Here is a 60,948-nt window from a genome sequence, read left to right on the forward strand (position 1 = left end):
CGTCGCCAGACCCACTGGCTCCAGGTCATCTACAAGTCCATGCTAGGTAAAGCTCCGCCTTATCTCAGCTCACTGGTCACGATGGCAACACCCATCCGTAGCACGCGCTCCAGCAGGTGTATCTCACTGATCATCCCTAAAGCCAACACCTCATTTGGCCGCCTTTCGTTCCAGTACTCTGCTGCTGTGACTGGAACGAATTGCAAAAATCGCTGAAGTTGGAGACTTTTATCTCCCTCACCAACTTCAAACATCAGCTATCTGAGCAGCTAACCGATCGCTGCAGCTGTACATAGTCTATTGGTAAATAGCCCACCCTTTTTCACCTACCTCATCCCCATACTGTTTTTATTTATTTACTTTTCTGCTCTTTTGCACACCAATATCTCTACCTGTACATGACCATCTGATCATTCATCACTCCAGTGTTAATCTGCAAAATTGTAATTATTTGCCTACCTCCTCATGCCTTTTGCACACATTGTATATAGACTCCCCCTTTGTTTTCTACTGTGTTATTGACTTGTTAATTGTTTACTCCATGTGTAACTCTTTGTTGTCTGCTCACACTGCTATGCTTTATCTTGGCCAGGTCGCAGTTGCAAATGAGAACTTGTTCTCAACTAGCCTACCTGGTTAAATAAAGGTGAAATAAAAAAATATAAAAAAAATATATAAAAAATCAGGCTTGGGTTATAAAAAAATATATAAGAAACTTTGAACATCCCACAGAGCACCATTTAAATCCATTATTTAAAAAATGGAAAGAATATGGCACCACAACAAACCTGCCAAGAGAGGGCCGCCCACCAAATCTCACAGACCAGGCAAGGAGGGCATTAATCAGAGAGGCAACAAACTGACCAAAGATAACCCCGAAGGAGCTGAAAAGCGCCACAGCGGAGATTGGAGTACCTGTCCATAGGACCACTTTAAGACGTACACTCCACAGAGCTAGGCTTTATAGAAGAGTGGCCAGAAAAAAGTCATTGCTGAAGGAATAAAATAAGCAAACACGTTTGCTGTTCACGAAAAGGGATGTGGGAGACTCCCCAAATATATGGAAGAAGGTACTCTGGTTAGATGAGACTAAAATTTTGATTTTGTGCCATCAAGGAAAACACTACGACTGGCACAAACCCAACACCTCTCATCACCCCGAGAACCCTATCCCCACAGAGAAGCACGGTGGTGGTAGCATCATGCTGTGGGTATGTTTTTCATCGGCAGGGACTGGGAAACTGGTCAGAATTGAAGAAATGATGGCTGGCGCTACATTTTTTATTTTATATTTCACCTTTATTCTCATTTACAACTGTGACCTGGCCAAGATAAAGCAAAGCGGCGTGACAAACAACAACACAGAGTTACACATGGGATAGACAAACATACAGTCAATAACACAGTAGAAAAATCTATGTACAGTGTGTGAAAATGTAGTAATATTAGGGAGGTAAGGCAATAAGTGGTGAAATAATTACAATTTAGCATTAACAATGGAGTGATAGATGTGCAGATGATGATATGCAAGTAGAGATACTGGGGTGCAAAACGGCAACAAAAAAATTACAATATGGGGATGAGGTAGTTGTGTGGGCTATGTACAGGTGCAGTGATTTGTAAGCTGGTCTGACAGATGATGCTTCAAGTTAGTGAGGGATATATAACTCTCCAGCTTCAGTGACTTTTGCAATTTGTTCCAGTCATTGGCAGCAGATAACTGGAAGGAAAGTGAGCTGAGATAAGCCAGGGCTTTACCTAGCAAAGACTTATAGATGACCTGGAGCCAGTGGGTTTGGCAACGGATATGTAGCGAGGGCCAGTCAATGAGAGCATACAGGTCGCAGTGGTGGGTAGTATATGTAGCTTTAGTGACAAAACAGTGGCTAGATGTGCCAAGCTTATAGAGACATACCTCAAGAGACTTGCAGCTGTAATTTCTGCAAAAGGTGACTCGACAAAGTATTGTCTTTGGGGGGGTGAATAGTTATGCAAGTTCTGTTTTTGTCTTATTTCTTGTTTGTTTCACAATATGTTGTATCTTCAAAGTGGTAGGCATGTTGTGTAAATCAAATGATACAAAGCCCCCGATAATCTATTATAATCCCAGATTGTAAGGCAACAAAATAGGAAAAATGTCACATGTTTTATATATATATATATATATATATATATATATATATATATATATATATAAAATATGTCTTACCGAGCCTTTCATTCACGCAAGTTTCTTAGAGTGATGTTGATGTGCCGTGAAGCCAGCAGATTACAGATGGCTTTTGCAGATCGCTCATCATCTTCATTCATCAGTGAATAATCTCACTGGAAATACGGGCGACAACTGATGCATTGGTCCAGAGCCAGGCGGTATTGGCATGTTTATTACAGTATGTACTGTAGGCTATGTTTACATGTCTGACTGCACAGTAGCCCAATAAACAAATGCGGACTGCTTCTATCTTTAAAATGCTTTAAATGCTTTATTATCCAAATGTTTAAAGTGTGTGTGGGTGACCTCATGCAACCGCAAAATGTCGGATAAAGCTGTACAGTACTGTATTTCTTCATCAGCATATTTATGCTTTCCTTAATAAAATAATGATAAAAATACTCTTTCAAAATGCAGATGTTTATTTAGTTATGGATCCATAACAAATTACTATGGGAATACATTTCACTGAATAACAGAAATATTGGAACAAAGTAGACTAATGAAGGTAAACAAATTGTTGCTTGCTGGAAAATACTCTAACACACACAGTCATGTTGTACAGTGCCATTATTGGCTATTAGCAGGTAGCTGGACACCTAGACTTGCCTAGAAGGAGGGTAGGGGGGAGAATTATATCATCAAATGTATTTCTTAGTTAGGTTGGCTGTATCACAACCAGGCATGATTGGTTGTAATTCCAGGCTAATCCACCAGAAAGACCGAACAAATAATACAACAAATATTGTGGGTAAACTCAAATATCCTAATTTGAACCTTAACCATGTGGAATGGGGAAAAAGTATTATTATTTTGTATCACATCCGACTGTACACAATTGGCCCAGCGTTTCTCTCCCTCGAGAAACAGAAATAAATGTTTTAGTCTTTACAAATATTACTTTGGCCTTTATTCAGATTACAATCGCTCACTTTCGTTTTTTAGTAAACTAAATCATCTCAAAAATATTGAGATATATAATCAAATTGATGGCACAATCATATAGACCGGCACATACATAAAGCTGAGTGACTCACTCATTCATGTCTTTGGATCAAAATAAATAAGTACCAACATTATTTCTGATAGTCTTTAATAAAGAAATGTTTTGGTTATCCTGAACAGTATTATATTTTTTACCAACACCTCTCTGTATTTTGATCATTTGTGGATGGGGCCTCCCGAGTGGCGCAGTGGTCTAAGACATTACATTGAAGAGAAAAATGCATTAAAACAGATGCAGGTTTGATACCTGTGCCAGGAGACCCACGAGGTGGCTTTTGGTTTTAATTTAGAATCATCCAATCCTCTGTAATAATTGGCAGAGAGTCACTTCATATTTTTCTATATACTGTAGGCCTTCCATAGGCGACAGGAGTCTCACTAGTGTTGAGTTATGTGTTGTTAAAAGTGGTGTAGGTCTTGTTTTTTAAAGAGCATATTGACGTTAGAAGCAATAGGATGTGAAGCAATAGCCTACTACTATTTTAGCACCGTTTCCCCGCTCTGGGGACTGGTCTTGAACTATTATTTTTGGATCTTCATTGTTGGACATAAAAGGAACTACGACAATGATGAGACAGCCTATAGGGAGGAGGTCAGAGACTTGACAATGTAGTGGAAGGACAACAACCTCTCCCTCACCGTGATCAAGACAAAGGAGATTGTTGACTACAGGAAAAAAAGGACCGAGCATGCCCCCATTCTCATCGACAGGGCTGTAGTGGAGCAGGTTGAGAGCTTCAAGTTCCTTGGCGTCAACGTCAACAACAAACTAACATAGTCCAAGCACACCAAGACAGTTTTGAAGAGGGCACGACAAAACCTATTCCCCCTTAGGAGACTGAAAAGATTTTACAGCTGCACCATCGAGAGCATCCTGACGGGTTGCATCACTGCCTGGTATGGCAACTGCTCAGCTTCCGACCGCAAGGCCCTACAGATGGTAGTGCGTACGACCCAGTACATCACGGTGTCAAGCTTCTTGCCATCCAGGACCTCTATACCAGGCGGTGTCAGAGAAAAGCCCTACAAATCATCAAAGACTCCAGCCACCCTAGTCATAGACTGTTCTTCCTGCTACCGCATGGCAAGCGGTTCCGGAGCGCCAAGTCTAGGTCCAAGAGACTTCTAAACAGCTCCTACCCCACAAGCCATAAGACTCCTGAACAGCTAATCAAATGGCTACCCAGACTATTTGCACCCCCCCCCCCCCCCCCCCCCCCACGCTGCTACTACTGTTATTATCTATGCATAGCCACTATATTAACAACCCTACCTGCATGTACATCATTATCTCAATTACCTCGACACCGGTGCCCCCGCACATTGACACATTGTCTCTTTACCGGTACCCCGTGTATATAGTTCCTCCATTGTAATTCACTGCTGATCTTTAATTATTTTGTTATTTTGTCATTGTTTTTCTTATCTCAATTTTATTATTATTATTTTTTACGTATTTTCTTAACTGCATCGTTGGTTAAGGCCTTGTAAGTAAGCATTTCACTGTAAGGTCTACACCTTTTGCTATTGGCACGTGACAATACAATTTGATTTAATTTGATAACTAAATAAACATCGGCATTTTGAAAGAGTATTTTTAGCATAATTTTTTAAATCATAATCTAAAGATGGCGTTATAAGTTACATTGTTTTAGTTTGAACTTGCAGACAGGCACTAAGAACAGCGAAAACGTTTCCCTAGTCAGCGCCATTATTAGTGCAATGCCCCTTAAAGTGTTACTCTGTGCTACCTACCTCCTCCCTTCCCCGTGGTCCAGGTCCGTCTTCTGTGCACGGCTCTGCGGCCCATCCCATAACCCCTACCCTCGTGCCTTGAACCTTGCGCACTTTCAGTGGATACAGCTGGAGAACTGCAAGGCAATCCCATTGTGCACCACTCGGCAGCCATGAACAGTATGACCAATATATATTTTTCTGCTAATAACAGGGGTTAATAATACATCTGAGAATTCCAAGGGACTTTTATATCATCCTAAATTCATTATAATAATAATAATCACTTTGTTTAAAAAATAACACCATTTTGGAGATGATTTTGGTTTCAAGTAACGTAAAATGAGAGGAAAAAGGTAATTCTTGAACATGGGGTGAGACATTGTTACTAATTTGTAGATAAAACCAGTTTGTTATTTATAATTATTTATTTATGTTTTTAGAGGGAGAGAAACCAAAAGCCTACAGTCATCTCATGGGTCTCCCAGTCGAGGCCGGCACAGGTATTGAACCAGCTATGCAGTGTCTTAGACCATTGCGACACTCAGGCACTGTACAACGTGACCGGTCTAAAGAGCAAACTAATCCAAACACAATAAAATAATAAAAACCTTAGCATAACAACAGTTTTAGTAAGTAAAACTGAAGTTGTGCACAATTTCAGTTTCTATTTAGGTTTATGTCGCCCATTCATTGTCAGTTAGAGACGCAGATAGGACCCAAAAGCATAATCAGTGCTCTAACTCTCCCTTGCGCTGGTCTGGAGCAATGAAGTGGTGATGCAGGGTACCATACAGAACCACAAATTACCTCTAAGTACCGCAGCATAATCGCAAAACCTTCAGTGGATGTGGGTGGTCTTTTTAATCTCATCTCTCACTGATCATTTCTGTCATGCCCTGATCTCTGGCCTCAGTTCCAGGTGTAACACACACACACACACACACACATCACGGGCATGTACTATAATATGTGATGATGTAGGCTTTCAGCCCCTTTATTATTGTCAGAGTTAGTCTCGTGTAATGAACAGTGTTACAAGCTACTGTAGCAGACTGTATGACAGTAGCGTATGGTCCAACAATGTGAACATTATTAGAGACGGGAGGGTAATATACTGGACCGCTCTGCCTTGTTGTTCAATGGAGTCTAATGAAACCTCTCTTTCAGTAGTGGGCACCAGAAAATAAAAGAATAAAATGGAAGAAAGAGGTAGAGGCACAGCAAGGCACAACAAGGTGAGCGTGTCTCCATCTTGTTTTTATGACCTCATGATACAGTTCAACTCTATGGATACAGTTCTCCCAAGGCGCTAATGTGTCTGTCTCCTCACTGAATGAGGTTAATGAATGGACGATATAAAACAAATAGAAACTAATAATTGTGCACATGACTTCACAATTGAATTTGAATGAACTGAATGATGAGGATGAAGAGTGTGATTGAATTTAGAACAATAGTGGGTAACACTACCTTAAGTGTACTTTAATATGTAAATAAATAGCAATACATGCATTTATAACATAGTATTTACATAGTAATTACATATAACTATGTAATTACACTGTAATAAGGGTTTAGAGGTTTAGGTTATTACACAAGTGGAAGGACGTGTAATTACAATCAGCTTGTCAGAGGTTATTTCACGTGTAATTATTCATCATTGCTAGTTAGTGCTAGTTTGACCACCAGAGGGCATCTTTGAGAAGCTTTTGACTGTTTTTAATATTGGCTGTACGAGAGAATTTAAAACCTTTTTTGTAAGAACATAGTATATGGGATTGATTTTAAGAAATGTATCTTAATTAATTTTATACATTTTATGGTGCTTCTATTCCAAGAAAAATGACAAATTATACATATGACAGACAGCACATTATTCAGTAACACTAAACGAGTATTACTGAAACAGGATCCAAGTGGTATATAAACTCAGCAAAAAAAGAAATGTCACTTCAGCAAACTTAACATGTGCAAATATTTGTATGAACATAAGATTCAATAACTGAAACAAACTGAACAAGTTCCAAAGACATGTGACTAAAATAAATGGAATAATGGGTCCCTGAACAAAGGAAGGTCAAAATCAAAAGTAACAGTCAGTATCTGGTGTGGCCACCAGCTGCATTAACTTCACAAGGGTAGGGGGCACTATTTTCACCTCCGGATGAAAAGCGTGTCCAAAGTAAACTGCTTGCTACTTTACATAATGTCTGTGAGTATAACAGAACTGATTTGGCAGGTGAAAACTGAGAAAAATCCATCCAGGAAGTGGGATTTTTATGTTTGCGGTTTTCTATTGAATGCCATTACAGTATCCATTGACTTATCCATTGACTTAGGACTCAAATTGTACTTCCTATGGCTTACACTAGAAGTCAACAGTCTTTAGACGAGAGTAACGGGCAGGTGGAGAGAGTAAACCAGGATGTGGGTAGGTTTCTGCGGTCATATTGCCAGGACCTCATCCCTTGGCACAGAGATGCCCCAAACTCACTCCACCACTCCTCCACTAACCTCTCTCCTTTCCAGTGCATACTGGGGTATCAGCAGGTTCTGGCACCTTGGCATCAGAGCCAGATCTAAGCTCCTGTGGTGGACGAATGGTTTAAGCACTCGGAGGAGAACTGGGACGCCGCCCATGTGAACCTGCAACGGGCCGTGAGGCGGCAGAAGGCGAGGAGACCGGGTCTGGCTCTCGATCCGAAACCTGCCCCTCCTCCTGCCCTGTCGGAAGCTGGGTCCGTGGTTTGTGGGGCCATTCAAAGTCCTGAGAAGACTGAATGAGGTATGCTACAGGTTTCAGCCTCCCCCAGATTACCGTATTAATCCCTCGTTCCATGTGTCTCTCCTCAGGCCGGTGGCTGGTCCACTCCAGGAGTCTGAGGTGTGGGAGGTTCCTCCGCCCCCTCTGGACATCGAGGGGGCCCCGGCGTATGCTGTTAGAGCAATCCTGGACTCGAGGCATCGGGCGAGGGACCTTCAGGTCCTCGTGGAGTGGGAGGGGTACGGTCCGGAGGAGAGACGCTGGGTGCCGGTGGAGGACGTCTTGGACCCTTCGTTGCTGCGTGAGTTCCATCGTCTCCATCCGGATCGCCCTGTGCTTCGTACTCCGGGTCGTCCCCGAGCTTCGACTTCCCCCGAAGTCGGTCCCTCTCCTTGTTCAACGGCGTTCGGCAGTCGACGTCACCGGCCTTCTAGCCATCGCCGGTCCACTTTCCATTTGTTTTGTCGTTGTCTTACACACCTTGTTTCAATTCCCCAATTACTTGTTCATTATTTAACCCTTTGTTCCCCCATGTTTGTTTGTGAGTGATTGTTTTCATGTAATACGGTCCGTTTATGAGGGTTCGCTTATTTTGTATTGAATTTGTCTATTTTGAGTAAAATACGTTTATTTACTAATATCTGCTGTCCTGCGCCTGACTCCTCTACACCAGCTGCACAGAGACTACATTACAATATCTGTATTCCCAGTCATGTGAAATGCATAGATTAGGGCCTAATGAATGTATTTCAATTGACTGATTGCCTTATATGAACTGTAACTCAGTAAAATCTTAAGTTGCTGCGTGTTGCATTTATATTTTTGTTCAGTGTATAAAGTAACAGTTAAGTCAATTTATAGTTCGACCAGGTTTCCGGCAACCTTTATGGCTGGAATTTCAAATGGTACTATACCTAAATCTACATGCCTGTAACCCTGGTTCTCCTTAAAAAAGTACAACACGTCTACAGTATCGGAGCATAAACAGAGGATAATTGCAAATTGCAGTCCTAGATTGAAAACGGTTTCCAATTTCCCTCACCTACACAGCAAAAACATAGCTGAGTCATCAGAATAACTTCCAAACCTGAATGAAATGTGACAAGGCATTTGAATAACGTTCACTTGCTAATTGCTATACGAATGTGATTTAAGTTGTGTTTGATGTGCCAGGTGGAGCAAACACAGGTGTCTGTAACGGTACTTACAGCCACAGGATGTGAATGAACTCTAATTACTGAATTCAGTAATATGGTACACTCTAAACCCCAATGTGCTGTCATTACTCAAAACTTTTGAGGAAACCCTTTGCACTTAATATATCTGAGTACAGTTACTTAGCGATTATGTAGTCATTACTCAAACCGATAGTCACGACCCCAAAGTTTCCATCCACTTGGAGAGAGATTTTCATGCGAATATTATAAAAACAATATGTGCATTTTCCCACCAGAGATGTGCTTCCATCAAACTTGACATGTAGCAGATAAAAGGCTGTGCGTGATGACGTAGTGTACATAAAAATATATTTTGCTGGTAAATTCCCATATACCAAATAAGAAATACGAGTTAAATGGATCTCCATCACATTTTCAACTCAACTTTATTTTGTGTTTATATAGCAAGTGTGCCCACTCAGATATTGGCATGTGCGTTCTATCCAAGTGCTCTGTGGCGAGAGTACATGTATAGCCTACATGATGAGATTATTATGGACAAACGGCAGCCAAACATCAACGATCATGTTTCCTGATCAGAGGATGTGAGCGGAATGGAGCAAGCTGCAGAGCATGCATCATTTGTCTGGAGCTTGGAGCAGATAAATCAAAAACATTTGGAGCCTCCAACTTCTCCCCTGCTCCAATTTCAATCCGGTACCGGTACAAACTCTGGTCATCACAGTTATTTTAATTAGGCCTATTCTGTTGTATTTATTTAGACTACCTCGCCACTAATGCTAAGAGATGGGTCACACAGCCTGTGTCATTGATGGCAAGACAAGGAATGAGCCCATGCAGCATCAGATGCATTTTGGGTTCTATTTAGGCTATTGATCAAAAAAGAGGAGACTAAGTTTGTAACCGTGCTAAAGTTGTCTATCAACTATAAAATGTGAGCGCAACAGAGCCTGTTATAACTGAAGTCACCACGTAGACTATCACCTAGGTAAGTTCTTGTTTAATAGCCTATGACATGTGGTTTAAATGATATGATAGCCTACATCAAAACCAAATGGTACATAGTCACCAAAGTAGAAGGGCTTTTTGTTAAACAAAACTATTTGGAGCGGCAGATTATTTTCCTGTGAGCGCTGAGCGAATTTTAGTGGAGCATGGGCAGTATTAGTTGGATTTCTAACTGCTCAATGTCGCTCACACACTGCCCCAGAATAAGACCAGAATAATTCATTGGAAAGGAGCATCAAGCTCATCACCTTGCACTTTCACCACCCTGTAAAGTTCATCATCAGGAAACTAGGCATGTCACGGGTCACTACTTCAGTTTTTTGGGGGCAGAAATGCCTTCTCGAACATGTGAACTTTCGTGTGCCTTAATAACAAACTTAATAAGAAAAAGTCATCAACCTTTCCGCTAGCCATGATTGGCTGAGGTTTGGATTGGTCTGCCATATAGTAGGCTTCTGTCTATTTGAGCTGGTCAGTAGGTGTAGGGTAATCCTGTCTAATGTGGCTTTAAAAAAACGTAACAAAAGACTCCATCCATTATGCAAGTATACCTTTCAATAGAAAGTCACTGCAACAACTGTTTCAAAGCATTCTCATCTGTGTGTGCCAGAGCGCAGAAGCGCTCAACACTGGTTGAATATGGCCGGTGTCTGTAAACGGCAAAAAAAATAATAATAATTGTTGTCTGGAGCACAGTTACACTCACCAACACTCTGGATAACATGAAAACAGCCTAACCAGCTCTGCTAGGGCGAGTAAAATGGTCAGAATTTGGGTGGGGGCTAAAGGTTTGGATGTTTCTTATGGCATTGCACTCGGTCAGTGTGAACCAGAGTGACTTGACACAACAACGTGCCAAGCAAGCTGTAAATACAAAACCGAAACAACACAGAACGTCTTATTTAATTAAGTGGGTTGCAGTCTGCCATGAAGCATTCATCCATGTATACATACGGGTAAGAGTCCAGCTACAGTTTCATATACTCTGCGTTTCTCATTTTTTCAAGTTATTTTCATTGCAAGTTAAAACTTTTAGCTGTTAGCTAACTAGCTAACATTACGTTTATGTGTAGTAATGTTAGCTCAGAATGACATTTCACATGGCTAGTTATATCCTAATGTTAGCTAGCTAACATTGAACCTATTTGGTTAATTTAGCTAGCTATGACAATCGGGTTTGTATTGCTAGTACTCTATGGATTGTGATTATAGTTAATTGTTTAGCTAGCTATGTACATGTCTAAACAAAAGACAGCAAGTTAAAGCTTACTGTTAACTAGCTAGCTGACGTTAGATTGCTGGCTCGCTAGCTAACATTACGTTTATGATCTGTGTTGTAATATTATCTCAGAATGCCATTTCGCATTGCTAGCTAACTAGCTAACCTTGAACCTATTTGGTTAACTTTAGCTAGCTGGGTCAATATCACAAAACAGTACCATTTGGACCATGCAACATTTTACATTTTTATTTCAGAATTTGTATTTCTTATGATTTACTGTAAAAGGGAACAATTTGACTTGTAGAAAAAATGTTGGCAAAGCTCCAGCACTTAGAGTTGGATGATTTTCAGTGAATCAGTCATAAGATATGTTCACCCTGTTACGGACATGCACTTACCTGTCTTTAATTACTTTCATTGGACTACTTTAATATGTACATTTCCATAAAGCTATTGTGTCCCTTTGTTCTGGTTAAATTATAAAGAAATAACTGATTTTGTTTACAATATGTGGTTTTATACAAAACTTCATCTAATTTGCACCTTATCTTTCTAAATTGAGAAAGTTATTAATTATATTTTATCCAAGTTTATAATTGTGTGGTGTTGGCTGTCTTACCCTTTAAAATACATTACACAAATTCTTGATATTTGACAATGTAACTGAATTAATTTGAAAAAGATGCCAAGAAAACAGGGTGGACCAAGGTATAACAGGGTGGACAGCTATAAAGGGACAGAACATAAATTAAACCCTGAACATTGAATACTCAACACTGAATAGACATCTACACAGTAATACATGTAGTAACAACATTGTAACTGCTATTTAGTTACATATTCATTGTGAAAAACAACAATACAAAAATACATTGCCGGTACAAAATCATTGGAATTAGCATTAAAACACATTCTTCTCCCCCCTTTCACACCAAATGCTCTTCCACATACTCTGTGCAGATTTTTCCATCTGCACAGAGCGTTTATTAACAACCTGTGGCTCTGGCATCAGAAAAATGATCTGTCCTTCAGGGTACCAACAAATATCTTCCTTTGGACTTGGCCAGAAGAATTTGTTGATGCCATTCCGGTGCATGCACTTAACTTTAATGTTATTTTCCTCCAGAAAGTTTAGCTTAGTTTAACTTAGTTTAATAATCTTAAATGCCTTATCTTAATAAGCATATTCTAACCTTGAAGGCCCAGGCTGATTTTCAGGAGTTGAGGGGGTTGTGTGGGTCTGCAGCAACACACTAGCCTTCTTCCCTGTCAATTTGTCTTTCCTCTATTTCTCCCTCTCTTTCTCTAGATTCTCTCCTTCTTTCTGGGTCAGCATTACGATGTTCTCTGCATTGCGGCTGCCTTTCAGCTGCACCAAGAGGTGCCATTCCTTCAGAAAGACCTGATTCAATTGATATTTATTTATTCTTAAAATACTAGACATGCTATATATACTGTGATTATGTAATATAATTTATGAACAAAAATAAATGTTGTAACACATTACTGCAAGATATCCATTTGTCCATCCTGTTAGGTGTACATGGTGGACAATAACAGGCTGGACATTTTGAGCTAAAATTAGCAACTATGCTCCAAGTGGATGTGATGAAGCTAGGATAATGGCTACCACTTGAAAAGGAATTTGCATTGTTTGACAAATATATTTTGAAATTATCACCAAAATATAATGATGAAAATGTAATAGTATGAAATCTAGATACTCACCAGGTTCACGACAGTTGTTTTCCCAACAAGGAAGTGACATAATTTCCTGTTTGTGATGTCATTGTAGAAAATATATATTTTCTTAAAGTGCCAGTAACCACAATGCAACAAGGTGGACAACGACTTTGAGTACATTCAGAAAATGGTCAATATTCTTATAAAAAGATAACATTTAAAACCTCTTGAAACTCTAGGTGCAGTATTTCATTTTGGGATGAAAAACGTTCCCGTTTTAAACGGGATATTTTGTCATGACAAGATGCTCGACTATGCATATAATTGACAGTTTTGGATAGAAAACACTCTGACGTTTCCAAAACTGCAAAGATATTGTCTGTGAGTGCAACAGAACTGATGTTACAGGCGAAACCCAGATAAAAATCCAATCAGGAAGTGCCCCATTTTTTGAAAGCGCTGCATGCCAATGACTCCTTATATGGCTGTGAATGGGCTACGAATGAGCTTACGCTTTCTATGTATTCCCCAAGGTGTCTACATCATTGTGACATCTTTTTACGCATTTATGTTGAAGAATAGCCGTAAGGGACCACATTGAGCAAGTGGTCAAATCAAATCAAATCAAATTTATTTATATAGCCCTTCGTACATCAGCTGATATCTCAAAGTGCTGTACAGAAACCCAGCCTAAAACCCCAAACAGCAAGCAATGCAGGTGTAGAAGCACGGTGGCTAGGAAAAACTCCCTAGAAAGGCCAAAACCTAGGAAGAAACCTAGAGAGGAACCAGGCTATGTGGGGTGGCCAGTCCTCTTCTGGCTGTGCCGGGTGGAGATTATAACAGAACATGGCCAAGATGTTCAAATGTTCATAAATGACCAGCATTGTCGTATAATAATAAGGCAGAACAGTTGAAACTGGAGCAGCAGCACAGTCAGATGGACTGGGGACAGCAAGGAGTCATCATGTCAGGTAGTCCTGGGGCATGGTCCTAGGGCTCAGGTCCTCCGAGAGAGAAAAAAAAAGAGAGAATTAGAGAGAGCATATGTGGGGTGGCCAGTCCTCTTCTGGCTGTGCCGGGTGGAGATTAAAACAGAACATGGCCAAGATGTTCAAATGTTCATAAATGATCAGCATGTTCGAATAATAAGAAGGCAGAACAGTTGAAACTGGAGCAGCAGCACGGCCAGGTGGACTGGGGACAGCAAGGAGTCATCATGTCAGGTAATCCTGGGGCATGGTCCTAGGGCTCAGGTCCTCCTCTGAGAGAGAAGGAGAGAATTAGAGAACGCACACTTAGATTCACATAGGACACCGAATAGGACAGGAGAAGTAATCCAGATATAACACACTGACCCTAGCCCCCCGACACATAAACTACTGCAGCATAAATACTGGAGGCTGAGACAGGAGGTGTCAGGAGACACTGTGGACCCATCCGAGGACACCCCCGGACAGGGCCAAACAGGAAGGATATAACCCCACCCACTTTGCCAAAGCACAGCCCCCACACCACTAGAGGGATATCTTCAACCACCAACTTACCATCCTGAGACAGGGCCGAGTATAGCCCACAAAGATCTCCGCCATGGCACAACCCAAGGGGGGGCGCCAACCCAGACAGGATGACCACATCAGTGAATCAACCCACTCAGGTCACATGATGGCTCCCGCAGAAAATCTTGCGTAAAGTACAGAAGTAGCCATTTTTCCAATCGCTTCTTACGATAAACCAATTGTCCCGGTGGATATATTATCATGATGGTCTCCCGGTACAAGCACCACCTGGACTGGACACAGCTAGACAAACTTACGATTTTGAGAAGATCAGAGTTTTGTGATGAGGAGGCTATGGACATCACATGCCCTGCACCAAAGTCAAGGGAAGGACAGAAATGGAATGTTTCCTTATTGTAGGCTACTACTTTCACCACATTTAGGTTTAGTCTTTACTACACTACTCACTGATTAGCACATGACCTCACATGTGAATCCTTAAAGAGATGGGTGGGGCTGGCTTAAGAGGGTGTGAACAATGCTAAATGGGTATAGACAAAGGAGAGCACTCCGGCAGGTACCAAATAAACTGCATGCTTTTCCCAAAGAGCCGTAGTGGGAGGACCACACAACATGTCATCGCGTGACTCCAAGTTTATTTCAATATTTGTGCATAAATATGCTTTTTCACAGTCATTTCTTGCATAATTAATTTTACCAGCACAAAAAGATCCCACCTTGTGTAGCGTATTTAGTTTTGTTGACAGAAATGTTTTCCATTAGGCCTGTCATTACATTTTTTATCTGACATGTACTTTACTCGTGGAAAAAGCTTGGATGGAACCCTGGTTAATGACCCTGTAGCGGGTCCAGATTTGAGTTGTATCAGCTTGAACATTTGGAGTAATGCCCCCCACTAAGCCACACCTCCAATATACTTTCCCAGTGTGCTTTGATTTGAGTGGATTGTAGAGTTACCACCCAAGACTGTATGTGTTAGTGTCAGAGAGAGGGTTGTTGATTTTATTCATTTTTGTTCTATTGCATTCACCAAATTAGTTCCTAGGTGAATGTAATCATTAAAATGGAAGACTTTATGGCAGTACATATATCATGAGGGCTTGTTTTGAGGCCCTAGCTTTATCCTAATGCAGTGGCCTAAAACTCATGGTTTTACAGGCCTAATCAGTCCTCCAAGTAGGGTTGTAGGATTCCAGGGACTTTGGGCCAGTAATCGAAAGGTTGTTAGATCAAAACACCCTGAGCCGACAAGGTAAAAATCTGTCACCCACTGTTCCTAAGCTGTCATTGTAATAAGTGTGTTCATAACTGACTTGCCTTGTTAAAAAGGGAAAAAATCAATTAAAATGGGTGCAAAAATATATAACAAAATAGAATGACTTCTCATTTTGTTTTGAGTCAGTACCACAAACATTTGAAGTATTAATGATGTTTCATTGACTTTGAGTTCAACTTACTACTTGTGGTTCAACTTGGGGTTAAGTGTAATATGCAAGGCTTGAATACAAACAGGTGGATAGAGTGGTAGTTTGTCACATTCTGCATTTTTACATCCCATAGCAAGTCACAAAGAGTTGTTTTTGTGGAGATATTATATACGTGTGATGGTGACTCAATGTGCGAGAAACCACTGTTTATTGGCAAACATGACAAAAAAGACACCAAAATCATATCTTTTTGTTCTTTCATGATTATTAATTTATACATTATGGAGGCATATTTCAAATGTATTTTTTTTCTAAAATATTTCAGTACATGACAAAGAATAAGGAACTCCCAGCACTGCTATACTTTTCTTCAATTATTCACTGAAGTGCATATACACACACACGGTCTTTGTCTTGAATATGTCCGTATTGCGCAGCCAGGCAGGAGATGCGTAGTTACTCTTACCAATCTGACTGCATTGTGGAGGGTTCACTCATTGGAGTGTGCTCCAAGTACACAGATCCTGCACAGGTCTGAGCAGATTATAGTTTCATTACATCATGCTGATGTGGTTTATTAGATGTTAAAGACTTCACCAGGCATTTAAAGATTTGGTGTGACTTTACCAAAAACATAGCAATCATCTTTAGCACTAAGATCATCTTAAGTCCTTTTGTAGGCAATTGATGAAGAATTATCTTTAAAAGGCTAAAGATGATATTTGTGTTTTTGGTAAACTCACCCTGATCAACATTGCTGTGTCTGGAATGCACCCTTTCTGTTAACGGAGAATTGTCTGCACTGGTGGTGAGGACATGTGAAGACCTATTCAGTAACACTCAGTCGGTCCTGCTGTTCAATTTGTGGAGCATCCACTGTGTGTGTCGTGATGTCTCTAATGGAAGGGGGTCCTTTCCAGTGACTGGGTGACTGCCCATCCCTTCTCAACATGACCACAGATATTGCTTGGATGCTACGCCAACCAGCTGAAGTGTTTTTCTGGATGGTATGTCACCTCACGGAGGAATACCAGGTGTGAGGCACTTACTTATTGGGGAGTTTGCTCTCCAAGCTGTATGATGGGGTCCTTTCTAGCCTTCTTGTTTTAGACAGAGAACTACACGGAAACATTTTGATAGGACATACTGTAGACTTGTAAGAGAGTTTTGAAAATGTTCACACATGAAATGGAGACCCCTTAGGTGGTCAAGGAGAAAGCTTGAGGTGTGGCAATGCCAAATTAATTGTGATTGGGTTGAATGTTGCATTATTCTGGAAAATGTCCCCTCTTTTCAGAAATCCTGGTTGGAGAATTTCCGGATCAGGAGTGAATAAGCAGGGAGGGAACTGGGAGTCCTCCAAACACAATTCCTGAAAAACCTGGGAATTTTGGGAAAGGTTCCTGTAATGTGCAACCATAAGGGACTATAGCAGTGAACTGGCATCATTTCTTGTAAATGCTATGTTGTATCCTAGAGGAATGTGTTGATTAAGCCACTCCTTAATATACGGTACGGTGTACATTTTAGAACTACCTCAGCTAATGGGGGGTGGTGTAAAAAAAGTATAAAAAAACTTGCATTAGTACATAATGAGCATCAATGGCATACAGGGCACATTTTGTGTCATTTAATTTCACATTAAAGTGCATGAAGAGCAAAACATTTAATTATACCTCAGACCACTCATTTCTGGACACAAATGAATGGATTTAAATTGACCTAAAATTGGATATACAGTGCATTCGGAAAGTATTCAGACCCCTTGACTTTTTACACATTTTGTTACATTACAGCCTTATTTTAAAATGGATTAAAAATAATTTCCCTCATTAATGTACACACAATATTCCATAATGACAAAGTGAAAACAACTTTTTAGAAATGTCAGCTTGTTTATTAAAAATAAAAAAACAGAAATATCTTATTTACATAAGTATTCAGATTGTTTGCTATGAGACTCTGAATTGAGTTTAGGTGCATCCTGTTTCCAGTGATAATCCTTGAGACTGCAATCAGGGGAGAAGGGCCTTGGTCAGGGAGGTGACCAAGAACCCGATGGCCACTCTGACAGAGCTTCAGAGTTCCTCTGTAGAGATGGGAGAAGCTTCCAGATGGACAACTACCTTTGCAGCACTCTGCAGTGCCAAAAGGCACCCAAAGGACTCTCAGATTATGAGAAACAAGATTCTCTGGTCTGATGAAACCAAGATTGAACTATTTGGCCCGAATGCCAAGCGTCACGTCTGGAGGAAACCTGGCACCATCCCTACGGTGGAACATGGTAGTGGCAGCATCATGCTGTGGGGATGTTTTTCAGTGGCAGGGACTGCGAGACTAGTCAGGATCGAGGAAAAAATGAACGGAGCAAAGTACAGAGATATCCTTGATGAAATCTGCTACAGAACGCTCAGGACCTCAGACTGGGGAGAAGGTTCACCTTCCAACAGGACAACAACCCTAAGCCCACAGCCAAGACAACACAGGAGTGGCCTCGGGACAAGTCTCTGAATGTCTTTGAGTGGCCCAGCCAGACCCCGGACTTGAACCCAATCGAACATCTCTGGAGAGACCTGAAAATAGCTGTGCAGCGACGCACCCCATCCAACCTGACAGAGTTTGAGAGGATCTGCAGAGAAGAATGGAAGAAACTTCCCAAATACAGGTGTGCCAAACTTGTAGAATCATACCCAAGAACACTCAAGGCTGTAATCGCTGCCAAAGGTGCTTCAAAGGGTCTGAAAACATATGTAAATGTGATATTTCCGTTTTCTTTGTCATTATAGGCTATTGTGTGTTGACTGTTGAGGGATTCTTTTTCTTATAAACCATTTCAAAATAAGGCTGTAACCTAACAAAATGTGGAAAAAGGGGTCTGATGACTTTCTGAATGCACTGTATCTTATTTGCCAACACAAAATAGACTCACTTTCAGGCATTTCATGGTTTCATTTGGAGTATGCATGCTAGTTTAATTTCCAATTGATCTGGTGAATGGACAGTAAATAAAACCTAAGTTTTAGGGTTGGTAACATTGTCTAAAACTTACAGCCAACTGAACATTGATCAGTTATGTGCACAATTCATATAGGAGGTTTGGAAAGAGAGGCCATTAAATAAAAATGCCTTAATATTAATACCAATTACTGATCAATGGAGGCACCTTAACTATGAAAACAAATCTAATATCTGTTCATACTTATTATCCCCCAAAAAGTGTACTTTCCCTTATTTCAGTGGTTTTGCCCATTTCATAGTATTCCTACCCACATATTAATTTCATTACCAAGGAATTCACCTGAATTTACATCAGTGTTAACGTTGAGAAATATTCTATAATAGAGAACACAGGAGACACAAAGATTAAAAATACACCAACAAACCTAGTCCAAGGCTTATAGTTATCCATCTCTGTCCTGTACCCTTTATTCCATTGTGTATTTAACATTATCAGTATAGACCCTGAGAATTTCTATGCAGGTTACTCAACTGTAATCAGTGTCAGCAATGTTTCTGCAGTATACTGTAAATATATTCTGAAGTGGACCCTCCGACACTCTCCCGAATACAGCCACATACTACAGTTAAAGTAGGATCCAGTACACAACGTGTGTCTCAAATGCTTGGTGTGTTGCAACTAACAGTAATGTTACACATACTGTACGTGCTTAGCTACACATAGATGATTATGGTAGAACTCATGAGTGTGAAAGACAACATTTTCTAGTAAAGCACAAGACCATGGACAGGAACGTGTGTGGTCTCAAATTGGTTTAGCTTGATATTATGGGCTTAGTTTGTAAAAATAAATAAAAGGAAAAAAGTATATTTTTGGTTTAAATTTGCTGTCATATCCATAATTGCCAAATATATGTGTGTAGAAACCACAAATGAATCACTATCAATTGCACCAAGTCTGTAAATTCTTTGGGGTCAAAAACATTTAGTCACAGAATATTAGTTAAAATGTCCTAATGTTCTGTTATCATTTAAAATCAAGTGATATTTTTCAGTTGCATCTGATTCCGATGCATAATTTTTCTGTCCTAAGTCAGGCATTTCCACCTTGCATATCTCCTGCCTATACCTACAGATAGTTGTAAATATACTGTATGTTCAACCGGCCTCACAACCGCAGACCACGTGTAACCACTCCGGCTTCCTCAGCTGCGGGATTGTCTGAGACAATCCACCCGAACAGCTGATGAAACTGAGGAGTATGTCTGTCTATAAGAAGTCCCTTTTGTGGGAAAAAAACATATTCTAATTGGCTAGGCCTGGCTCCCCAGTGGGTGGGCCTATGCCCTCCCAGGCTCACCCATGGTTGAAGTCCATAGATTAGGGCCTAATGAATTTATTTCAATTGACAGATTTTTCTCCTCCCTTCCTATATGCGAAAACTCAAACAGAAAGTACCCATGCTAAGAACTATTCAATGCTGGTCTGACCAATCGGAATCCACGCTTCAAGATTGTTTTGATCAGACGGACTGGGAGATGTTCCAGGTAGCCTCCGAGAATAAAATAGACAAATACACTGATAAGGTGACTGAGTTTATCAGGAAGTGAATAGGAAATGTTGTACCCACTGTGACTTTGAAAACCTACCCTAACCATAAACCGTGGATAGATGTCAGCATTCATGCTATACTGAAAACTGAAACCATTGCATTAACCATGGCAAGGTGACTGGAAATATGGCCAAATACAAACAGTGTAGTTATTCCCTCCGTAAGGCAATCAAACAGGCAAAATGTTAGTATAGAGACAAAGTGGAGTCGCAATACAACGGCTCAGACATGAGACGTATGTGGCAGGGTCTACAGACAATCATGGACTACAAAGGCAAAACCAGCCACGTGGCGGACACCAACATCTTGCTTCCGGACAAGTTAAATACCATCTTCGTCTACTTTGAGGATAACACATTGCCACTGACGCGGCCTGCTACCAAGGAATATGGGCTCTCCTTCTCTGTGGCCAATATGAGTAAGACATTTAAGTGTGTTAACTCTCGCAAGGCTGCTGGCATTCCTAGATGCGTCCTCAGAGCGCAGACCAGCTGGCTGGAGTGTTTACGGAAATATTCAATCTCTCCTTATCCCAGTCTGCTGTCCCCACATGCTTCAAGATGTCCACCATTGTTCCTGTACCTAAGAAAGAAAAACTACTATCGCCCCGTAGTACTAATTTCTGTCATCATGAAGTACTTTGAGAGACTAGTCAAGGACCAAATCACCTCTACCTTACTTGACACTCTAGACCCACTGCCATCGCACTGCACACTGCCCTATCCTATCTGGACAAGAGTAATACCTATGTAAGAACGCTGTTCTTTGACTATAGCTCAGCATTCAACACCATAAAGCTTGAGGCCCTGCGTCTGAACCCCGCCCTGTGCAACTGGTACCTGGACTTTCTGACAGGCCGCCCCCAGGGAACAACGCCTCCATTTCGCTGATCCTCAACACTGGGGCCCCACAAGGATGCGTGCTCAGCCCCCTCCTGTACTCCCTGTTTACCAATGACTGCGTGGCCATGCACACGTCCAACTCATTCATCAAGTTTGCAGACGACACAACAGTAGTAGGTCTGATTACCAACAATGACGAGACAGCCTACGGGGAGGAAGTGAGGGCCCTGGGAGTGTGGTGCAAGGAAAATAACCTCCCACCAATTGTCAACAAAGCAAAGGAGCTGGTTGTGGACTTCAGGAAAGAACAAATCCACATTGACAGGACTGCAGTGGAGAAGGTGAAAACCTTCAAGTTCCTGGGTGTACACGTCACTGACAAACTGAAATGGTCCACCCACACAGACAGTGTGGTGAAGAAGGCGCAACAGCGCTGAGGAAAAAACCCTTGAGAGCATCCTGTCAGGCTGTATCACCGCCTGGTACTGCACCGCCAGCAACCGCAGGACTCTCCCTTCAGGCCACCAACAGCACCTGATGTCACAAAAAGCCAAAAACATCATCAAGAACAATAACCACCCAAGCCACTACTTGTTCACTCCGCTATCATCCAGAAGGCGAGGTCAGTACAGGTGCATCAAAGCTGGGACCGAGTGACTGAAAAACAGCTTCTATCTCAATGCCGTCAGAGTGTTAAATAGCCATCACTAGCACATTAGAGGGTGCTGCCCTATATACATAGATTTGAAATCACTAGTCACTTAAATAATGTTTACATATTTTATATTACTCATCTAATAGGTGTATTCTGTATTCTATTCTATTCCACTGTATTTTAGTCTATGCCGCTCTGACATTGCTCATCCATATATTTATATATTCTTAATTCCGTTCCTTTACATAGATTGGTGTGTATAATACTGCACTGCTGGAGATAGAAACACAAGCATTTCGCTACACGCTCAATAACAAATGCAAAACACGTGTGACAAATAAAAAATTTGATTTTGCGTTTATACTTTTGTTTAGTATGAACAAGCCCACTACGTATAGATGCCAGTTCAAAATATAGTTTTGATTTACATTTGCTTGAGTTGTCAACTAATGTGAATTAAACCTGAAATCAACAAAATAATTCCACTTTTTGGATTTAGGTTTAAAGTTGGGTAAAAAAAATACAAAATGCCCTTACATTGATGACTTTTTGCTAATCCAATTAGTTTTCCAAGTTGATTAAATGTCATCACATTGATTTTGGGATTTGAAATGACATGGAAATAACATTGATTAAACCAGTTTTTGCCCAGTGGGAGATTCCCTTTTATCGCTGACCGATATGAAAAAAAAGCCTCGTGCAGTAAAAGTACTTCAAAAAAACACTTATTTGGAAAAGAAAGAAAGAATAGATTGTTTAAATTTGTGCTTCTTTAGTTCAGTTTTGTTGTAGCCTGTAAAGTCGTCCGTGTCCATGAGTGTTTTTCTTCACTTAAATGTTATTTAAACTTTTGCAATATATATTATATAGAGAAATGTATATGTACAATCTAACGCAGGTCTTACTGCAGCGACTGGTAGAGGAGAGGCAAGTGGGAGCTTCTTTCTTTCTATTTTTCTTTCTCTGTCAGTCACTCAGTCTGCCTTCGTGATGCGGCAGCTACCTAGCACCCAGCCCAAGGAGGCGAGGGGGAGGGTTCAAAAACAGGGGGGAGACCACCCCTTCTCTTATAATCCTCAGCCCCCCCCCCCACCCATATTTCTTATTTTGTCCTTTGTCATCTTTGGTAGAGTGTCCGACACTTGTGTCCCAGGAATACAGGGTTGGGAAAGAGTAGATGGAGGTGACGGAAGAGTGAGAGAGTGAAGAGAAGTATGAAGCCGGGTGAGTGTCTGCTGTGAGGGGTTGGATATTGGGTGTCAAAGGTCACAAGGAGATGAGTATGACTGTGGAAAACAACAGCATAAGACTGTAAAAGTGTGAGTGTGGAAAAGAAGAATGCGAGAGAAGAAGTGGTACAAGAAGAGGTACAAGCTTAGCCAGTGTGGAATGGGAGATATGAAGGATGGATTGGCGATGAAAACAGAAAGGTGGACAGGTGACGATGTGAGTTGTGCTCATCATCTGTAGAGCAGCAGTAGATAGGAGCAGAGGGCGAAGGTCAGTGAGGCGGCCAATGGTTGCGAGCACAGCACCGGGGCTCCTCCAATCAGAACTGTGGAAAACACAAACAGAACAAACTAAATGGTCGGAGCACAGTAGACTATTGACCACAACCAACAAGTCACATTGATTGTAAAGAGTTGAAGCCTTTTGGCATTTAGTTACTGTACAATACTTTTATCTAGTCTAGTAATCCATATGTGAAAAAGGTATGAGATAAATTAAAAATAAAGCCTTATGAGATATTGCAACTCAATCCCAAAGATGTGGTACTAAAACCACATCTGGAACTTAAAAAACTTGAGTGGAATGAGGGGAGTAAGGCTTTTTATCACTTCAGAGGCAGGATTCACAATGGAGATTGGATGCGTTGTCATAAGTGCTTTGAGGTAGCATCTAAGAGACAATTTACCCAACTGTTCGCCCCTTGTTCGACATGAAGATCTCTACACCAAACCCTTTCAAAGAATAGCTGTTGTGTTGGGCAGGAAATTCAAAGCTCATAGGATGATTTACTGTGCTTTTATAAAAATGCATGTCACTGCTTTTTTGGTACTCTGAGTAAGCATAGGGATTCAAAGAAATGTAATCACAAAGCACCTACAGTTCATGAGACATTTGCAACCCTTCCTCTCCTTTTGTCAGATAGCATGCAAATGCAGATACACACACACACTTGCTCTGTAACGCTTGTCGTCTGGGGAAAGAGTGGAGGACCAAAATGCAGCGTGATGATTATGCATTTTAATAAAATACTTTAACAACGAACAAAAAATAAACAGAGAAAATGAACGACGACGAAACAGTCCCGTAACGTGAACACAGGAAACAGGAATAATCACCCACAACCCACAATACAAAACAGGCTACCTAAATATGGTTCTCAATCAGGGACAACGATTGACAGCTGCCTCTGATTGAGAACCATACCAGGTAGAAACACAGAAATAGAAAATCATAAGACAAACATAGACAACTCACCCAATTCACACCCTGTCCATACTAAAACAAAAGACAAAACAAAGGAACTAAGGTCAGAACGTGACAAGCTCTTTATTCTTCCCGTCCTCTCCCATAGAGAAAAAGTTACGTAGGGGTCTGCAATGGCTAAAGATCTGGGGCTGTATGTATTTAGTGTCTTAGAGTAAAAGCTCTGATCTAGGATCGGTTTTGCCTTTTTAGATCATATGGAGATAACTCTTTGGGATAGGGGGCAGCATTTTCACTTTTGGATGAATAGCGTGCCCAGAGTGAACTGCCTCCTACTCTGTCCCAGATGCTAATATATGCATATTATTATTATTATTAGATAGAAAACACTGAAGTTTCTAAAACTGTTTGAATGATGTCTGTGAGTATAACAGAACTCATATGGCAGGCGAAAACCTGAGAAAAATCCAACCAGGAAGTGGAACATATGAGCTTTGAAGTTTTTCAAAGCTTGGCCTACCGAATACACAGTGGGATATGGATAGCGCTGCACTTCCTACGGCTTCCACTAGATGTCAACCGTCTTTAGAAACTTGAATGAGGATTCTACTATAAAGGAGGGGCTCATGAGACCTGTTGAGTCAGTGGTCTGGCAGAGTGTCTCAGGCTTGTGACGCGCGCTCCCAACAGAGTTACCTCTCGTTCCAGTGCTTTTTTTCCCAGACATAGGAATTCTCCGGTTGGAAGCTTATTGATGTTTTATGTTAAAACATCCTAAATATTGATTCCATACATCGTTTGACTTGTTTCTACGACCTGTAACGGAACATTTTGAGTTTTTGTCTGGACGAAGTGCTTGCACCTCATGAAGATGAATTACTGGGCTGAACACGCTAACAGCAAGTGGCTATTTGACAATAAATGATGGTACTTTATGGAACAAATCAGTCATTTATTGTCGAACTGGGATTCCTGGGTGTGCCTTCTGATGAAGTTCATCAAAGGTAAGTGAATATTTATGGTGTTATTTCTGACTTCTGTTGACTCAAATGGTGGATATTTCTCTGGCTGGATTGGGCTCTGAGTGCCGTTCTCAGATTATGCTTTTTCCGTAAAGATTTTTTGAAATCTGACACAGCGGTTGCATTAACTTCTTATGGTATAGGGGACGCTTGCGCCCGACTTGGCCAAAATCCAGGGAAAATGCAGCGCGGCAAGTTTATGTGAGATACTAAATTAAAGCTACACTCGTTGTGAATCCAGCCAACATGTCAGATTTTAAAAAGGCCTTTCGGCGTAAGCATAAGAAGCTATTATCTGATGATAGCACAACAGTAAACAAAGAGAGTAGCATATTTCAACCCTGCAGGCGCTACACAAAACGTATAAATAAAATATAAAAAACATGCCTTACCTTTGACGAGCTTCTTTTTTTGGCACTCCAATATGTCCCATAAACATCACAATTGGTCCTTTTGTTCGATGAATTCCGTCCATATATTTCCAAAATGTCCATTTATTTGGCGCGTTTGATCCAGAAATAAACAGCTTCCAAATTGCGCAACGTCACTACAAAATATCTCAAAAGTTGCCTGTAAACTTTGCCAAAACATTTCCGACTACATTTTGTAATACAACTTTAGGTATTTTTAAACGTTAATAATCGATCAAAATGAAGACGGGTCTATCTGTTTTCAATAGAGGATGATAGGAAACTAACGCTACTTTTCAAGTCTTGCTCACTCTCAACAGCTTTTACCTTTTTTCAAGATGGCAATACTTCTTCTTTGCACAAAGGAATAACCTCAGCCAAATTCCAAAGACTGGTGACATCCAGTGGAATCGGTAGGAACTGAAAACAAGTGCCTAAGAAATATAATTTCCCAATGAACAGACAGAGACAGACAGAGAAAAAAAAATCTGAACAGTTAGTCCTTGGGGTTTTGCCTGCTACATAAGTTCTGTTATACTCACAGACATGATTCAAACAGTTTTAGAAACTTCAGAGTGTTTTCTATCCAAATATACTAATAATATGCATATCTTATATTCTTGGCATGAGTAGCAGGAAGTTGAAATTGGGCACACTCTTTATCCAAAAGTGAAAATGCTGCCCCCCATACCTTAAGAAGCAAAGGAGAGTCTGTCTATAATTCTGTGAATAACAATTGTGTCTTTTATCAATGTTTATTATGAGTATTTCTGCAAAATCACCGGATGTTTTGGAATCACAACATTACTGCATGTAACGTGCCAATGTAAACTGAGATTTTTGGATATAAATATGAACATTATCGAACAAAACATACATGTATTGTGCAACATGATGTCCTATGAGTGTCATCTGATGAAGATCATCAAAGGTTAGTGATTAATTTTATCTATATTTCTGCTTTTTGTGATTCCTCCCTTTGTCTGGAAAAATGGCTGTTGTTTTTTTTTACTTGGCTCTGATCTAACATAATCATATATTGTGCTTTCGCTGTTTTTGAAATCAGATACAATGGGTAGATTAACAAGAAGTTTATCTTTCATTTGCTGTACTTGTTGGACTTGTTAATGTGTGAAAGTTACATATAACTGCCTTTTCAGCAGAATGTTGTCGAGGGGGTTCTGCTAGCGGAACGCCTATCCTAGAAAGGACAAGGAGAGGAGTGACCTGATCCTAGATCAGCATTCATACTAAATTTTTTTTGAATTGTGTTTGGTATATTAATGGCTGCTTACAGTAATGGCGTAATGGAGAGAACGGCTGCCGTTTTATTGGCTCTTAACCAACCGTGGTATTTTGTTTGTAACTTATTTTGTACATAATGTTGCTGCTACCGTCTCTTATGACTGAAAGGGCTTCTGGACATCAGAACATTGATTACTTACCTTGTATTGGACAAATATTTTTTCTTTAATGAATCCGACGGGAGGGATTTACTCCAGACACCCGAATAGGCCTTCATCCTCGTCATTCGCAGGAGAAAGAAGCTGAGATTTTGAGGAAGATTTTGGGGTGCCAGGCGAGTAGTGGCTAATCTGTCTTTGCCATCCGTATAGTTAGCCAATGGACAACCACTGGAAAATAACTGGGACGAACTAAAAGCACGTATATTCTACCAACGGGACATTAAAAACTGTAATATCTTATGTTTCACCGATTTGTGGCTGAACGACAACATGAATAACATACAGCTGGCGGCTTATACGCTCTATCGGCAGGATAGAACAGCAGCCTCTGATAATACAAGGGGTGACGGTCATTGTATATTTGTAAACAACAGCTGGTGCACGATATCTAAGGAAGTCTCAAGGTTTTGCTCGCCTGAGGTAGAGTATCTCATGATAAGCTGTAGACCACACTATCTACCAAGAGTGTTTTCATCTGTATTTTTCGTAGCTGTCTACATACCACCACAGACCGATGCTGGAACTAAGACCGCACTCAATGAGCTGTAAGCAAACAGGAAAACACTCACGCAGGGAATTTTAATGCAGGGAAACTCAAATCAGATTTACCTCATTTCTATCAGCATGTTAAATGTGAAACTAGAGGGAAAAAAACTGTAGACCACCTTTACTGCATACACAGAGACACGTACTAAGCTCTCCCTCACCCTCCATTTGGCAAATCTGACCATAATTCTATACTCCTGATTCCTGCTTACAAGCAAAAACTAAAGGAGGAAGCACCAGTGACTCGGTCAATAACAAAGTGGTCAGATGAAGCAGAAGCTACACTACAGGACTGTTTTGCTAGCACAGACTGGAATATGTTCCGTGATTCTTCTGATGGTATTGAGCAGTACACCACATCCGTCACTGGCTTCATCAATAAGTGCATTGATGATGTCGTCCCCACAGTGACTGGACATACCCCAACCAGAAGCCATGGTTTACAGGCAACATCAGCACTGAGCTAAAGGGTAGAGCTGCTGCTTTCAAGGAGCGGGACTCCAACCCGGAAGCTTATAAGAAATCCCGCTATGCCCTCCAATGAACCATCAAACAGGAAAAGCTTCAATACAGGACAAAGATCGAAACGTACTACACTGGCTCCGATGCTCGTCAGATGTGGCAGGGATTGCAAACTAATACATACTAAAAAGGAAAGCACAACCAAGAACTGCCCAGTGACACGAGCCTACGAGATGAACTAAATAACTTCTATGCTCGCTTCGAGGCAAATAACACTGAAACATGCATGAGAGCATCAGCTGTTCTAACTGTGTCATCACGCACTCTGCAGCCGACGTGAGTAAGCCTTTAAACAGGTCAACATTCACAAGGACGCTGGGCCAAACGGATTACCAGGATGTGCACTGCGAGCAGGCGCTAACCAACTCGCAAGTGTCATCACTGACATTTTCAACCTCTCCCTGTCTGAGTCTGAAATATCAACATGTTTCAAGCAGACCACCATAGTCCCTGTGCCCAAGAACACTAAGGTAAATGGCCTAAATGACTACCAACCCGTAGCACTCACGTCTGTAACCATGAAGTGCTTTGAAAGTCTGGTCATGGCTCACATCAACACCATTATCCCAGAAACCCTAGACCCACTCCAATTTACATTCCGCCCCAACAGATCCACAGTTTATGCAATCTATATTACATTTCACAGTGCCCTTTCACACCTGGACAAAAGGAACAACTATGTGAGAATGCTATTCATTGACTACAGGTCAGCGTTCAACACCATAGTGGCCTCAAAGCACATCACTAAGCTAAGGACCCTGGGACTTAACACCTCCCTCTGCAACTGGATCCTAGACTTCCTGACGGGCTGCCCCTGGTGGTAATGGTACGTAACATCACATTTGCCATGCTGATCCTCAACACGGGGGCCCCTCAGGGCTGCGCGCTCATTCCCCTCATGTACTCCCTGTTCACTCATGAATGCACGGCCAGGCACAACTCCAAAAACATCATTAAGTTTGCCGATGACAGAACAGTGGTGGGCCTGATCCCCGACAACGACGAGACAGCCTATAGGGAGGAGGTCAGAGACCTGACCGCGTGGTGCAAGGACAACATCCTCTCAATATGATCAAGACAAAAGGAGATTATTGTGGACTACAGGAAGAGGAGACACGAGCACGTCCCCATTCTCATCGACGGGGCTGTAGTGGAGGAGGTTGGCATCCACATCACCACCAAAATAAACATGGTCCAAGCACACCAAGAAAAGAGATTAGGCCTGGCTTGCAGTCGGCGTTCCAATTCATCCCGAAAGTGTTCGATGTGGTTGAGATCAGGGATCTGTGCAGGCCAGTCAAGTTCTTCCACACCAATCTCAACAAACCATTTCTATATGGGCCTTGCTTTGTACACGATGGCATTGTCATGCTGAAATACAAAAGGGCCTTCCCAAAACGGTTGCCACAAAGTGAAGAGGGCACGACAACACCGATTTGGCATGGGTCCCCAGATCCTCAAAAAGTTCTACAGTTACACAATCGAGAGCATTCTGCCTGGTTGCATGGTATGGCAACTGTTCGGCATCCGACCATAAGGCGCTTCAGAGGGTAGTGTGTACGGCCCAGTACATCACCGGGGCCAAGCTTCCTGCCATCCAGGACCTCTACACTAGGCAGTGTCAGAGGAAGGCCCAAAAAATTGTCAAAGACCCCAGCCAACCAAGTCATAGACTGTTCTCTCTGCTATCGCACGGCAAGCGGTACCGGAGCACCAAATCTAGGTCCCAAAGGCTCCTTAGCAACTTCCCATGCCATAAGACTGCTGAACAATTAATCAAATGGCTACCAGGACTATTTGCATTGACCTCTCCTCCTTTTTTTTTACACTGCTGCTACTCAAATAGGAGCAAGGAAAACCGCTGGTTGGCTTGGCAAACAAGACGAACTGGCACAGAGAGACAGGAAACAAAGGGATATATACATTGGGGATAATAAGCGACACCTGGAGGGGGTGGAGACAATCTCAAGGACAGGTGAACCATATCAGGGTGTGACAGTGTCATGGTGGGTTTTTTTCAGATTGTGGGGGCTGTTTTGTTAGACTTCTGTGTGGCTTTTGACATTATAGATCATAGTCTGCTGTTGGAAAAACATATGTGCTATGGCTTTACACCCCGTGCTATAGTGTGGATAAAGAGTTACCTGTCTAACAGAACACAGAGGGTGTTCTTTAATGGAAGCCTCTCCAACATAATCCAGGTAGAATAAAAAATTACCCAGGGCAGCTGTCTAGGCCCATTACTTTTTTCAATCTTTACTAATGAATTGCCACTGGCTTTGAAAAAAGACAGAGTGTCTATGTATGCGGATGACTCACACTGTAAATGTCAGCTACTACAGCGATTGAAATGACTGCAACACTTAACAAAGAGTGGGTTGCAAGGAATAAGTTAGTCCTAAATATTACCCACATATATCATTCTTCATCATTGCGTCTGCTTATCCATACAGTTTGCCCAGGTGTGTGGGCTGCATCTTTCCTCTACCCCAATCTCCTCTATCCAATAATAACTCATCTGTCTCAGCTAATCTATCTGGGCTCCTGAGCGGCACAGAGGTCTAAGGCACTGAATTTTTGTGCAAGTGGTGTCTCTATAGTCCCTGGTTGAAATCCAGTCTGTATCAGATCTTTCTGTGATTGGGAGTCCCATAGGGCAGTGCACAATTGGCCCAGTGTCATCTGGGTTTGGCTGGGGCTAGGCCGTCATTGTAAATAAGAATTTGTTCTGAACTGACTTGCCAAGTAAAAATTTTAAAAATGAAGAAAATAGCTGCACCACTGCGTCAATCACATGGGCTAACGTAGCCTAGTTTCCTGTTTACACCCTCCATCAATAATTCACTGTATTCCTTTAGGATCCCTGTTATAACTCCTTTCTTCCCCACTAGCCCTCGTCTCTTTCGCTGCTATCTCAGATGAGGTGTTTTGGGGAGGTAGAGTGGTTTTCTCGTTAATTATTTACTGACCCACCGATGTCTCTTGATTTGTTTTGGTTGTCTTGGCCTGTTGCTTTCGGTTAGGAAGGCATCCAATGCACAGAGATTTGTAATGTGTTGGATAGTCAGGTCGCTTACCTCCCCATTTGATCTGTGGGGAAATGCATGTGCCTTCAGCTATGTTGGGCACACCCATAAGTGTTGAAAATATTAACGTGGGCACCCTCATGAGTGGTAAAAATACACAGATATCAACACTGTACCAGACCACTTTCTTTCCCAAATTATTGTCTACAGTATGTCTAACTTGATCCCTCGATATTGTGATAGTATAGTAGCTTTATCTTTTATAATTTACCATTTCCCAAGATCCCCCATTCATTTACAAACAAAATGTTAATGGTTCTCTATCTCTATTTCCCAGACTGCGCTTGAGGTCAGGGGCAGCTTCAAATCAGTTTAGTGCCAGCTTGATTCAATCACTGTGGTCAGTGGTGGTCAACGGACACAAGAATACATTGACAGTGAGAGCTTTCTCACTTACAGGTAAATAATTGTCAATAGAAGCCATCGTGTGGAGTTGTTCAATTGTGGCTGCCTATACATTGGCAATGAAGAGCTCTTTCAATAATGGTTAGTGCTTTGGTCAGGGCTGTATGAAGCCATTGTATGGAGTCTGGTGTGGGTAGCATGGAGGAATCCTATAGCAGTGTCAATGAAGGTCAAGGCGCGTTGTGCCTTGCTACACTAAAAAAATGCTAGGTTAAAAGCTACCCAGTTTTGGGTAAATAGTGGACAGAACACACTTTGGGTTATTTTTTAACTAGCCAGTAGGGTCACTGAGCTATGCACCACTGGGTCAGATCATAAGACTGGAGGTGTGGTTTAGTAGGGGTGTGGCTTTTAGATTATTCTTTTTGGCCACCTGTGAGATGAAATGTTGTTCCGGTTAATCAGTGCTGTTGTACTGCCAACAAGTGTTATGGTTGAGTGCTGACACTTTTGTTGCCCCATTGGGGGCAGCTCTCCCCCCCCATTACTATTTTTATGCCACATGTCTTCTGCAATTCGATCTCCTCAATTCGTCTTTCTTAATCTCTTGCTCTCTCGCCTTCTCTCTAACGCCTTAAATATCTCTCCTCATTAATATCATTCTGCCACCAGTTTCCATTATTAGGGTCTCTGCTCTCTGGTTAACTAAATTCCCCCCTTCTATCCCTCTGTCTCTGGTTTCCCCAAATCTTAAAACAATTTGTAAATTCATCCACCTGCTGCAGAAAGCGTTTATTTATTGCATATTACATTTTCAAAGTAACCATACAGCATAGAGTGTAGCTTTGGAAAAAGGCCAGCGTCTGTGAAAGGGCAAGATCTCGACAATGTTTCGGTGAAACTGAACAATTATTTTCTTATACTGTGTTTGGTTTGTAATGGTGAGAATGTGATAGACTGTGTCTGCCTTTAGTGAATTGGTGAGATTAATAGACAGATTTTGACCTAAGATCTGCGTCAAGGGGCAACTTCCCCCTACACCTACAGTAATATTGTGACATACATACCTGTGTTGGAAACGGAATTCTCCTGCTTGCATTTCCCTTTGGTGACTGATACATCATCGATGGCAATGTCCCCTTCGTAGCCCGATCCCCGAATGGCCTGAAACACCACCTGGACAGGGAAAGAGAAAAACAGACTTTAATAAAAAGGGAATAACTTGGCTTTCCATAGAAAATTTACTTCCACTTGCATTGCCAATACCACCAAAGCATTGTGCCAAATTGCTGCCAAGAATGACATAGACCTACAAGTGATTTACCACTCCAGAATATTGTTTTTATTTAATTGATTTTTTCAAACATTTTGTCACTTAGAGTGTATTCCATTTGGAGAAAAAAGGAAACCACACCAACCACCACAGCAACAACAAGGAGAGAACACTTTCATCCATAATAGCATTCACCTCAGACTGGTGCGTAATCCATTCTTAATTCTCTTAATGAGAAAACAAAAAAGGGATACTGCATATCCATGGCGAATGATTGCGGCATATTGAGTGTGAGGCAACGGGCATTCATTGATGTTAGTGTATACTCTGGCTCGTGTGTGTTAGAGTGCCTTGATATTTCTGTGCGTGTATGCTTATTATGGTTGCATCCCTACAGGTTGCAATTAAGGCACCACAGGTCAACCCCCGCCACGCGTACCCGTCCATATAAGGACAAAACGCCACACAGCCTCTTGACCCACAGTTGACCAGGGGCTCATCAACTACCAGCTCTCTGACCACTCTCTCTCTCTTTCTTCCAATTTAGCACAAAGGTGGATGGCGCGGCTCTCTCGCTGCTATTCTCTAATTGAATCCCAGAATACACTCCTTGGAACGAGGGACTCCTTTGAATAAATAAAGAATGCCTGGAGAGGAGGTTTTGACAGGGATGGAGGGAGTGAAGGGGTGAGACTCTGATAGATGTGACCGGTCTACTCATTTGCGAGGGATCTTTATTTGATTTGTCCGCGAGGTGGAAGAAGGGCGGAGGGGTGGCTAGGCTAATTGGCCAAAGGGCCGTGGTGGGCGGACAGGTGGTGTTGAGGAAAAGAACCCATTCACACAATGTCCAATTATACTCAATGGTATTAGTCACACTGCTATAAATGCACACGAACACACCTTACAAACCTTTGTCCTTGTGTGCATGTGTTTGTGTGTCTAGTCGGCCAGGTCTTGCTATTCATTTTTATTAATGTATTCACTTCCATAGCTCTTTCGAGTAAATCCCCTCATCTAATAGGCAGAGGCCAACGCTGCCGACAGTACAAGCCTGATTTATTATAGGGCAGACAAGCCTTACTGGGGGCTCTGACACACACAAACACACACACAGAAACACATGCACGCACACACGCAAACACACAAACACACACACACTATGGCTACGAGAGAGAGCTAGAGAGGTGAAATTGAGAAGATTGAGAGAGACATGAGTGTGAAGAGAGAGGGAGAGGATTGAGAGGGAAGAGAAATACAGAGATAGGAAGAGAGCTGCCAAGGCCCCATGAATTAAACAGCTATAAAGCTGGATGTGTGTGTGTGTGTGTGTGTGTGTGTGTGTGTGTGTGTGTGTGTGTGTGTGTGTGTGTGTGTGTGCGCACACATATGTCTGTCTTTGTGCATGTATTTATGCCTTTGTGCACGTGTATGTATGTCCATGTGGTGTGTGGTTGTTATTGATGTGTGTGATTTATCTTTGTAAAGATTGGGGTATCTGCGTGAGATTTTGAAAGCTTGTGTAAACATCTGTAAGTGGGGCTGTGTGCGTGTCTGTCTAAATTACTATGCTCTCCTCACTTTGTTTTCTCCTGCTGGAGGGGATACATTTGTAGCAGTAGAACAGGGCTGTCCCTAAAGTCTGGCTCAGCTCCCTATGACACACACCCACAGGCGCACACACACAGGCTTGAGGGCATGCAGATACATGCACACTTTACACACGTGCATGCACAGCAAATTTGCAAGTGTTGGTGTTAAGGTAAAAAGTGTTGTGAGTGTTATAACTGAGTGTTGATTCCAGTGGGGTTAACACCAGTGGGATTAACATTTTCACCATGTGGCTACCAAAATACATGTTATTTTATTCACAGTGGAATCAACACTGCGTGGTTTTGTTGTATTTCAGTCAACTCTCTCAGAGTGAAAAAGACATGTGAGGGTCCTCATTATCATTCCTCCCTGAATGCTTTGTTGCAGGTTGAGGTTAAGAATAGTTTGTTCTAGTATCTATGTTTCTGCATGCACATTGATTATACTATACAAAGATAAACTCTTCTAAACTAATCCAATCTGTAATCGTGAAAGGTCGAACAGCTCTTTTTGAACAGATCTTTTTTGATGAACGTCAGGAACCCGAATCACATCAGTGAAAGACCCGTACATTTGGATACTGCTACTACTGCTTTTTAAGCTCAAAACAAACGTTTTCTGCAGATAAGTCATTGTGTAAAATAAGGGGCATAATTGTGAGAATGTCAATAATTTGGCCAGGTAAAAATGTATTTGAACAACATTTCACGATCTGCCTACCTTTTGGGATATACATTGGTTCTAGGTCGATTTTTAAGCATTATTAATGAAGAGCTGTTTGGGATCCACTCTTTTACGTGAATGTAGCAAAATGAGTCGGCTCACAGAAAAGACTCATCACCAATCTGTAAGGGGTTGGACTAATTGCACCCTTTTTAGAGATGGATGTTCCAGTTTAGATGGTTTAGGTAGTATTGTTTGTCAAGTCCTTGACCATAGCAATCATTCTGAATGCATGTTGTGGGTGCATTTCCAATTGTTTGATATTGTTAGCAGTTGATGTTATTCTTTAATAACACAGACCCCAAAGCAAATAAGGGGGAGGAAAATTGGTTTATTCAAATAGGACAAATCACTCCCCTGTTCTCAGTGATTCTCTCCTGTGATTCTCTCCACATAACAAACGGACAGGATGTAGTTCATAACCCAGCCCTAGCCTGTGGTTGACCAATTAGAATTTCTTGCAATAAAACTGGGCCAAATAATTCTCTCTACTATTATTCTGACATTTCACACTCTTAAAATAAAGTGGTGATCCTAACTGACCTAAAACAGGGAATTTTTACTTGGATTAAATGTCAGGAATTGTGAAAAACTGAGTTCAAATGTATTTGGCTAAGGTGTATGTAAACTTCCGACTTCAACTGTAGATTTCCCTATGTAAACATATCCTGATTTTCAGGAAAAAGTTGGACATGTCACCTAGATATCCCAAATATGATGACTGCGGTGTACAACATAGAAGCTTATCAGATTCTGATCATCTTACTATGCTTCTTCACCCGAGATTGGCCCCCGATTGCTAATCAATCAGTTCTTCATTCTCCAGGCTCTGCTTTGTCATCAAAATGGACACCCTTGCAATGAGTGTCATGTATCCATCTTGATTTTCCCTGGACTTTTACTGCTGACCTCGTTAGAAGCTAAACTTGATAAAGACCTTCCCATTTTGGCCCTAATGTCTAAATTATTTTGGCCCTAATGCCACTGTCCTGGTACTACGTCATGTCCCCCCTCGGGAGTTATTCCCCACACCTCTTTTACTTGTCTGTCTGCATACCCTACTGCATTAGAGAGTTGTATGAAATAGTTAAGCATTGTATCATTCATAAAGTGAACATCTGCTTTTCTCAAATCTAACGTGCCTGTCACTATCACATTGTACATTGTAGTAACTGCCCATGCCCAGCCTAACTTCCTCATACCCTCCTCCACAATGCTTGAACCATCTGTGTGTAAAATAAACTCAGGGTTTACCAATGGATGACTCTTAATAAACCCATCAAGGAGCAGATCCAAAAACAACTCACAACAGTCATGTTCAAGTAATGTGGTCTCTGGGGGAAGCATCAGAGTAGCTGGATTACATGGTGTGCCACGTCACCTTCCCTTCAGAAATGTTCATGTAGAGTCAAGTTGCATAAGGCCTAAAATAGGTCGTTTAAATGAGCCTATCCACACCCTTGCAACAATCTTCAATGGACCAATAGAAATTGATAATGGTTCGGTCTGTTTCATATCTGTGTTCCCTCCCCCCCACACCTGGGCAATACAGTGACTTTAGCACCAGTACCTACTAAAACATCTACTGCAAAGTTTTTAACCATCATGTTCACATATATTCCATCCGATTTCATATGTACACCAGCTGAGATAGGACGTAAGAGGGGTCTATTAGTTTCCCTCAACAGCATCCAGCAAACTCTGCTGCTGAGCCGGAGAGAGCTTCTTACATTTCTGCATCAACATTGTGTCATTGGGGCTGTTGTCTTGATTCCATTTTCCCTTAGACGAACCGGGCTTCTTCTGGCAATTCCTCATAGGAACATGTTTTCTTTTCTGAAATTCTCATTGCCGGTGACCAGAAATCCCGCAATAATGACATTCACCAGGTTTATTTTTTGCTGAACGAATAATGTTGTTGGTTTCACTCGGAACCTGCACAACTCTGATACCCACATCTCGTGGATGCTTCAAAGTTTTTGAACATTCATCCAACTGTTTTGGATATGCTGATTTTTGTGTGATTACTGTCACTAGAGGTTTGTCTTTACTTACTTTTACAGCCTGTGTTCTGGTTGGCCTAAGACATCGTTTGTCACTGCTGTCAGTATCTGTTAACTCAAAGCCAGGCAGTGCTGACCAGATGTTTGAAACCCGATCATCCTTGCGCAACTCAGCCTGAGGGTAGATTGAGGGAACAAAGGGTCCTCCACATGTTGGAGCCAAGTCTGTTTTTACGACCCTTGCCTGTAATTGTTGAATTTCTTAATTTAAGGTTTTGATCTGTTCACCAAGAGTTTTGAAACTTTCAGAAATAATTTATCATCCCTTTTTCTTACTTTGGTTAAAACAGTTAAAGTCAATCGTGTCTTTGTCAACAATGATGAAATATTTCTTTATTTTGAATTGCCTACACTTCTCTACTTTGAAATGGTTCTTCAAATACCTAGACAGTGAATTTACAATCTCTTTTATGCTCATATTCAGAGGAGCTGTTCCGTCCTTTTCCAGAGCGGTTTTCCCACTTAACAATGGCATTATATTAACTTCAAAAGTTGTATAATATATATCTCTATGTTTGTACATTTATTTAACCCCATATATATATATACAGTGCCTTGCGAAAGTATTCGGCCCCCTTGAACTTTGCGACCTTTTGACACATTTCAGGTTTCAAACATAAAGATATAAAACTGTTTTTTTTTGTGAAGAATCAACAACAAGTGGGACACAATCATGAAGTGGAACGACATTTATTGGATATTTCTAACTTTTTTAACAAATAAAAAACTGAGAAATTGGGGGTGCAAAATTATTCAGCCCCTTTACTTTCAGTGCAGCAAACTCTCTCCAGAAGTTCAGTGAGGATCTCTGAATGATCCAATGTTGACCTAAATGACTAATGATGATAAATACAATCCACCTGTGTGTAATCAAGTCTCCATAGAAATGCACCTGCACTGTGATAGTCTCAGAGGTCCGTTAAAAGCGCAGAGAGCATCATGAAGAACAAGGAACACACCAGGCAGGTCCGAGATACTGTTGTGAAGAAGTTTAAAGCCGGATTTGGATACAAAAAGATTTCCCAAGCTTTAAACATCCCAAGGAGCACTGTGCAAGCGATAATATTGAAATGGAAGGAGTATCAGACCACTGCAAATCTACCAAGACCTGGCCGTCCCTCTAAACTTTCAGCTCATACAAGGAGAAGGCTGATCAGAGATGCAGCCAAGAGGCCCATGATCACTCTGGATGAACTGCAGAGATCTACAGCTGAGGTGGGAGACTCTGTCCATAGGACAACAATCAGTCGTATATTGCACAAATCTGGCCTTTATGGAAGAGTGGCAAGAAGAAAGCCATTTCTTAAAGATATCCATAAAAAGTGTCATTTAAAGTTTGCCACAAGCCACCTGGGAGACACACCAAACATGTGGAAGAAGGTGCTCTGGTCAGATGAAACCAAAATTGAACTTTTTGGCAACAATGCAAAACGTTATGTTTGGCGTAAAAGCAACACAGCTCATCACCCTGAATACACCATCCCCACTGTCAAACATGGTGGTGGCAGCATCATGGTTTGGGCCTGCTTTTCTTCAGCAGGGACAGGGAAGATGGTTAAAATTGATGGGAAGATGGATGGAGCCAAATACAGGACCATTCTGGAAGAAAACCTGATGGAGTCTGCAAAAGACCTGAGACTGGGACGGAGATTTGTCTTCCATCAAGACAATAATCCAAAACATAAAGCAAAATCTACAATGGAATGGTTCAAAAATAAACATATCCAGATGTTAGAATGGCCAAGTCAAAGTCCAGACCTGAATCCAATCGAGAATCTGTGGAAATAACTGAAAACTGCTGTTCACAAATGCTCTCCATCCAGCCTCACTGAGTTCGAGCTGTTTTGCAAGGAGGAATGGGAAAAAATGTCAGTCTCTCGATGTGCAAAACTGATAGAGACATACCCCAAGCGACTTACAGCTGTAATCGCAGCAAAAGGTGGCGCTACACAGTATTAACTTAAGGGGGCTGAATAATTTTGCACGCCCAATTTTTCAGTTTTTGATTTGTTAAAAAAGTTTGAAATATCCAATAAATGTCGTTCCACTTCATGATTGTGTCCCACTTGTTGTTGATTCTTCACAAAAAAATACAGTTTTATATCTTTATGTTTGAAGCCTGAAATGTGGCAAAAGGTCGCAAAGTTCAAGGGGGCCGAATACTTTCGCAAGGCACTGTATTTGAGTCAGTGGTCTGGCAGAATGCATGATATCGCCTTGCGTTCCATTACTCTGTAGACAAAAACGAATGCTCCGGTTGGAACGTTATTGGATATATATGTTAACAACATCCTGAAGATTGATTCTCTACTTAATTTGACCAGTTTATTCAACCTGGAATATACCTTTTTGAGGTTTTGGTCCGAGTTCGCCTGGACTGGCGCCACATGTTTGGACATGTGAACTAAACGCGCTAGCAAAAGTAGTTAATTGGACACTAGTAATGGACATTATCGAACAAAACAACGATTTATTGTGGAACTAGGATTCCTGGCACTGCATTCTGATGAAAGATCATCAAAGGTAAGGGAATATTTATGATGTAATTTCGTACTTCTGTTGACTCCAACATGGCGGAGAAATGTTGTGTACCTCTGAGCGCCGTCTCAGATTATTGCATGGTATGCTTATTAAGTAAAGTTTTTTTTAAATCTGACACAGCGGTTGCATTAAGAACAAGTTTATCTTTAATCATAAGTAAAACATGTATCTTTCATCAAAGTTTATGATGAGTAATTCTGTTATATGACGTGGCACTCTGTAATTATTCAGGATATTTTGGAGGCATTTCTGCACATGGCGTCAATGTAAACTGAGATTTGTGGATATAAATATGCACATTATCGAACAAAACATAAATGTATTGTGTAACATGATGTCCTATGAGTGTCATCTGATGAAGATTATCAAAGGTTAGTGATTAATTTTATCTCTATTTCTGCTTTTGTGACTATTTTTGGCTGGGAAAAATGGCTGTGTGTTTTTTTGGATTTGGTGGTGATCTAACATAAATACACTGCTCAAAAAAATAAAGGGAACACTTAAACAACTCGATGTAAATCCAAGTCAATCACACTTCTGTGAAATCAAACTGTCCACTTAGGAAGCAACACTGATTGACAATAAATGTCACATGCTGTTGTGCAAATGGAATAGACAACAGGTGAAAATTATAGGCAATTAGCAAGACACCCCCAATAAAGGCGTGGTTCTGCAGGTGGTGACCACAGACCACTTCTCAGTTCCTATGCTTCCTGGCTGATGTTTTGGTCACTTTTGAATGCTGGCGGTGCTTTCACTCTAGTGGTAGCATGAGACGGAGTCTACAACCCACACAAGTGGCTCAGGGAGTGCAGCTCATTCAGGATGGGACATCAATGCGAGCTGTGGCAAGAAGGTTTGCTGTGTCTGTCAGCGTAGTGTCCAGAGCATGGAGGCGCTACCAGGAGACAGGCCAGTACATCAGGAGACGTGGAGGAGGCCGTAGGAGGGCAACAACCCAGCAGCAGGACCGCTACCTCCGCCTTTGTGCAAGGAGCAGCAGGAGGAGCACTGCCAGAGCCCTGCAAAATGACCTCCAGCAGGTCACAATTGTGCATGTGTCTGCTCAAACGGTCAGAAACAGACTCCATGAGGGTGGTAATGAGGGCCCGAGGTCCACAGGTGGGGGTTGTGTACAGCCCAACACCGTGCAGGACGTTTGGCATTTGCCAGAGAACACCAAGATTGGCAAATTTGCCACTGGTGCCCTGTGCTCTTCACAGATGAAAGCAGGTTCACACTGAGCACATGTGACAGACGTGACAGAGTCTGGATACGCCGTGGAGAACGTTCTGCTGCCTGCAACATCCTCCAGCATGACCGGTTTGGCGGTGGGTGAGTTATGGTGTGGGGTGGAATTTCTTTGAGGGGCCGCACAGCCCTCCATGTGCTCATGTGGCTGGAGTGTGTCAGCAGTTCCTGCAAGAGGAAGGCATTGATGCTATGGACTGGCCCGCCCGTTCCCCAGACCTGAATCCAATTGTGCACATCTGGGACATCATGTCTCGCTCCATCCACCAACATCACGTTGCACCACAGACTGTCCAGGAGTTGGCGGATGCTTTAGTCCAGGTCTGGGAGGAGATCCCTAAGGAGACCATCTGCCACCTCATCAAGAGCATGCCCAGGCGATCACAGAAAGCAGCATGCTGCTGACAAACCGGGCCTGTATTCACCAAGCTGATTTAGGATATGTTTTGCCTTCACATGGAGTACAATTACATTTACAAGGGGGAGCTAATCCTTGATCACTATTTCTACTCTGAGACACTTTGTAAATAAGGGTCCTGGAAGAAAGCTGTTGCCCAAGACCTTGCACAGCAGTCGTTTCACTACAGGACCCTAGATGTATTACAGTCCATTCTTATTAACTGAATATTGTACAGGAATTGCTAAATATCAATGACACAGAACCATTGTTGGATTTTCAGCAACATGTGCAGTAAATGCTAACATGGCTTTGGTGATGAAAGCTACAAAATGTATTATCATCTCCCTATCAGGCCACAGCATGCTGTGACATGGGCCTGGATGGTGAAACACATCTTCTGCTGCCTGAATACTGGGACCTTCAGTGCTACCGGAAGCAACGGCCTTACCTGGGAGCACAGTAAAAGTTTCCCTGTTTCACAGCCATTCTGTCGACTTGTATTGTACGAAAGCACTGACTTATCTTCACTTTGTCTATTTGTCCCATTCTTCAGTCTTGACTGTGATATACATTTTAGTTGACACACCTGTGTGATACAGTACATTAATAAAAATGTATTCACCCTGGACATGAGTCTTGCACGGATTTGATACATTTTGAATCATAAGCTCTAAGTGTTTTTTGATATTGAAGTTACTACAGAAGTTAGTGGTCAGAAAAAATATGAAAACCAATGTGCCGAAAATGTTATTATTTTGTAATCTAACAATTTTTTTAAATATTTTTTTTTATACATAACTTTATTGCGTTTGGTCATCCCCAAAATGTGGCATTTGAAAGGTTTGATACCTGTCCTTCCTCAGGGAACTGTTTGTGGGTAGCTGACAAAAGGATGTCAGGTTTTTGATGTCCTGCTCTAGAGTTCCATAGCCTCACCTGGGGATAGGGGGATGGACACGTTAGTTTTATAAAAATCTGGGAGACTTTTACATGGATGAGAGAGCATGAGTTTGAGTAAGTACAGTAAATCCAATCCAACAGGTGAGCCTGGATAATATGCTATGTTGTCACCAGGGTTGGGGAGTAACGGATTACATGGAAGAGACTACAAAAACCGGTAACTGTAATCCGATTACAATATTTTAGCTTGTAACGTAACGGATTACAGAAACTTTTGAAAAACTAGATGCTTATATTTGAGGATTACTTTTAAATCAATTCAAATCAAATGTTATTTGTCACATGCGCCGAATACAACACCTTACAGTGAAATGCTTACTCACAAGCCCTTAACCAACAATCCTAACCCTAAAAAATAAAAGTAAGAAATAATTAAAGAGCAGCAGTAAAATAACAATAGTGAGGCTATATACATGGGGTAACGGTACAGAGTCAATATGTGGGGAAACCGGTAAGTCGAGGTAATTGAGGTAATATGTACACGTAGGTAGAGTTACAATGCAGAGATAATAACAGAGAGTAGCAACAGCTTATGGCAATGCAAAAATTCTGGATAGCTGTTTGATTGTTTGTCCATTTGATTGTTCAGGAGTACTTTGGTTTGGGGGTAGAAGCTGTTTAGAAGCCTCTTGGACCTAGACTTTGCACTCCAGTACCGTTTGCCGTATGGTAGCAGAGAGCACAGTCTATGACTAGGACGGCTGGAATCTTTGACAATTTTTAGGGCCTTTCTCTGACACCGCCTGGTATAGAGGTCCTGGATGGCAGGAAGCTTGGCCCCGGTGATGTACTGGGCTGTACACACTACCCTCTGTAGTGCCTTGCGGTTGGAGTCCGAGCAGTTGCCATACCAGGCAGTGATGCAACCCATCAGGATGCTCTCGATGGTGCAGCCTTTTGAGGATCTGAGGACCCATGCCAAATCTTTTCAGTCTTCATGACTGTCTTGGTGTGCTTGGATCATGTTAGTTTGTTGCTGATATGGACACCTGCTACACTACAGCCCCGTTGATGAGAATGGGGGCTCATTCCTCCTTTTCCTGTAGTCCACAATTATACCCTTTGTCTTGATCACGTTGAGGGAGAGGTTGTTGTCCTTCCACGTTCCGCTGTCTCGTCGTTGTTGGTGATTGGGCCAACCACTGTTGTGTCAACGTCAAACTTCATGATGGTGTTCGAATATTTCCGGCGCCGACAGAGATGGCCGCCTCGCTTCGTGTTCCTAGGAAACTATGCAGTATTTTTTTTTTTTACATGTTATTTCTTACATTGGTACCCCAGGTAATCTTAGGTTTCAGTACATACAGTCGGGAAGAACTAATGAATATAAGAGCAACGTCAACTCACCATCATTACGACCAGGAATATGACTTTCCCGAAGCGGATCCTGTGTTCTGCCTTCCACCTAGGACAATGGATTGGATCCCAGCCGATGACCCAAAACAACGATGCCGTAAATGAGGCAAACGAAGCGGTATTCTGGTCAGGCTCCGGAGACGGGCACATCGCGCACTGCTCCCTAGCATACTACTCGCCAATGTCCAGTCTCTTGACAACAAGGTTGATGAACTCCGAGCAAGGGTAGCATTCCAGAGAGACATCAGAGACTGTAACGTTCTTTGCTTCACGGAAACATGGCTCACTCGAGAGACGCTAATGGAGTCGGTGCAGCCAGCTGGTTTCTTCACGCATCGCGCCGACAGAAACAACCATCTTTCTGGTAAGAAGAGGGGCGGGGGGGTATGCCTTATGATTAACAAGATGTGGTGTGATCATAAGAACATACAGGAACTCAAGTCCTTCTGTTCACCTGACTTAGAATTCCTCACAATCAAATGTCGACTGCATTATCTACCAAGGGAATTCTCTTAGATTATAATCACAGCCGTATATATTCCCCCCCAAGCAGACACATCGATGGCCTTGAACCAACTTTATTTGACTATGCAAACTGGAAACCACATATCCTGAGGCTGCATTCATTGTAGCTGGGGATTTTCACAAGGCTAATCTGAAAACAAGACTCCCTAAATTGTATCAGCATATCGATTGCGCAACCAGGGCTGGTAAAACCCTGGAACATTGCTATTCTCACTTCCGCGACGCATATAACGCCCTCCCCCGCCCTCCTTTTGGAAAAGCTGCACACGACTCCATTATGTTGCTTCCAGCCTACAGACAGAAACTAAAACAAGAAGCTCCCGCGCTCAGGTCTGTTCAATGCTGGTCTGACCAATCTGATTCCACGCTTCAAGACTGCTTCGATCATGTGGATTGGGTTATGTTGCGCATTGCGTCAAACAACAACATTGATGAATATGCTGATTTGGTGAGCGAGTTCATTAGAAAGTGCATTGACGATGTTGTACCCATAGCAACGATTAAAACATTCCCAAACCAGAAACCATGGATTGATGGCAGCATTCGCGTGAAACTGAAAGCACGAACCACTGCTTTTAACCAGGGCAAGATGACCGGAAACATGACCGAATAGTGTAGCTCTTCCTTCCGCAAGGCAATCAAACAAGCTAAGCGTCAGTATAGAGACAAAGTAGAGTCACAATTCAACGGCTCAGACACAAGAGGTATGTGGCAGGGTCTACAGTCAATCACAGATTACAAAAAGAAAAACAGCCCTGTCGCGGACCAGGATGTCTTGCTCCCAGACAGACTAAATATATTTTTTGCTTGCTTTGAGGACAATACAGTGCCACTGACACGGCCCGTAACCAAAATCTGCAGACTCTCTTTCACTGCAGCCGACGTGAGTAAAACATTTAAACGTGTTAACCCTCGCAAGGCTGCAGGCCCAGACGGCATCCCCAGCCGTGTCCTCAGAGCATGCGCAGACTAGCTGGCTGGTGTGTTTACGGACATATTCTATCAATCCTTATCCCAGTCTGCTGTTCCCACATGTTTCAAGAGGGCCACAATTGTTCCTGTTCCCAAGAAAGCTAAGGTAACTGAGCTTAATGACTACCACCCCGTAGCACTCACTTCCGTCATCATGAAGTGCTTTTTGAGAGACTAGTCAAGGACCATATCACCTCCACCCTACCTGACACCCTAGACCCACTCCAATTTGCTTACTGCCCAAATAGGTCCACAGACGATGCAATCGCAACCACACTGCACACTTCCCTAACCCATCTGGACAAGAGGAATTCCTATGTGAGAATGCTGTTCATCGACTACAGCTCAGCATTTAACACCATAGTACCCTCCAAACTCGTCATCAAGCTCAAGACCCTGGGTCTCGACCCAGCCCTGTGCAACTGGGTACTGGACTTCCTGACGGGCCGCCCCCAGGTGGTGAGGGTAGGTAACAACATCTCCACCCCGCTGATCCTCAAAACTGGGAACCCACAAGGGTGCGTTCTGAACCCTCTCCTGTACTCCCTGTTCACCCACGGCTGTGTGGCCATGCACGCCTCCAACTCAATCATCAAGTTTGCGGACGACACTACATTGATAGGCTTGATTACCAACAGCGACGAGACGGCCTACAGGGAGAAAGTGAGGGCCCTCGGAGTGTGGTGTCAGGAAAATAACCTCACACTCAACGTCAACAAAACTAAGGAGATGATTGTGGACTTCAGGAAACAGCAGAGGGAACACCCCCCTATCCACATCGACAGGACAGTAGTGGAGAGGGTAGTAAATTTGAAGTTCCTCGGCGTACACATCACGGACAATCTGAATTGGTCCACCCACACAAACAGCGTTGTGAAGAAGTTGCAGCAGCGCCTCTTCAACCTCGGGAGGCTGAAGAAATTCGGCTTGTCACCAAAAGCACTCACAAACTTCTACAGATGCACAATCGAGAGCATCCTGTCGGGCTGTATCACCGCCTGGTATGGCGACTGCTCCGCCCACAACCGTAAAACTCTACAGAGGGTAGTGAGGTCTGCACAACGCATCACCGGGGGAAATCTACCTGCCCTCCAGGACACCTACACCACCCGATGTCACAGGAAGGCCATAAAGATCATCAAGGACAACAACCACCCGAGCCACTGCCTGTTCACCCCGCTATCATCCAGAAGGCGAGGTCAGTACAGGTGCATCAAAGCAGGGACCGAGAGACTGAAAAACAGCTTCTATCTCAAGGCCATCAGACTGTTTAACAGCCACCACTAACATTGAGTGGCTGCTGCCAACACACTGACTCAACTCCAGCCACTTTAATAATGGAAATTGATGTAAAAAATACATCACTAGCCCCTAGCCACGTACCACAATGCTACTTAACCTCTTGGAACCCCCCCCCCCGGATAATTGTCATCAACTACGCTAAATAGCATAGCGCAACGGTCAAATAATCTGACTAGAAAATATTCATATTCATGAAATCACAAGTGAAATATTGCGAAAAACAGCTTAGCCTTTTGTTGATCACCCTGTCATCTCAGATTTTGAAATTATGCTTTACAGCGAAAACAATACAAGCTTTTGTATAAGTTTATACCAACAAAACATTATGTACACCTAGCGGCAGGTAACTTGGTCACGAAAAGCAATCAAATTAATAGTTTACCTTTGATGAGCTTCGGATGTTTTCACTCACGAGACTCCCAGTTAGACAGCAAATGTTCCTTTTGTTGAATAGAGATATTTTTTATATCCAAATACCTCCGTTAGTTTGATGCGTTATGCCTAGGAATCCACCGGATATAGCGGTCACGACAACGCAGACAAAAATTCCAAATTATATCCATAATATCGACAGAAACATGGCAAACGTGTTTTATAATTCATCCTCAAGGTGTTTTTCAAATATCTATTCGATAATATATCAACCGGGACAGTTGGCTTTTCACTAGGACCGGGAGGAAAAATGGCTACCTCTCTGTTTAGCACAAAAATCCCACTGAGAGCCAACAACTGACCACTTACGCAATGTTGACTTTACTCTCATTCTTCAAAATAAAGGCCTGAAACTACGTCTAAAGGCTGTAGACACCTTCGGGAAGCTACAGAAAAAGGAATCTGGTTGATATCCCTTTCAATGGGCAATAGGGATGCATAGAAAGACAGGGGTTTCAAAATAAGAGCCACTTCCCGATTCGATTATTATCAGGCTTTCGCCTGCAATATCAGTTCTGTTATACTCACAGACAATATTTTTACAGTTTTGGAAACTTTAGAGTGTTTTCTACCCTAAGCTGTCAATTATATGCATATTCTAGCGTCTTGTCCTGAAAAAATAGCCTGTTTACTTTGGGAATGTTATTTTTCAAAAAATGACTTGTGTGATAAGTTTGCCTCTCCTCATTTGATAGTAAAGAAATTAACCACCACATTTGGCAATGAGGATGGGATGTAAATCTTCACTTGGTGACCGCTCCTGACGACCTGGGTAAATCGTGCAGGAGGGATCCCTCAAACTTGGGATCTCAGGGAGACCAAACTTTGGGAACGAAGCAGATGGACCCACCTTTGATCTGAGAGGCAGCGAGCCGAGTGGATAATTTATCCCAGTTGGGATTGGTGCGGTTTGTAGGGGTTAGGGGCCAGGATGACTGTGGGTTCTGTGTGAAGCACGGTACCTGGTGAAACCCAATGGGAAAAGAACCTCATTCTCAAAAGTGTCTTTGCGACTGTCTAAGTGATCCTCAGAAGTGGTGAATTCCAAATATTTTAAATGCACTAGCCAGGTATGCCCTAGGTTTGGTAATTTAGTGTTAAAAATCTAGAATCTGTGTGAACTAGTTTTGGCCATTTAATGTTAAAACATCCGGAATCTGTATGATACAGTATAAGATAGTAAGGTAAACCTGTACTTGTTTTAAACCTGTACCCCATTTTAGAAGTATTGAAAGATGCATTATCCTAGGAACTAATCATGAGATAGAAATTTGAAAATATTCCTGCAGGTTAAAATATTGTTGAAATACAACTAATTGAATAGGTATGTTTGAGAATAGCATTGCGTGACTGTGATATGCGAGTTGTGTGAATAAGGAAAAGAGTCTTAATCTGACATTTGGATAGTAGCACATAGAAATATGCTTAACATTTCTAGCGCAGGGGTTCCTCGACAACATTCCGCTGAAAAGGCAGCGTGCGAAATTCTAAAATATTTTTTTGAAATACGGTGCCTTGCGAAAGTATTCGGTCCCCTTGAACTTTGCGACCTTTTGCCACATTTCAGGCTTCAAACATAAAGATATAAAACTGTATTTTTTTGTGAAGAATCAACAACAAGTGGGACACAATCATGAAGTGGAACGACATTTATTGAATATTTCAAACTTTTTTAACAAATCAAAAACTGAAAAATTGGGCGTGCAAAATTATTCAGCCCCTTTACTTTCAGTGCAGCAAACTCTCTCCAGAAGTTCAGCGAGGATCTCTGAATGATCCAACGTTGACCTAAATGACTAATGATGATTAATACAATCCACCTGTGTGTAATCAAGTCACCTGCACTGTGATAGTCTCAGAGGTCCGTTAAAAGCGCAGAGAGCATCATGAAGAACAAGGAACACACCAGGCAGGTCCGAGATACTGTTGTGAAGAAGTTTAAAGCCGGATTTGGATACAAAAAGATTTCCCAAGCTTTAAACATCCCAAGGAGCACTGTGCAAGCGATAATATTGAAATGGAAGGAGTATCAGACCACTGCAAATCTACCAAGACCTGGCCGTCCCTCTAAACTTTCAGCTCATACAAGGAGAAGACTGATCATAGATGCAGCCAAGAGGCCCATGATCACTCTGGATGAACTGCAGAGATCTACAGCTGAGGTGGGAGACTCTGTCCATAGGACAACAATCAGTCGTATATTGCACAAATCTGGCCTTTATGGAAGAGTGGCAAGAAGAAAGCCATTTCTTAAAGATATCCATAAAAAGTGTCATTTAAAGTTTGCCACAAGCAACCTGGGAGACACACCAAACATGTGGAAGAAGGTGCTCTGGTCAGATGAAACCAAAATTGAACTTTTTGGCAACAATGCAAAACGTTATGTTTGGCGTAAAAGCAACACAGCTCATCACCCTGAACACACCATCCCCACTGTCAAACATGGTGGTGGCAGCATCATGGTTTGGGCCTGCTTTTCTTCAGCAGGGACAGGGAAGATGGTTAAAATTGATGGGAAGATGGATGGAGCCAAATACAGGACCATTCTGGAAGAAAACCTGATGGAGTCTGCAAAAGACCTGAGACTGGGACGGAGATTTGTCTTCCAACAAGACAATGATCCAAAACATTAAGCAAAATCTACAATGGAATGGTTCAAAAATAAACATATCCAGGTGTTAGAATGGCCAAGTCAAAGTCCAGACCTGAATCCAATCGAGAATCTGTGGAAAGAACTGAAAACTGCTGTTCACAAATGCTCTCCATCCAACCTCACTGAGCTCGAGCTGTTTTGCAAGGAGGAATGGGAAAACATTTCAGTCTCTCGATGTGCAAAACTGATAGAGACATACCCCAAGCGACTTACAGCTGTAATCGCAGCAAAAGGTGGCGCTAAGTATTAACTTAAGGGGGCTGAATAATTTTGCACACACAATTTTTCAGTTTTTGATTTGTTAAAAAAGTTTGAAATATCCAATAAATGTCGTTCCACTTCATGATTGTGTCCCATTTGTTGTTGATTCTTCACAAAAAAGTTTTACAGTTTTATAGTTTTATATCTTTATGTTTGAAGCCTGAAATGTGGCAAAAGGTCGCAAAGTTCAAGGGGGCCGAATACTTTTGCAAGGCACTGTATGTAACTTTCACACATTAACAAGTCCAATACAGCAAATGAAAGATAAACATCTTCTACCCATCGTGTCCGATTTCAAAAATGATTTACAGCTAAAGCACAACATATGATTATGTTAGATCACTTGGAGTGTGGTACCATTGGAGTGTGGAAAATTGTAAAATATAGAAAAATCCTGGAATGAGTAGGTGTGTCCAAACTTTTGACTGGCACTTGCTTAATTAATTTTATGAATATTATAGTGTTTCTATTTCATTAAAAACGAAATACCCTCTGGGTAAATTTAGACCTGTTACGACTTCTACCGAAGTTGATGCCTCTTCCTTGTTCGGGCGGTGCTTGGAGGTCGACGTAGCCAGTCTTCTAGCCACCACTGATCCATTTTTAATTTTCCATTTGTCTTCTTGTTTTCCCACACACCTGGTTCTCATTTCCCCTCAGTATGTGTTGTGTATTTAACCCTCTGATTCCCCCATGTCTTTGAGTGGTATTGTTTATTCTGTTTCATGTTCTGTGCACGTTAGTCTGTTGCGCTGGGTTATGTTAACCCATGCTATTTTGTGTTCATTGTTCCGTTTGCTTTTGGTTCGCCTAAATAAAAGGCTCCGTTTGCTACCCAAAATCTGCTCTCCTGCACTGGACTCCCTTACAGCCATTTACGCATATCTAACAAGATAAATATTTGTAATAGAGCGCAAAACATTATGCAGTTTATTCCCCAAAAATATTTTGAGAAGAAAAAATATATTTGAAAACAAAACTAATTTTGCACAATTTTGAGTGTCAGTTTGGCTACAACCAATACTTTTCAGCCTTTCATTCTGACACAAAGGTAGCCGTAAAGGACACCTACGAATGACTGTGTGATGATAGCATCTCATGTAAGCAGCCCTGGGAGTTCTTCTGTCCAACTTCTAACATTACATAGCTAGTAGTTAGCTCCTACGATTCAGTGTCGGTTAATAACATTCTACTACATTACATACAGTTGATGTCAGAAGTTGGAGTCATTAAAACTAGTTTTTCAACCACTCCACAAATGTCTTATTAATAAACTATAGTTTGGCAAGTCGGTTAGGACATCTACTTTGTGCATGACACAAGTAATTTTTCCAACAATTGTTTACAGACAGATTATTTCACGTATAATTCACTGTATCACAATTCCAGTGTGTCAGAAGTTTACATACGTTAAGTTGACTGTGCCTTTAAACAGCTTGGAAAATTCCAGAAAATGATGTTATGGCTTTAGAAGTTTCTGTTCAGATAATTGACATAATTTGAGTCAATTGGAGGTGTACCTGTGGATGAATTTCAAGGCTTACCTTCAAACTCAGTGCCTCTTTGCTTGACATCATGGGAAAATCAAAAGAAATCAGCCAAGACCTCAGAAAAATAATTGTAGACCTCCACAAGTCTGGTTCATCATTGGGAGCAATTTCAAACGCCTAAAGGGACCACGTTCATCTGTACAAACAATAGTACGCAAGTATAAACATTATTGGACAAGGCAGCCATCATACCGCTCAGGAAGGAGAAGTGTTCTGTCTCCTAGAGATGAACATACTTTGGTGCAAAAACTGCAAATCAATGAGCCAAAATTAACTCAACTTATTGTGGGAAGCTTGTGGAAGGCTACCCGAAACGTTTGACTCAAGTTAAACAATTTAAAGGCAATGCTACCAAATACGAATTGAGTGTATATAAACTCCTGACCGACTGGGAATGTGATGCAAAAAATAAAAGCTGAAATAAATCATTCTCTCTACTATTATTCTGACATTTCACTTTCTTAAAATTAAGTGATGATCCCAACTGAGCTAAAACAGGGAATTCTTACTCGGATTAATATTCAGGAATTGTGAAAAAATGATTTTAAATGTATTTGGCTAAGGTGTTTGTAAACTTCCGACTTCAAATGTACATATGAGATGAGTAATGCAAGATATGTAAAGTGACTAGTGTACCATTTATACCAGTGTACCAGTGGCCAATACTTGTGTGTATATAGGCTGCAGCCTATCTGTGATATTGATGGCTATTTAACAGTCTGATGGCCATTTTAGATATAATCTGTTTTTCCAGTCTCTCTGTCCCAGAGCCCTCACCTCCTCTCTGTAGGCTGTCTCGTCATTGTTGGTAATCAAGCCTACTACTGTTGTGTTGTCTGGAAACTTGATGATTGAGTTGGCGGCGTGCTTAGCCATGCAGTCATGGGTGAATTGGCAGTACAGGAAAGGGCTGAGAACGCACCCTTGTGGGGCCCCAGTGTTGAGGGTCAGCGAAGTGTAGGTGTTGTTTCCTACCTTCATCACCTGGGGGCGGCCCCTCAGGAAGTCCAGGACCAAGTTGCACAGGGCGGGGTTTGGACACAGGGCCTCGAGCTTACAGATGAACTTGGAGGGCACTATAGTGTTGAATGCTGAGCTATAGTCAATGAACATCATTCTTACATAGGTATTCCTCTTGTCCAGATGGGATAGGGCAGTGTGTAGCGTGATGCCGATTGCATCGTCTGTAGACGGTGGGGCAGGAAGCAAATTGAAGTGGGTCTAGGGTGACAGGTAAGATGGAGGTGATGTGATCCTTGACTGGTCTCTCAAAGTACTTCATGATGACAGAGGTGAATGCTACGGGGCGATAGTCATTTAGTTCAGTTACCTTTGTATTCTTAGGTACAGGAACAATGGTGGGGACAGCAGACTGGGATAGGGAGAGACTGGATATGTCTGTAAACACACCAGCCAGCTGGTCTGCACATGCTCTGAGTGCCACCTGGGCCCGCAGCCTTGCGAGGATTAACACGTTTAAATGTCTTACGTTGGCCACAGAGAATGAGAGCCCACAGTCCTTGGTAGCAGGCAGTGTTGTTAGCAATGTGTTATCCTCAAAGTGGGCAGAGAAAGTGTTTAGCTTGTACGGAAGCAAGATGTCTTTGTCCTCGACATGGCTACTATTTATTTTGTAGTCCGTGATTCTCTGTAGACCCTGCCACATACGTCTCGTGTCTGAGCCTGTGAATTGTTACTCAACTTTGTCTCTATACTGACGTTTTGCCTGTTTGATTGCCTTGCGTAAGGAATGACTACTTTGTTTGTATTCTGCGATATATTCCAACTAGCAGGTTGCTGACTGGCAAGGCAAACCAATATATGCATGTTCCTCTACTGTAAATACACACGTTCAAATACAGGCATGTACACATACATAAGAGCCGTATATCCAAACTCTTACAATGACCCAGATAAGACACAGATGTACACACACACACGCACACACACACACACACACACACACACACACACACACACACACACACACACACACACACACACACACACACACACACACACACACACACACACACACACACGCTATATAGACTTGACTCAGCACAAACAGGGGACCTGGGGAGATGAGATGGAGCCCTGAGCGGTAATCACTGCACACTACACACACCGCACACTGAGTCAGCGCTTCAGCATGCCCGACCTCCATAGGGATGAGTGGGAGTAAAGTGCAACTGAGGCTCCTGTGGAGCCGAGTGGACCTCCATAGCGTGCCAACCAGGAATATCAGGCTTACCCATGACCAGGGATGGGCAGGATGCCTGCATTTGGTAAAACATATTTACATTTTAGCAAATTTTTGCTATTTGTTTTTGTTTACAAATCACTTTATTTTGTACAAAAAAGCACTGAACATTCTGTGGATTACGCATTCTCATCATAAATCATCGGTGTCCTGTAAAAACCTTGGGTAAAACTTTATTTGGACAATCCGGACTATCCAAATAAAGTGTGAGCAAACCTTTTGTCAGAATTATTTTGATTTCATTTTTTACATTAGTAGTCATCCCCCAATGTAATGTGGAAGTTTCCTTGAACTTAAAATTTTCTAGTATGCCGATGAAATCTAAAGCAGTCATTGGAATATTTTGTCAATACGGTACATTTTTGTCCAGGCATACTCGTGGACGGCCTTACCTGGAAGGGTCCGCTGGGGTTGACAATGATGTTGGCCTGGTTCCAGTCAGGACCTTGGTTCCCAATCAGGCTCCAGACCTTAGTGTCCACAGAGGCGATGCTCTTCACCCTCAGCCACACGTCCAGGGTACCTACATGTTGGGGTAGAGAGGGGAAAACAGAGCTAATTGAGGGGCTTTGGAGGGGTGTTTGTGTGTGTGTGTGGTCTTGTTCTTCTATCCTTGTGGGGACATTTCCCACATCCCCATGAGGACAAAGGCTATTTTAAAATTAGGAGTTAGGGTAAGGGTTACAATTAGGGATAGGTTTAGGGTTAGGGGTAAGGGAAAAATAGGAGAAAAAAATGGTCGCCACGAGGCTAGAAAAACAAGCGTGTGTGTGTTCAGTTTCTGTTTATTTTCACTGTTGTGTTTTGTACCCCAATCTAAGTTTATTAGATGTAAGTTTATTAGAAGTAAATTTTCCTTTTCTGCTGAGAGCACTTCCCTTTGTTTCTGCACCCTGCCTAGATGAGATTGAATAATATATTGGGTTCTCTTAAGCACAAGTAGTAGCGGTAATTCAATGCATAAGTTAGGTTCGCTGTCTCCCTAGCTTAATTATGGCTAGAGGCACCCCTCGACAACATTCCGCTGAAAAGGTAGCACATGAAATTCCATAGTTTTTTGTTGAAATATGTAACTTTCATACATTAACAAGTGCAATACACCAAATGAAAGATACACTTCTTGTTAAAACCTCTTAAGCCTATGCCTTACTTTTTCGAACATTCTGTTAAAAATCGCGCAACATTTCAGCGTCCTGCTACTCATGCCAGGAATATAGTATATGCATATGATTAGTATGTGTGGATAGAAAACACTCTGACGTTTCTAAAACTGGTTAAAACCTCTTAAGCTTAGGGGGGCGCTATTTCATTTTTGGATAAAAAGACGTTCCCGTTTTAAGCGCAATATTTTGTCACAAAAATATGCTCGACTATGCATGGAATTGATAGCTTTGGAAAGAAGACACTCTGACGTTTCCAGAACTGCAAAGATTTTCACTGTGAGTGCCCCAGAACTCATGCTACAGGCGAAACCAAGATGTTTCTGCAACCAGGAAATGAACAGGATTTCTGAGGCTCCGATTTGCATCATCTCCTTATATGGCCGTGAATGCGACAGGAATGAGCCTAACCTTTCTATCGTTTCCCCAAGGGGTCTGGAGCATTGTGACGTATTTGCAGGCATATCATTGGAAGATTGACCATAAGAGACTACATTTTCCAAGTGTCCGCACGGTGTCCTGCGTGGAAATTGGTGCGCAAAACTCAGCTGCTGGTATTTTTCCATGGGATTCTGAGAAAAACCATGCTTCCACGAACGGCATATCAATGAAGAGATATGTGAAAAAACACCTTGAGGATTGATTCAAACAACGTTTGCCATGTTTCGGTCGATATTATGGAGTTAATTCGGAAAAAAGTTCGACGTTTTGGTGACTGAATCTTCGGTTCGTTTCGGTAGCCAAATGTGTAGTAACAAAACGGAGCGATTTGTCCTACACAAAGAATCTTTCAGGAAAAACTGGACATCTGCTATGTAACTGAGAGTCTCCTCATTGAAACATCTGAAGTTCTTCAAAGGTAAATTATTTTATTTGATTCCTTTGCTGGTTTTTGTGAAAATGTTATGTGCTAAATGCTACGCTAAATGCTAAGCTAGCCATCAACACTCTTACACAAATGATTGATTTTCTATGGTTCAAAAGCATATTTTGAAAATCTGAGATGACAGTGTTGTTAAGAAAAGGCTAAGCTTGAGAGCAGGCATATTTATTTCATTTCATTTGCGATTTTTAGAAATCGTTAACGTTGCGTTATGGTAATGAGCCTGAGGGTGTAGTCACGCTCCCGGATCCGGTATCGGTAGTTCAGAGAGGTTAAATCACCGCTGTGACTATAACAGAACGTGTGTTTCGTCGAAAAGCCCATGGAAAACTGATCACCAAAAAGTGGAAAAAATATCAATGCGCCACTTGCATGTATTGTCTATGGCACAGCAAAATACATGGCTCCGAGATTACAGGTCCTACAACTTCCACACGATGTCGCCATTCTTGGCAATTGCCTGGGAGTTGTTTCTTGGTCAAACGAAGAATAGAGACCCCATACCATCCGGTGTACGACAGGAAGTTTTGGAAGAGAGATTTCCCACCATGATTTGAAGACGTGGAGCTATTGAATACACATCGCCCTGTGATCAATTTGATAGATTATTAACGTTTACTAATACCTAAAGTTGGATTACAAAAGCATTTTGAAGTGTTTTGTGAAAGTTTATAGGCAACTTTTTAATTTTAAAAAATCACGTTGCGTTTTGAAACTGTGTTTTTTTCTGGATCACACAGTTTTCATAGATCGATATTTAGGGTATATATGGACCGATTTAATCGAAAAAAAGACCCAATAGTGATGTTTATGGGACATATAGGAGTGCCAACAAAGAAGCTCGTCAAAGGTAATGAATGTTTTATATTTTATTTCTGCTATTTGTGTAGCGCCGGCTACGCTAATTATTTTGTTTACGTCCCCTTCAGGTATTTCGGGGTGTTGCATGCTATCAGATAATAGCTTCTCATGCTTTCGCCGAAAAGCATTTTAAAAATCTGACTTGTTGGCTAGATTCACAACGAGTGTAGCTTTAATTCAGTACCCTGCATGTGTGTTTTAATGAACGTTTGAGTTTTAACGAGTGCTATTAGCATTTGGCGTAGTGCATTTGCATTTCCAGATGGCTGGGTGGGACGCAGACGTCTCAGGGGACGTTAAGAGGTTTTAATCTACCCATCATGTCCGATATCAAAAAGGCTTTACAGCGAAAGCACAACATATGATTATGTTAGGTCAGAGACTAGTCACAAAAACACACACATCCATTTTTCAGCCAAAGAGAGGAGTCACAAAAAGCAGAAATAGAGATAAAATGAATCACTAACCTTTGATCAGATGACACTCATAGGACTTCATGTTACACAATACATGTATGTTTTGTTCGATAAAGTGCATATTTATATCCAAAAATCTCATTTTACATTGGCTCGTTACGTTCAGTAATGTTTTGCTTCCAACACATCTGGTGATTTTGCAGAGAGCCACATCAATTTACAGAAATAGTCATCATAAACGTTATTAATATAAGATACATGTATTATTCACAGAATTAGAAAAATACTTCTCCTTAACTTTTTAGGGACAGGGGGCAGCATTTTTACTTTGGATGAATTGCGTGCCCATAGTGAACTGCCTCCTACTCTGTCCCAGATGCTAATATATGCATATTATTATTACTATTGGATAGAAAACACTGAAGTTTCTAAAACTGCTTGAATGATGTCTGTGAGTATAACAGAACTCATATGGCAGGCAAACTTCCAAATAGGAAGCGGAAATTCTGGGGCTGGTTGATGTTAATGCAACCGCTGTGTCAGATTTCAAAAAAAGTTTACGGAAAAAGCAAACCATGCAATAATCTGAGTACGGCACTCAAACAACAAATCAAGCCATACAGATATCCGCCATGTTGGAGTCATCAGAAGTCAGAAATAGCATTATAAATATTCACTTACCTTTGATGATCTTCATCAGAATACACTCCCAGGAATCCCAGTTCCACAATAAATGTATGATTTGTTCGATAAAGTAAAAAAAATATCTTTCTTCAGAAATGCAATGGAACTCAAGCTAACTATCACATGAACGAGCGTGGTCAGCCCATGGCACTCTTACAGACCACTGACTCAAAGAGCCCTCATTCCCCCCCTCCTTCACAGTAGTAGCATCAAACAAGGTTCTAAAGACTGTTGACATCTATTGGAAGCCTTAGGAAGTGCAATTTGACACCATAGACACTGTATATTCGATAGACCAAGAGTTGAAAAACTGCAAACCTAAGATTTCCCACTTCCTGGTTGGATTTTCTCTCAGGTTTTTGCCTGCCATATGAGTTCTGTTATACTCACAGACATCATTCAAACAGTTCTAGAAACTTCAGAGTGTTTGGGCACGCTTTTCATTCAAACGTGAAAATGCTGCCCCCTATCCCAAACAGGTTAATGCTCCCCACCCACTTCACAGGAGAGCCATTTGAACGTAACCTTTTTTAATCAAAATGCATATTTTGTCTTCTGAAATGCCATCTTTCATGTGCCTTAATAACAAACTTGTATGCCATCTGTAAATATGAATACAATTGTAAAATTACGAGCTTAGCACCCGATGTCACAGGAAGGCCAAAAAGATAATCAAGGACAATAACCCCCCGAGCAACTGCCTGTTCACACCACTACCATCCAGAAGGCGAGTTCAGTACAAGTGCATCAAAGCTGAGAGACTGAAAAACAGCTTGTGAGAGGCTGCTGCCTACATTGACACCCAATCACTGGCCACCTTAATATAAAATACAGTATATACATAAAACGAGTAATGAGTAATGTAATGTAATGTAAGATAGGTAAACATGATTAAAATAATAAATAATGCCATTTTAATCATGTTTACCTATCTTACATTACTCGTTTTATGTATATACTGTATTTTATACCGGTTGGGATGGTGTTCTTCGGCTTGCAAGCCTCCCCCTTTTTCCTCCAAACATAATGATGGTCATTATGGCCAAACAGTTCTATTTTTTTTCATCAGACCAGAGGACATTTCTCCAAAAAGTACGATATTTGTCCCCATGTGCAGTTGCAAACCGTAGTCTGGCTTTTTTTTATGGCAGTTTTGGAGCAGTTGCTTCTTCCTTGCTGAGCGGCCTTTCAGGTTATGTACATATAGGGCTCGTTTTACTGTAGATATAGATACTTTTGAACCTGTTTCCTCCAGCATCTTCATAAGGTAATTTGCTGTTGTTTTGGGATTGATTTGCACTTCTTGCACCAAAGTGTCACTAGGAGACAGAAAGCTTCTCCTTCCTGAGCGGTATGACGGTATGATGGTCTCATGGTGTTTATGATTGCGTACCATTGTGTGTACAGATGAACGTGGTACCTTCAGGCATTTGGAAATTGAAAATACATGATAAATGTTTCCTTACCTTTGATGAACTTCATCAGAATGCAGATCTAGAAATCCCAGGTCCACAATAAATGCTTGATTTGTTCGAAAATGTCAGTTATTTATGTCCAATTAGCTACTTTGGTTAGCGCGTTTGGTAAACAATTCCAAAGTCACAAAGCGGGTCCACTATAACGTGACGAAGTGTCCAAAAGTTCCGTAACAGTCTGTAGAAACATGTCAAACGATGTACTGAATCAATCTTTAGAATGTTGTTTACATATATCTTGAATAACGTTCCAACCAGAGAATTAGAATGACTTCAGATGAGCGGTGGAACGCAAGTCCTTCCCCTGTGAATGCGCCTGGTGAAAGCATGGTCCACTCATGGCTGTGGTGACTATTTCCTGTGTCAATCGACCCCCATTCACATTAGGGTCATCATACAAAGTTCTATTGACTGCTGACATATAGTGGAAGGCGTAGGAAGTGAGAACTCATCCACATCCCGCTGTAATTTCAATGAGACCTTGGTTGAAAATCTGCCACAAAAAAACAGGAAGTGTAATTCTCTGGTTTTTGCCTGCTATATGAGTTCTGTTATACTCACAAACATAATTCAAACCGTTTTAGAAACTTCAGAGTGTTTTCTATCCAATACTAATAATAATAAGCAAATATTAGCAACTATGACTGAGGAGCAGGCCGTTTGATATGGGCACCTTTCATCCAAGCTACTCAATACTGCCCCTGCAGCCATAAAAAGTTAACAGGAATGTGGTTCAGAATACCACCCCATTGGCATTTCTGTATTTTCGGTAGATGTTATAACCATGTATTGCTCCCACTGCATCATCAAAGATAATGTCTAAGTGAGTTTCAGGGATAGTCAGAATATGAATGTCACATGGTACAAGTAAATTATTGACTTCATGAACCTTGTTTCTTAGTCCACATATGTTAATATGGGCTACTTTCAGCACTTTTTTGGGTTGCTTGACTGTTTTTAATGCTTTACTGGGAAGCTTATCAGAAGTAGACTTGCTCATGTTATGTACACCTCCGTTCAAAAGTTTGGGGTCACTTAGAAATGTCCTTGTTTTAGAAAGAAAAGCACATTTTTTGTCCATTAAAATAACATCAAATTGATCAGAAATACAGTGTAGACATTGTTAATGTTGTAAATGACTATTGTAGCTGGCAACGGCAGATTTTTTATGGAATATCTACATCGATGTAGAGAGTAGAGGTCGACCGATTATGATTTTTCAAGCCGATACCGATTATTGGAGGACCAAAAAAAGCCGAAACAGATTAAACGGACAATTTTTTAAAATTGATTCGTAATAATGACAATTACAACAATACTGAATGAACACTTATTTTATCTTAATATAATACATCCATAAAATCAATTTAGCCTCAAATAAATAATGAAACATGTTCAATTTGGTTTAAATAATGCAAAAACAAAGTGTTGGAGAAGAAAGTAAAAGTGCAATATGTGCCATGTCAGAAAGCGTTTTTTAATGTTTTAATGGAGTTAATTCACCTAGGGGAATGGCCTGTATGGTAAAGCTGTTCATGATAGCAGGAATGCCAGATAATGACAATTGCATTTATCTGCACTATTTATATCCACAGGTTCCCCTTAAATCGAGGCTTCCTCCCTTTACAGTGGCAGGAGGATACTTTTACTGTTTGGCCCGGTACAGTACTTATGGGAAATATGTAGGGGAAGTTAGTA

The 60,948-nt window shown here is 41.5% G+C and overlaps 1 long non-coding RNA gene across 1 annotated transcript; it reads right to left on the reverse strand.

Moving 5' to 3' along the window:
- Positions 1-22,951: 22,951 nt before the first annotated feature.
- LOC116353384 (uncharacterized) lies at positions 22,952-54,285 on the reverse strand. Its single transcript, XR_004202799.1, has 3 exons — positions 54,164-54,285; positions 32,721-32,829; positions 22,952-23,378 (listed from the first exon to the last, which is right to left on the reverse strand). It is a non-coding gene; the product is annotated as an uncharacterized LOC116353384 (long non-coding RNA).
- Between the last annotated feature and the right edge of the window lie 6,663 nt (positions 54,286-60,948).

This window comes from Oncorhynchus kisutch, linkage group LG14 (assembly GCF_002021735.2).
Source record: "Oncorhynchus kisutch isolate 150728-3 linkage group LG14, Okis_V2, whole genome shotgun sequence".
NCBI classification, from domain to species: domain Eukaryota; kingdom Metazoa; phylum Chordata; class Actinopteri; order Salmoniformes; family Salmonidae; genus Oncorhynchus; species Oncorhynchus kisutch.